The 69,313-nt window shown below is 32.0% G+C and overlaps 8 protein-coding genes and 2 pseudogenes across 18 annotated transcripts; 8 read left to right on the top strand and 2 right to left on the bottom strand.

The window, feature by feature from the left end:
- The first annotated feature begins 9,052 nt into the window (after positions 1 to 9,052).
- LOC111290295 (COBRA-like protein 4) lies at positions 9,053 to 10,467 on the top strand (annotated as a pseudogene). Its single transcript, XR_016346562.1, has 2 exons — positions 9,053 to 9,535; positions 9,649 to 10,467. The product of XR_016346562.1 is annotated as a COBRA-like protein 4 (transcript).
- A 2,046-nt stretch (positions 10,468 to 12,513) lies between these two features.
- Positions 12,514 to 15,516, top strand: LOC111291358 (COBRA-like protein 4). 2 transcript variants are annotated; one of them, XM_089768447.1, is made up of 6 exons: positions 12,514 to 12,897; positions 13,014 to 13,093; positions 13,737 to 14,193; positions 14,285 to 14,432; positions 14,534 to 14,811; positions 14,945 to 15,516. In XM_089768447.1, exons 1-6 carry the CDS (start codon positions 12,768 to 12,770, stop codon positions 15,166 to 15,168), a joined length of 1,317 nt encoding a protein of 438 aa, XP_089624573.1. In that variant the 5' UTR covers positions 12,514 to 12,767; the 3' UTR covers positions 15,169 to 15,516. The 2 variants fall into 2 exon arrangements, with proteins under 2 accessions (XP_089624573.1, XP_022738770.2); XM_022883035.2 differs by having other exon boundaries at positions 12,519 to 12,897; positions 14,888 to 15,516.
- Positions 15,517 to 15,640: 124 nt separating this feature from the next.
- Positions 15,641 to 19,693, bottom strand: LOC111291357 (protein COBRA-like). The gene is made up of 6 exons (XM_022883034.2): positions 19,359 to 19,693; positions 18,347 to 18,426; positions 17,444 to 17,900; positions 16,869 to 17,025; positions 16,494 to 16,771; positions 15,641 to 16,359 (listed from the first exon to the last, which is right to left on the bottom strand). Exons 1-6 carry the CDS (start codon positions 19,564 to 19,566, stop codon positions 16,067 to 16,069), a joined length of 1,473 nt encoding a protein of 490 aa, XP_022738769.1. The 5' UTR covers positions 19,567 to 19,693; the 3' UTR covers positions 15,641 to 16,066.
- Positions 19,694 to 22,866: 3,173 nt separating this feature from the next.
- Positions 22,867 to 28,211, top strand: LOC111291359 (Transducin/WD40 repeat-like superfamily protein). The gene is made up of 14 exons (XM_022883036.2): positions 22,867 to 23,136; positions 23,230 to 23,313; positions 23,418 to 23,539; positions 23,922 to 23,994; positions 24,068 to 24,151; positions 24,235 to 24,321; positions 24,908 to 24,978; positions 25,197 to 25,248; positions 25,351 to 25,408; positions 26,222 to 26,322; positions 26,425 to 26,579; positions 27,001 to 27,109; positions 27,483 to 27,539; positions 27,622 to 28,211. The coding sequence occupies exons 1-14, from the start codon at positions 23,035 to 23,037 to the stop codon at positions 27,775 to 27,777; spliced, it is 1,311 nt and encodes a 436-aa protein (XP_022738771.2). The 5' UTR covers positions 22,867 to 23,034; the 3' UTR covers positions 27,778 to 28,211.
- A 938-nt stretch (positions 28,212 to 29,149) lies between these two features.
- On the bottom strand, positions 29,150 to 31,089 carry LOC111291356 (small ribosomal subunit protein mL104 (rPPR9)-like). Its single transcript, XM_022883032.2, has one exon. It carries the CDS (start codon positions 30,850 to 30,852, stop codon positions 29,329 to 29,331), a length of 1,524 nt encoding a protein of 507 aa, XP_022738767.1. The 5' UTR covers positions 30,853 to 31,089; the 3' UTR covers positions 29,150 to 29,328.
- Positions 31,090 to 31,718: 629 nt separating this feature from the next.
- Positions 31,719 to 37,123, top strand: LOC111290427 (ABC transporter B family member 25-like; annotated as a pseudogene). Its single transcript, XR_016346561.1, has 17 exons — positions 31,719 to 32,173; positions 32,811 to 32,882; positions 32,966 to 33,001; positions 33,088 to 33,162; positions 33,306 to 33,430; positions 33,595 to 33,694; positions 33,809 to 33,980; positions 34,070 to 34,188; positions 34,750 to 34,860; positions 34,948 to 35,092; positions 35,219 to 35,351; positions 35,463 to 35,538; positions 35,634 to 35,699; positions 35,843 to 35,950; positions 36,242 to 36,349; positions 36,435 to 36,632; positions 36,732 to 37,123. The product of XR_016346561.1 is annotated as an ABC transporter B family member 25-like (transcript).
- Positions 37,124 to 37,862: 739 nt separating this feature from the next.
- Positions 37,863 to 47,802, top strand: LOC111290294 (uncharacterized). Its single transcript, XM_089768742.1, has 16 exons — positions 37,863 to 38,335; positions 38,761 to 38,881; positions 39,563 to 39,682; positions 39,785 to 39,895; positions 40,224 to 40,262; positions 40,561 to 40,665; positions 40,754 to 40,795; positions 41,054 to 41,139; positions 41,279 to 41,389; positions 42,451 to 42,966; positions 44,959 to 45,036; positions 45,893 to 46,217; positions 46,474 to 46,515; positions 47,025 to 47,129; positions 47,388 to 47,429; positions 47,681 to 47,802. The coding sequence occupies exons 1-16, from the start codon at positions 37,863 to 37,865 to the stop codon at positions 47,771 to 47,773; spliced, it is 2,409 nt and encodes an 802-aa protein (XP_089624868.1). The 3' UTR covers positions 47,774 to 47,802.
- Positions 47,803 to 49,440: 1,638 nt separating this feature from the next.
- On the top strand, positions 49,441 to 57,484 carry LOC111290458 (uncharacterized). Of its 5 annotated transcripts, XM_022881770.2 has the most exons (12): positions 49,461 to 49,818; positions 50,443 to 50,592; positions 51,251 to 51,418; positions 51,736 to 51,888; positions 52,112 to 52,264; positions 52,511 to 52,675; positions 52,812 to 52,985; positions 53,469 to 53,652; positions 53,865 to 54,057; positions 54,583 to 54,733; positions 55,125 to 55,180; positions 56,687 to 57,484. In XM_022881770.2, the coding sequence occupies exons 1-11, from the start codon at positions 49,635 to 49,637 to the stop codon at positions 55,175 to 55,177; spliced, it is 1,728 nt and encodes a 575-aa protein (XP_022737505.2). In that variant the 5' UTR covers positions 49,461 to 49,634; the 3' UTR covers positions 55,178 to 55,180; positions 56,687 to 57,484. The 5 variants fall into 5 exon arrangements, with proteins under 5 accessions (XP_022737504.2, XP_022737507.2, XP_022737505.2 ...); XM_022881769.2 differs by lacking the exon at positions 56,687 to 57,484 and having other exon boundaries at positions 49,441 to 49,818; positions 55,125 to 55,787; XM_022881772.2 differs by lacking the exons at positions 52,112 to 52,264; positions 56,687 to 57,484 and having other exon boundaries at positions 49,460 to 49,818; positions 55,125 to 55,787.
- Positions 56,808 to 60,713, top strand: LOC111290899 (uncharacterized). Its single transcript, XM_089768446.1, is given in 4 exon segments — positions 56,808 to 56,922; positions 58,499 to 59,075; positions 59,077 to 60,004; positions 60,249 to 60,713. Coding segments are annotated over 3 exon segments (1,314 nt in total). The 5' UTR covers positions 56,808 to 56,922; positions 58,499 to 58,719; the 3' UTR covers positions 60,279 to 60,713.
- A 925-nt stretch (positions 60,714 to 61,638) lies between these two features.
- On the top strand, positions 61,639 to 67,152 carry LOC111291094 (uncharacterized). Of its 4 annotated transcripts, XM_022882673.2 has the most exons (7): positions 61,639 to 61,779; positions 61,960 to 63,805; positions 63,895 to 63,976; positions 64,129 to 64,195; positions 65,535 to 65,720; positions 65,851 to 65,911; positions 66,688 to 67,152. In XM_022882673.2, the coding sequence occupies exons 2-7, from the start codon at positions 61,978 to 61,980 to the stop codon at positions 66,840 to 66,842; spliced, it is 2,379 nt and encodes a 792-aa protein (XP_022738408.2). In that variant the 5' UTR covers positions 61,639 to 61,779; positions 61,960 to 61,977; the 3' UTR covers positions 66,843 to 67,152. The 4 variants fall into 4 exon arrangements, 2 of the variants coding, with proteins under 2 accessions (XP_022738408.2, XP_022738411.2); XR_016346559.1 differs by lacking the exons at positions 65,851 to 65,911; positions 66,688 to 67,152 and adding an exon at positions 64,988 to 65,186 and having other exon boundaries at positions 65,535 to 65,675; XR_016346560.1 differs by lacking the exons at positions 65,851 to 65,911; positions 66,688 to 67,152 and adding an exon at positions 64,988 to 65,124 and having other exon boundaries at positions 65,535 to 65,665.
- Positions 67,153 to 69,313: the final 2,161 nt, after the last annotated feature.

Below are 69,313 nucleotides of genomic sequence, written 5' to 3'. Positions count from 1 at the left end.
TTACAATAATTTAAAAAACACCAATAAAAAATAGTACTGTCTCTGTCCATTTTTTATGTCCCAAATTTAAACATCTAAAATTCTTATTTTTTTATATTTTAAATTATATTTTATATATATTTTCACTTTTTGATATTAAAAATTATGAAATTTTAATATTAAATATCTTAAAATCAAAAAAAAATTTATTAAATTCTTTGAAAATGAATATCGTCCAAATAATTTAAAACGGAGAGAGTACTAAACAATTATGGAGTTATAATCTATAATCAATCAGTATACATACATAATATTAAAGTTGAGTTGTGATTGTAACTCTTCTGCCTTAGTTGCTTTTGATTGTCACCTCTTGAATTAGAGCCAAATTTTGTTTATAATTATAATTACATGCCATTTGGCTAAATTTTAGACCTTTAATGCTAGTAAATTGGGGCATTAAATTTCTTTGTTGATTCCTATGGCAATCATGCTTTTAACCCCTAATGTCATTTAATAACTCTTTACCCTTGCACAGCGGGAACCAAACCATTAAATGTAATTGAATATAATTTTTTAAGTCTAAGAATTAAAAATCAACTCTTGATGAAGATATATATACTTATCATTTAACAAAATATTTAAATTCTAATTTTATCTTTTATCTTACATTTCAAGATTTCATTCTATAATAATTATATATAAAAGTAAATTCTTAAGAAGCTTAATTGATTATTATAGACACCTCAATCAATATGAGGATTTATTTACCTCTGTTAATTAAAAAATAAATAAAAAATCAGGAAAACTTTAAAAATGTTGGATCTGTTTAGGTTTGTTTATATGGGGTTGTTAAATTTAGGTTAAAATCAAAATTGAAGTTCAAACTAGAAAGGGAATCGAAACTTTATTGATATAGGGTTCGATATAAGGTTCTCTTAAATTGAACCCTACAAATACAGATCCTAATTGAGCCTATGGATACCCACAGAAAATAAAGATCAGAGAGAGATACACAGAGATCAAAGGAAAAAGCACGTAAAGGCAGTAAAGAGTATGAAAATTTTTGGAAAGATTTTTAGTAGGTTAAAAAGAATTTTTTTCTAAAAATTTTTTGAAAAATTTTTAGTTTTCGATTCAATTTTTCTACAATTTTTGAATTTTTTGGTGATTTTTCAGTAATATTTATAGATTTTAGTGAGTTTATCAGTTTTCGACGTCAATTTTTTAGAAATTGATAAAAAAATTTGGTAACTTTTTCAGAATCCGATAAAGATTCAATTGAAGGATCCGCGTGTTTCTATTCGGACCAACTTGACTTGAAGCGCTAACTCACTTTTTGACTCGTTTCAGCTTTTATCTCAAGTCAAGCAGAGTTTAGTTGTTTTTGAGCTGTTTCAATTTTTGTGTCTGAAGCTGAGCCGCATTATCCAGCCACTTAGTTGAATAATTTATGTTTTGGTATTTTTTTAAAATTTTATTTATTTATTTAGTTTTTTTAAAAGTATTTTTGCATGATTAAATTTTATGAAAAGTAAAAAAACATATTAAACAAAATAAATATATTTTAGAATAAATAATAATTATCCAATGATATAATTTTTAAAAAATTTAAATGGTAAATTTTTATAAAATTTTTAGATGAGAAATTTTTTTTAAAATTGTCACAAATTGTGGAGTAATTTAGAAAAAAAATTGAATAATAATAATTAATATTTATTTTCAATTTAAAAAATAAAAATAAATTTTAATAAAAATTTTGAAATTAAATACTAATTACCCAGAGATGAGATTTTTTTAAATTTCAACTGGTAAATTTCTTAAGAAATCTTTAGGTGAGAAATTTCTCTAAGTTTGTCTAAATAGCAGAATAATTTAGATAAAATTTTAATAAAAATAATTGTATTATTTTTTAAATAAAAAATTTTAGTTGAAAATATTTAACAATTATCTAAAGATAAGAATCTTAAAAATTTCAAATGGTAAATTTTTAAAAAAATCACTAAATAAGAAATTTTTTAAAACCTGTATCAGATGGTAGAAGAATTGAAATAAAACTTCAAGAAAATAGTTGTAATGTTATTTTCTTTTCAAAAATTTTAAAAAGAGAATTTTTAAATAGACTCAAATGGTAAAAAATATAGAAACAAAAAAGTTTTAAATTAACCCAAATGATAAAAAATTTGAAAATAAAAATAAAAAATAAAAATAAATTTCAATGATAAAATTCTCAATAACCACAAATGATTGATTATCTAAAAAAATTTTATGTATGAAGATATTTCTAATTTGACCCAAATAATGGAATAGTTAGATATATTTTTAATAAAAAATGATTAAAATTTTCTTTTATGATGAAGCCTCCTTAAGCAAACAAATGAGATTCTTGAATATATTTAAGATGAATAAGTATTTTTAAGAATTCTATTAGATTGATGAAGAAATCTTAAAATTTATTTTTAATATTTAAATATTAAAATTTAAAACCATTTTTCATACTAACCGAACTTTAGAACCTTTTTTTTATTAGTTGACCGTAACTTATTATTTTAAAGACCCTTAATAAAGTTTAGGAGTTTTTTTAACTGATAAATTCATTAAGTGATCAATCATACTTAGAAAAAAAGATTGATAATGACTCCTCTTGTTAAGTTTAGCTATAGATTTTTGAATCTATATATTATGACAATTATATCAATAATAATATTTTTAATATGAACAAAAATATTTAATTAATGTTAATTACTAATATATATGATTTGTGAATGATTTTATTGTGGTATATTGATTTAATTATATAACTATTCACAAATTTTTTTATTTAAAGGATTTTTTTATCTTTTTTTAAACAAAATTAGAATAGCATAAAAATAAAAAAATTATAAAATTTTATTTTTTATTATTAATTTTTTATATCATTTTTACTTATTATTAAAATTGAATCCCAGTGGGGACTATAGCATTAAGTTAATTGATGTGTCAATTGAATGACATTTGTCTTTCAATTGTATAACCGTTCACAATTATCTGTTTTTTTTTCACTTTTAGGATATATTTATTTTATCTTAAAAATAAAATTGAAAAGGTATAAGAAAAAAAAAGAAAATAAAATTTACGAATTTTTTATTATTAATTTTCATATCATTTTTATAAAATATTTTCTATAAAAATTATAAAAATTAAAAATATATAAAATATCAATAACCAATAATCACCAATAAATTAAACATCATAAATAATAAATACAATTCAATTTGTCTTCAAGTAGAGACAATCTTGTTGAAGTTATCAATTGATTATTAAGGAAAGAGTTTTCATTATTATTTATAATAAATAATAATTTAAAATCTTAAAAACATATAATAATAAATAGGAATATTAAATACATAAAAAGTGAAAATTGTTTCATTATAGATTATGATTTTTGTATTATTCTTATTTTTCTTTTTTTTCGTAAAAAATTATAATATATAATTTATTGAAAAAATCATACAATTGATCAAATAATTAAAAAATCAAAATACTTTTAACGTAACAATAAAAAATCAATATAAAAAAAATATCATATTAAATATTATATTTAATTTTTTTTAACTTTTAATATTTTTATAATATTTCATATGTATTTATTTTTTATTTTTATCTTAATATAATAATAAATATAATAAAAATAAAAAATAACGAAAAATATCTAACCACGGGGGCCATATTCTAATCATAATTTAAAAGGTTGTACACTTATTTATTACGAGACTATATTTTTAGTGCATTAATAACAAAAATTATAATTTGAAAATAAAAAATTTTCATTAATTTTTTTATAAATATTTATTAAAAATGTTAATTTTTTAAATTAATTATGAATGTTGGTTTTGATGAAATGTAAATAAATGATATGACCACAATATATAGAATTTGTTCTTACAATATATCACTACAAATATTTACAATTGTTATAAGAAAATATAAACTCACTAAACATTTTTTTACAATAATATTTATTTATTTATTTATTTTAAGCTTCATTTGGATGAAAGAGACAATCTTTTTGAACGTAACATCATATGATTTTAAATTGATCGATGAAATTTCTTTTAAAATTTTAATCTACCCCAAATGGCCTTTTTCATTTTAAGAAAGTGTAGGTGAAAGAATATTCTTCTCGTTTATACTCCCTGGGAGAAACCGATGCTTATTTTGGTTAATCAAAACGCCTCATTCATTATTGGCCATTCACTCTTTATAATATGATTTTGTGTCATAATTTTATTTTTTTATATTTAAAATTATAACAAATTTATAAATTTTAATAATTAAAATTAAAATTTTAATATTTTATTACCAGATCACGTATTTAGGATATAAGTTTTTCTGAATAAATAAATTATATTTTCACAATATATTACTATTTGAAAATAAAAATTCTTTAGAAAAAAAATTTATCTTTCATTATTGATTTATTAATATTAAAAGATAATTCTAATAATAAAGTTGGCACGTGCGAGACCGGCGTGGGCGGCCCGAGCAGAGGTGGGAAGGGACAGTAACGTGTCTGAAAGTTCAATGTACGCGGGGGCGACTACTTCAAAGTTACCGGTGGTTTGGGCTTGGATATTGGCACCTACGTGTGTATCTAGGATCAAGAAAAAGTTAGGCCAATGCTCACGTGGCACAATGGTAGAGGAAGGTCAACTTTTTTACGTTCAGGCATCGTATCTCTTTAACGGTATATGGAAACTGGGAAAAGCATTGACTGGGTGGGTGGCTTCATCGTTGTCGGTTGCTTTCAGTTTCAAGACAAAAAAAAAAAAAAAGTAATAACAATTAAAAACTTGGTCAAAAGAATAACAGTAAAAATAAAAAAATTATTTATATACCATTGCAAAATTTTCAAACTTTGTATATGGACTTGTGTTTATTACGTTGTTACGTGCTTTATAGTTAGTTAAGAAAATTAATATATTAGTAAAACTATTAAATGAATTTGTGTTAATTATGAAAATATATCATCTTAATATAATTAATCGAAAGTATATTATTTATAAATATTATAATATAATTAATAAATTATAATTTAATATTGTGTAAAATTTGTAAAAAATTTATATAAAATTCACGTATTTAAGTGATTGATTCTTATATAATTTTTTATTATGATTGATACTTAAAAGAAAATTATTCTTCAATTAACCAAACATTATTTAATATTGTGCAAGATCCATAAAAAGTTTTTATAAAAACCTATACTAGTAAGTGATAAATTTTTATATATTTTTTATTATGATTATTATTTTCAAATTTGTAATATAAAAAATTATAAGTGAAATACTTACGTTAAATATATAAATTTTGTTGGTTCAAAAAAAGTATATAAAATTTGTTTATAAATTTTAAAAACCAAATGTTGATGTATAGAATATATTGATGGCATTGAGATTGGGGAAAAAAAAGATTAAGAGTGCATTTTGATGAGCATTTTAAAATTTTCAAAATGAAAGTTTTTTAAAATATATGGATTCAAATAAAAATATTTGAATTTACATTGTTTAGATAAATATTTTTTTTAAAAATAAATTTTGTAATTTTAAAAACAATTATAATAGAAAAATAATAATATTGTAGATAGATTAGAGAAAATATGCAATATGGGTGCTATTACATATAAAAATGTGTAGATATTATTAATAATATAAAACAAAAGAATTTAAATAAATTTTTGTAATTCGAATTGAAAGAAATAAAAGTTACGTAAAATAAATAAATATTGATAAAATCCCACGAAATTTGAAAAGAAAATATGAACCTTCAAAATTTGAGTGCATTTTACCTGTAAATTTTTTTAGGTTAAATGCTTAATTTTGTCCTTAATATTTGAAGATTGTTCAAATCAGAACTTAGTTTTTTAATTTTAATACATACAGACTTAAAATATTCGAGATGCAATAATTAAAGACTCGGATTGATCAAGTGTACATGCGTCGTTAATTTTGCAAGAAGACTGATATTATTGTCACATAAGACACCAGATACGATGCTTACGTGTAAAAAATATTAAAAGTTATAAAAAAAAGTTAAATAAATATAAAAATTCACAATTTTCTCCCTCAGTTTCCAAGCAGCCAAACAAAATTTCATTTTCAGACAATTTTTTCAAAATATGTAAAAGAACAAACCAGTAAAGGAAAAATCATTAAACAACTAATTAAAAACTCATAAAAAATATTAAATTTAACAATCCTAAACGAACAGAATAAAATACTAAATTTAACACAAAACAAAAAATATCCATCAATTTAATAACATAAAAATCATTAAAAAAATCCTTAAAAAATTCGAAAAAAAAAATTGAAACAGCTTGCTTAAAGTTAATAACTTTAAAACATTTCAACTAAACTAAAATAAATAAAAAAAAATCATCAAATTGACAAAAATAAAAAATATCTATCAATTGAAAACATTAAAAAACAACAAACCCACAAAAATTGCAGGTCAAAATACCTAAATAAAGAAAAAAAATCGAATTTAAAATCCTAGCTAAATTCCCAAATGACGAAACATATAATCAGGAAAGTTTCAAAAAATGAGTACGGCACAAAACCCAAAAAAAAAAAAAAAATGAAACGTTCAAACTAAGAAACAGGAGAAAATGATCTCTGTATGGTCAATGGTTAGCTGGGCATTAGCCTTCTCATAATTAAGTTGAAAAAGCTTGCTGCCACTGCTGTATGCAACTCAATTGAATCCAAAATTCTTTTCGCCATTCAAATTCAAATCATGCCCAAAATTTTAAAGCCCCTCTTTATATAGTGTGGGCTTTATTTATTACTTTATTTATTTGGAAAAGTGAATGCTTTTAATTTATGGAAGAGCACAATCATAATGCTTTGATTAAAACGAAGTAATTAATTAAGCAACACATACATATATATATATATTAATAATTATGTAAATTTAATTATTTATGTCCTTAATGATATGAAATCTAATATATATTTATAAAGCATTACAAAATAAAAGATTGGTAACTATATAATAATAAAAAAAATACTCCATTAATTCTTGGACTGTCCATAGTCCAAACACAAGAATCTTGAATTCTAAGCTTATGAACCAAATTCATTTGAATGGAGACACAAAAACTTTAAATTGCAGAATATAAAGCTTCCTTTAGTACTCTCCCACATCCAGATTACCTGAGACCCAGATCCAGAATCATAATGCATGTGATAATGATTTCTTATTATTAAAGTAACACTTTCATTAATTAAAAACGTTACGAATTTAATTATATACAAATTCTAATTTAAGAATCATAATAGACAATAAATACAGTGTCACATAAAATTATAGTAGGACCCACAAATAAGTTTGAAAATTGGTTCACCATGAATATGAGAAAGTGAAAATTTTATGAAAACCAAAATATATCCAACCCTAATGTTGCCAATATATATATAAACTGCCCAGATCTCATAGCATATATAAGTTTCTTGGGTTAGTATGGGTGATTTGAAATGGGAGATTAGGCCAACTGAAATGGGTGGTTGGGAATGATTCTTGCACATCTTCATTTCTTCAAATTTCCATCTTCATCATCTACTTTTGATCATATGATGAAGTGGGAATGTGAGTTTCTTTCCCTTACCATCCATTTTTATTGTTTCTGGGGATTTTTCCCTTTTCCTTTCATGCTCCTTAAAAGCTTTTCTTCATCTGTTCATTGATTTTTTTTTATGTTAATTATATATGTTTTGTCATTGACAACTCTATTTTTAATTTCTTGATGTTCATCTTCTGTAGTATCAATTAAAGATGGTTTCTAGCTGCCGAAAAAGATATAAAATTACTTGTAAAATGTTTACTCAATGGAAAAAGTTTATCAAAATAGTTTAAAAATTCACTATTTATCAGTATATATATATAGATTAATAATCCAAATTATAAATCCAAAGTTTATTACAATGTAGGTTTGCAATTACAGGAATGTTTTTGAATGAGCATTTGAGAACGTTTCTCGCTGAACTGAGCAATCACAAGAAAGGGTCACATCAATGTAATAAACTTTCAATTTATGAGATTATCAATATCATGGTGATATATTAGGACTGCAATCTAATATCAGAGGTAGAAAATATAATTCTATGGCAATGTTTCTGTCTCATGTTGCCAAATGGCAAGATTCATCTTGTAGAGCATTGTTTCTGCACTACTTTGAATAAATCATATTATCTTAAGACTACCAAATGTATTAACCTTCATTTTTTTAAGATAAATAAATCCTTAAGACAATTTAAGCAGGTTAGAAAGAAAATTGGAGTCCCGTACAATAATTCCTCAATGACGGCCTTGCTGAAGAATGACGCAGAGCTGCTCTGGCTCCTCCAAACTGTTGGAGTCCCGTACAAGCAACAGATTGCCAACTGCTGCAAAGGAGGTGCTGTGTCCTCATGACGGCCTTGCTGAAGAATGACGCAGAGCTGCTCTGGCTCCTCCAAACTGTCCCGTACAAGCAACAGATTGCCAACTGCTGCAAAGGAGGTGTTGTGTCCTCATGGGGCCAAGACCCTTCAGCTGCAGTTTCCTCCTTTCAGCTGAGTGTTGGGAGTGCTAGTACTTCCAATAAAACAAGCGACACTGCCAAAGAATTTCACTTTGCTTGGTCCTGGTCTAGGCTACACATGCGGCCAAGCAAAAAAAGTACCATTCTCAGTTTTTATCTCAGCTGATGGTCGACGAAAAACTCAAGCATGGAGTAAGTTTGTTCTTTATTAAATTTATAGGTGATCTAGGATCTGCCTGCAAATAAATATTGAAAGCATGAATCTGGAAAAAATGAACTTAAAGCTGCTTTCAGACACTTCTACTTAGTAATATATATATATATATATATATGTATGTGTATATATATATATATGTATGTGTATATATATATGTATATATATATATATATATGTATATGGGCTGATATGATTTCAGTTTTTTGTTCTGTTTCATTGAAGTTATAGGTAATTTAGCTTCTGGCTACATAAAAGTAAAAAAGTGTGAACTTTGGAGAAAAATGAGCTTAAAACTGCTTTTTGCCTCTTTTCCAATCTCAAACTTGAATTCTGAAGCTAAACAAAAATGTTAGTACTTTTTATCAAACTACACCTTATAATTGAACTATACAGAAATTTGATTTTCAGTGGGGGAATAGAAAATTTAACAGTGTAATGCAGTTTGAACCTTTTGATATTTCTTTTGAATAAAGGTATCTATGTCATGGCTAGAGTGTAATGGAGGAGTAATTCAGAGATTAGAACTTTTGTAGGAATGAACAGATCGACGAATCAAAATACCAAAAAGATAAAGTGTGGACATCACATGTGCCAATTCGTGTGCATTGGCATGTGCAGCACAATTACAAGGAGTATTGGCGAGTGAAGAAGACTGTCACCAATTTCAACTGCCAGATGAACTACTCACCGTGGGCGCTTGTTGCTCATTGTATTAAATCTCAACAACATCACTCAAGTTTTTAGCTTAGACTACAAGCCGCTCATTCAATTCCAATCTACAAGTTAGTCTAGTCTTGCTATTCCTACTGGTTTGATTTGCAGGATAAGACACTCATTCTCTGGTGAAATGACCATAAGTTGTGGAGGCTAACCTTTGCCTATTCTGAATCTGCAGATGACATTGATATGTTCTGCGGTTTGAAGTACTGTAATGGCATTCTAATGAAAGCCTGACCAGATGGAAATTTCCAGTCACAGTTGATTCTTCAAAAGGACATGAATACATTCACATTTAAGCAGGGTTGGGCATCCCCCGGAAAATATACTTCAATGGAGATGAATGCATGATGCTAGCTCCTGATGAATATCCTTACCTACCAAATTCTGCCAATTCAAATATAATTGCATCATCTACAATGTCTTCCTTTTTGCTTTTGGTTTTGCTAGTCTTTTGGTGACAATTTGAAGGGACTGAAACCAGGGAAAGCTGAAAGAAACTTTTAGCAAGTTAGCCAGTGACATCTTTAGCAGCAGCTATGTACCTATATATCCAATGCCATCAGGGAAATGAAGGGTTGAAGTAGCAGGCTAGATGAAAAGTGTGCATTGATTTTGTACAGAAACCAATAATGATCTCTTCTATCCACTCATGGCTGACAGCTATGACAGCATTTGAATCTTCCAAAGAAACTCTTTTAGTTTTTCTGGATCTGGGTTTTGGCAAGAATCAAAATAGTTGTTGTACTATTTATGATACTAAACTAGATTCATCATCATTATCATCACAAAGACACAATAGGAAAATATAAGCTATTTTTCGGTGGTATAAGAAATGAGATGAGATATAATGACTCATCAGCAAATGTTATTGCATTAAGTTTTTTTGCTTTGAGTTAAATGAATTTTTGTAATTAAATTTTCAATTACAAGAGAAAAATAATACCTCCTATATGTATTTTTTCATGAGTTATGGGTAGTGATGTAATTGAATCAGTAAATTACCGAGCTCGAGTTCAGCTCCATTAGAAAATTCAAGATTTGAAGCTCAACCTTGATGGAGCTTTTTTTATACTAGAGCTTGGCTCGTAATTTAAATTGAGTAACTCTTGGTAAGCTTGATTAGGTTTGATAAAATTATAAATATTGATATTAAATATTATATTTTTATCATTTACTTATATGTATATATTAAATATATTAAAAAATAAAAATTCAATTAAACTTAATTAGGTTCACGAGCTTTCGAGTTGGATATTAAACTACTTATATTCGATTTACTCACATTCGATTTAACTCATTATTTGAATGGATTGAGCTCAAATTCGATTTAATAATAAACAAGTTAGACTCAAATAACTTATAAATAGCATGACTCATTTATACGGATGATTGTAGGACACATTCTAAATGTCAAGCTACATAGGTTAATTGGGCACAAGTTGATAACCTAACCACCAAACACCAATCTGAATTATTAATAAAACTGTATTTATTTCAAATATAGAGCTATCAAGAGAAAAATTGCATGATTTACATGATATCTTATGTTATAACAAATTGCTATACATTTAATCTTGCACAAAATTGAAATGCTCCAAAAATATCATTTTCCGCTAGGTAATGTACCAATTTATATTTGAAAAGCACATTTCAGCTTTCAGGAATGCTAGCAAAAGGTTTGGGATTAATGTCCTGCAACATTTAACCTAAGAAAGGGACAGGCTGAGGAATGATGAGGTAGAGATTTCATTGGGGCTACTATCCAATGAGTGACAAAGTCATTTTCACAGATGAGATGTCTGTATTTGTCCACTTAATTATTTTCATAATATTGGTAATGATGCTCATATAAGCAACTCACTTTTCTAAATTTCACACCTTTCTTTATATATACATATATATTATGCTCTTATAAGCTTGATCATAATATAATAATTTCTTGGATGTTCAGCTCATCAATATCAGTAACAAAAACATGTCCCAATTGGTAATGGTAAATGTGCATGATCAGAGTCCCAAAGCTATTTCAGCTTGATCAGCATAATGCCTTCTGCTTCTGCTTATAACTGCTCAACTCCTGTCTAATATGCCATTAAAGGTAGGAAATTTATACCTATTTGGTGCAAAGAAAAATGTCTAGTTTTACTTTTCAGATTTTGGTTCCCTTTCAATAACCCTACACATTTATGTATAACTCTGTGAGTGGTTAAGAGGTTATCTGAGGACACACAACAATGGATACAAGAGACAGCTACCTTGTATCTTTAATTTTGTTTTCTTGCGCATTTGTCTTTAAATTAAGCTGAGATATCATATTCAGAAAGAAAGAAAATTTTGCCTTACTCTCTCCATCCCAGCACCCCTATTGTCTGGATGGGGTGGAAAAAGTAGCTAAATCTGCTATATTCAGCTTGACATAAGAGGTTGAACCATATAACCCCTTTTAATTGGATTCCACCAGCCTCTTTTTGGGGCTACTTGCACAGTAGAATGCCTTTGGATAGCACATCATGATGTAATTGCTTCGGTTACCTTATAGTTAGACTGGAGGGAAGGATTCAATGAACCACTGGACCCCTAAAGCAGTCCATTGTCTTTGGTGTAAAAATGAAAAATAAAAATATATTTCAATTATGGGAGTCGATTTTATCTTATTGTTGCTATTGCTTTTGCATTCAAACACATATATGGATGATATAAAAAATAAACAAGAGAACAATCCAATTAATAAATATTTTGAAACAAAACTCTCAAGAGAAAGAGTAAAAGAATCGGTTTGTAGATTGCTTGAGAGCCCGAGACTTGACAACTGGATATGTATTCAAGGGGAATAAGCATCACTACATCCTTAAAATGAATAGGCTAAAAGAGGGAAAAGTTCAGTAGAAACTAGAAATAGATAAAGACTTGCTGTTGAAGCAGTCCAGTACTGACATTTCCACAGATTCGCATGAGCTAAAGCACATATAAGTGACCACCACAGCACTGTGAAACATTGAATAAACGTTGTGCAGTTCTGTTCAAACCTTCAAAATCTCCAGCCAGCTTTTCCATCATTCCTTGCTAGAGTTTTGCTTCAAGATGCAGAAAACTTTTTTTTTAAATTAATGTATCAAAAGAGAAGAAAATATCCCATGAAATATTAACAACCAGTTGGTAAGACATTTTCAAAGCAGTATTCTTTGCCAATATAGACTTTCCATTTCCTTTTTAACACAATGCACTAATGCAAACAACTTCCAGTCTCCTGTGAGTTCTTGCCAGGAGCTTGGCACTTAAGTGAAATTCCAGAAAATGGGATTTGCTCAATCTACCAAAACATCTTACATAAGTCATTATCAATGTCGAAAATGTTTCTCGTTTCTAGAAATTAAGTCCATGTGTGGTCTAGTTGTTCTATTTCTTGTAATGCTTCCTCATGCTGGTAAAGCTCTTTCTCAACACATCAAATTCAAATTTCAGAATGTTTTTCCTGTAAGTAACTTCATGTTTGATCTATTTATTGCCACTGATTTCACACTCCTGTTTCTGTGCTTTTAGCTGCATATGATCCACTGGATCCAACTGGAAACATAACAATAAAATGGGATATTGTCTCTTGGACAGCAGATGGCTATGTGGTGAGTTTAACATGTCAGCTTGCGATTTTCCCAATTTAGTATTGGATTCTAAAGGAAAGATTGCCAGTCATACTGTCATATTCATTCCTAGAACTGAAGTTCCTATGTTCAGTAGTTTCAATTGAATCAAGACTTTAAAAGGTATTAATGCTTAAGAAAGTTATCTTAAGCATGAACTTTCCTTATCCGTATAATTTATAGCCACAGCCTGGGGAAGAGGGAATGAATTGCAAGTGCTGAGTTTTGAACTTTAATTTGCTGAATGTCATTCTTTAGGGTGGCTGCATGAACCAACTGGACTCAGATTTTCCTATCCATATAACTTCATTATAGGAATCAACTACAGAGTGTAAAATACCAAATCAGCCGTATCAGTTTGGCAAAATTTGCAAGGTTAAGGTTAACCTATACGCCATGGAAGAATTACCAGGGATAAAAGCAAAACTGAAATCTTACAGCCACTATATTCCCTGTTATGCAAATAAATGACTCTTTTACTTCGTTTATTATCATTTTAAATAAGAAAAATCAATATAGAGAGAGAATCCAAATACATTCTCTTATGATTAAAAAATAAATAAAGGAGAACCCCAAATCATGTTGTGCATTGACAATATGTTTCTTTTGATAAATGCTATACCAGGCAGCGGTTACAATGAACAACTTCCAAGTGTATCGTAGCATCAGGAGCCCTGGCAGGACACTAGGGTGGCAATGGGCTAAAAAAGAAGTGATATGGTCCATGGTAGGAGCTCAAACCACAGAGCAAGGAGACTGTTCCAAGTTCAAAGGAAATGTACCTCACTGTTGTAAGAGAAATCCTATAGTGGTTGATTTGCTACCTGGAGTTCCTTACAACCAGCAGTTCTCCAATTGTTACAAAGGCGGCGTACTATCAGCTTGGGGACAAGATCCTATAGGTTCAGTCTCGGCCTTTCAGGTGAGTGTTGGACTTGCAGGAACTTCAAATAAGACAGTAAAACTACCCACAAATTTTACTTTGCTTGGTCCGGGGCCAGGGTACACTTGTGGCCCTGCAAAGGTTGTGGCTTCCACAGTCTACTTAACAGCTGATCGTAGGCGAAAAACTCAGGCATTGAGTAAGCATTATTTCACTTCAAATTATTCTGGTGAATTTTTGGAAACTGAATAAATCACTATATGATAGCTAATGTTTTCCATCATATGCAGTGACATGGAATGTGACATGCACTTATTCTCAATTTCTTGCCTCAAGGAACCCGAGCTGTTGTGTTTCCTTCTCATCTTTCTATAATGAGACTATCACACCTTGCCCAACCTGCGCTTGCGGTTGCCAGAATAAAAAAAACTGTGTTATGTAAGCCTCTCATTCATTTTCTACACCTGGTTAACATTTCATTAATGCACACGATAACTTCATTCTCGGTGGTCAATGCTCGTGATGATTGGATTGTACAGGAGTGATTCAAAGAAGGCACACAAGGGAGGAATAAACACTCCAAGGAAAGACAATGCACCAATGCTACAATGCACACATCACATGTGCCCTATAAGAGTGCATTGGCATGTGAAGCTCAACTACAAGGACTACTGGCGTGTAAAGATTGCCATCACTAATTTTAACTACAGGATGAACTACACGCAGTGGACTCTTGTTGCACAGCATCCCAGTCTCAACGCTGTCACCCAAGTCTTTAGTTTTGATTACAAGCCTCTAGTGCCCTATGAAGCCATAAGTGAGTCCTGAAAATCATTTATGTTTGATGAACTCTTGCAGAACTAACCTGGAAGCAATCCTGTGATATTTTGCAGATGATACCGGCATGTTTTATGGCATGAAATACTACAATGACCTATTAATGGAAGCAGGGCCCCAAGGAAATGTACAGTCCGAGGTACTCCTTAGGAAAAACAAGGACACATTTACCTTCAAGCATGGTTGGGCATTTCCTCGGAAAGTCTACTTTAATGGGGATGAATGCTTGCTGCCTCCTCCTGATACCTACCCTTTTCTACCAAACTCTGCCCATGTAAATCCAATTACCATATTGACAATGGCGTTCTCAGTCCTCTTGTGTATGTTGACAATTTAGAATTTTCAGAAGCTATTTCAACAGATAAAGAAGAGTGGTTTGTTTGCGTCGGACCTTCATTCGATACAGGTATACATCATAACTCATTTCTTGAAACTTGCGGATTTGATCAGGATGGGATGATTTTTGATAGTTGTGAAAAAAATAAACTAAATGCACATGATCTAGAAATTCCCCTTTTTGAGATGCATCATGGTGTAAATTTAATTGTCTCACTTACTCTGTCTCTCGTGTAGCTTAAATGTCAATTGATATTAATCAATTAGCCTTTTTCTCTTCTGCATTTTACATGGTATTCGGTATGTACGATACTCTTATTTAGACCATTGGACTATTGGTTCAGGTGGCAAAGAGAATGGGCTCTTTATTACTTGAATTCGAATCCACTGAAAAGCTGTGAAAATTTAAATTTCATGCATTTACTACACCGTACGTAGATAAATCTACTTGAATCTGCCCGGAGAGGCATGTATTAGGCAAAGTCTAGAAACTCCTTACGGCTAAAAATACTTTTTTATAGTTGAGTACAATAGGAACACAACAAACAATATATCGACGAATTTCTTGGTGATGTTCCTGAATACAATGCTATGAACTTGTTTCTGCATATACTACAAACAAATGGATCATGTGTATGATGCCAATAAACATACAACAAAGCAGCTAACTCCAAAAAGAAATGGTGTAAATTACAAACCTGAATACATAAATAATACACCAAAATGCTATAGGAACAGGAGGTTGTGCACCTGAACCCGCTTGTAGCATGCTATGTTGCCATACCAACACTATTCCAACCCCATCAAGTGGATCATTATAAGCTTCAGTTTCATAATATTAAATGGGATTTGCAGGATGTCAAACAAATAGCTTTAGCAGTTTCTGCTGACATTATTCATCACACAAAAGCCCACAAGAAAACAATTGATGCCAAGATTGTCACAACTGACTGAAGTTGAGAGATAACTGGCCTAAAACCAGTATTTGGCAACCACGGATAGGCATCTGGAGGTGGCATGACACAGTTATCACCGTTAAAATATATCCTCCGTGGGAAAGCCCATCCCTTTTCAAAAGTAAAAGTTGATGCGTCTTTTCGGAATAATAGTTCTGACTGCACATTCCCAAGAGGGCCGGCTTCTGACAGCAAATCATTATAAAACTTAACTCCCCATAACATGGCAGTATCATCTGCATAAGAAAAGTTTATTTAGTTCATGGTTGCAAAGTATATATTAGAAATACAACAGAGCTTATCAACGGATTCCAGAAAATGAAATGATGCTGCCTACTACAAAGAAATAAATCACGGTACTTAGACTTACTCAAGCCAGCATAAGGAGTTAATGATTTGTAATTAAAGCTGAAAAGTTGGGTAAGATTGTCAAAGTTGGGGTGTTGCACAACTAGATTCCACTGTGTGTAATTCATTCTGTAATTGAAATTGGTGATTGTGATCTTCACACGCCAGTACTCCTTGTAGTTGAGCTTAACATGCCAGTGAACTCGGACTGGACACATATGGCTCGTACACTGAAGCAGAGGTGTATTACTAGACTTGCCTGGACCAGAAACAGCTGAAGCTAAAAGTGGAGACCTTTTACTGCAAGGTGCCACCACAGATAAAAAAAATTTTAAAAACAGCAAAACGTAAAAGATAATTAGAGGTAAAAAAGGGATAGGAAAATGAGATAGCTTACCTTACACAACTCCCAGGTTCGGTGATATTTTGACAGCCACAAGCACATGTTGGGCAGCTTACAATGGTGTCATTATAGAAGGAAGAGAGAGAGACGCAACAAGTAGGTGTCTTCTGAGCCAGGAATTGTGAATATGTGCATGTAACATTCCATGTCACTGCAATGAGTTGCAGTTAAGGACTGCAGTTAGAAAATCCTTCCTCCATGCTGAATTATTACTAATAAAAAAGTACACTTAGTAGTTCACTTTATTGTCGTTTTAGTTCAAGCTTTAGTTGGCCATGGAGAACAAATCGTTCTATTTGTTACTATTTAAGTTTCTTCACCTGTAACTATGTAAGTCTGATAATTTTTTACATAAATTCATATATAGAGCATACATCATACTAAGTTTTAAAATTGTTTTACTGCAAAAGTATAAATGAAGTTTGTATGTAACCATATAGATTGTTTGAAATGAGAATCGGTAATGTGTTGCACGATGACGGATCTATAAAATAAGCCAAAAAACGGGCATATCTGACTTGATTAGTACGGAATAGAAAAGCAGAACTTCAGCTTAGCAAGTAACTTACTCATAGCTTGAGTTTTTCTCCTTTTATCTGATGTCATGAATTGAGTTGGTTTCACAATCTTGGCAGGCCCACAAGTATATCCAGGACCCGGTGCTTTTAGGGTAAAGTTCCTAGGCAGTCTCACAGTTCTGTTAGTTGTTCCTGCAGCACCCACACTAACCTGAAATGAGCTTGCTGCATTGGCAGAGTCTTGAACCCACGAATTTATCACCCCACCTTTGCAGCAATTCGCTATCTGCTGGTTATAAGGAGTTCCAGGCAATAAATCCACAACTGTTGGATCCTTTTTACAGCAATGAGGGGTGTTTCCCTTGTACTTTGAACAATCCCCTTGCTCTGTTGTTTGGCCTCCCATCATGCTCCAAATTACTTCCTTTTTGGCCCATGTCCACCCTAATGTCCAACCAGGTGCCTGAATATGGCGATACTGTTGGAAATTGTACATTGTAACAACAGCCTGCCAAAATCATAAAGGATAAATATTATAAAATCCAAAAAAGAAGGAAAATATAACTTCTTCAACTTTAAAATAAAAATTCATGGAACTGCAATGCTGGATTGGTAAATTTTTACCCTAATTGTTATATTTCTGAAAGTGTTGAAGTAGAATATACACTTTTAGTGAGCTTCTAAGAGAAAATGGAAAACACAGTAAGCAATGCCGCATTGATTATTCTGTTCTTAACATGGCAGTTATATACACAATATTAAATCTATCACTAATGTCGTTTGAAAACTTTAAATTAGATCAAACAGAGAAAACAATTGAAAGAATGCTTCAATCTTTAAACTTCTGTTAGAGTGTTGATGGTGGTTTCAAAAACGTATTGATTTTTGAAGGTAAGTTATTAGCCTTTTATCATGTAAAAATGAACGGAACGCTGACCCTTCAGTAATACTTACAACATAGCCATCTGGGGTCCAGCTTATTAGGTCCCATTTGATGGTGATATTGCCAGTTGGATCAAGCGCATCATAAGCTTCTGCAAAAACAGCCAACAAAAGATCCCGAAACTTTAAATTACAAGATGTTTAAGGCATTAAGTTTCAAACAAAAACCATAGTTAATTAAGGTCTGGATCACAAATCCAACATTAACATGCAAAAAATGAAGTTTGCACATCAATAGCAGTTTGACCTTTCGGCCTTGGCCCCGGTATAGACCTTTGGCCTGTGTAGCACTACTTCCTGCAAGTTCTGGACAGATTGAAGATCCAAATAAAAAGTTTATTGCAAAATGCCTAGAAAGCCCAATGGCTTAGATTTAAAGCCTTTTCACAATTCCATCATTCAATATGCTACACCATACAAGAAATAGTAAGCCTCCATTTTTTTTCCTTTTTTCTTTTTGTGTATTAGAGGTATGATTGTTATGATGGTGACTTCAATTCTAAACTTCAATAAGTATCTCTTGCATAATGACACTACATTTCAAAATCTTAGGGGTCAATGGTGGTCATCTCTGTGTCGGTGAACACTGTACAATTTGATGTTACACTTTTGAACGCACAGATCTCCATTCATGGTAGATTTTTCTCTTTCTAATTGGTTAAAATACAATTGGACCTTTCCCATTCTCTTCAAATTCATTTCAGCATCCAAAATCAGATAACTCAATCCAACTTCCCAATCCCATCAACAAAAAATTAAAAAAAAAAGACTATAAGATCAAGTTTTGAAACTATTTTCAGCAACCCATTCTGCCTTTATATCAACAAACTTAGATGCCAAAGCCAAAATTAAAAAAAGAAAAAAAAAGAGTACCATTATAATAAGCAATCAACCTCCTAATGAAAACAGTCAAGCTCCAAACTATATTGAAGGATTTAACCAAAACCCAGATTCAATTTTTTTTAGTAAAAAAAAAAAAAAACACTCCATTAAAGAAAAGCTATGAATTTGATCGGAAACATACCTGTGGAAGTGAAAGTGGAGCAGGAAAACAAGAAGAGAAGCAAAATGATGAAGCTACTGAGCTTGGAAGTGGATCCAATTGGTGATGACAAAACAGTCTCCATGTCTTGCTTCAGACCTTGATAGTTTATCCGATGTTTTATGCTGTGATTAAGCTTCAGATTTGCACAAGAAAAGGAGAAAGAGAAAGAGAGAGATCCTTCTAACATGTAAAGAGAGCTCTTTTTTGAGTTCGAGTGAACTTATAAAAAAATTTTAGTTGTGTGTCTGAGACCAAGAGAGATCCAACCATCAATGCCATAGGCTGCAGCTGTCATTAGTTAACATGCAGAGACTGAAATCACCATGATGCCCTTCTTTACTTAAATTATTTTCCATGAGAAAAATTTAAAAAATTTTAAAAAAAAGTTAATTAGCAATATTTTATGAATATTTTTTATTTAATGCATTCTTTTTATTGAATTTTAAAAAATAATATATGAATTATAATTCGTTTTTATAAATATCACCTTATCAAATATTAATAGACACAATTTAGAATCTCCCTTGTGTATTCAGTTTACATTGCCCACCAAATAGAAATTCATTAAATAATAATCCAAAAGGAATCATTATATTTAATATCCCTTGTAAGTTAAAAACAAACAAAGTTGAAGGATTAATTCAATTAGGTTATGCATTCATTTTTAATAAGTAATATTTAATATGTATTGAATTTAAATTTTATCATTTAAGATATTTTTTTTATTATCAAACTATAACTTTTTTATAAAAAAAAAATAAACTCAAGAAAAATCTTGCACTTTCATTTATTTATTCAATATAATCTTTCATAAAAGGATTTACAAAATTGCTCTATTGTTCACTTAACTGTATTGTGAATGGTTATATTAGTAATTAGAGCTTTAGTAGTTGGTGAAGCACACTATTGTAGAGTCTTTTGGATATATCATTTGTATAGGCAACAACTGTACTTGATTCGCAACTCGACAATAGTTGACGCTTTTATATCACTCATGCTAATTGTATACAAAAAATATTATTATTCTAAATGTTTTTATTCATTTTATTGATAAATAAATTTGGGTTATCAACTATTGATTATTCGAGTGATAAAAAATATAATTTTTTTAAAATAAAATTTTGATTTTAAATTTTATGAATTAAAAAAAATATTTTTTAATTCAATCTGATTCGATTATAAACTAATTAAGACTCAAAATAATCATCGATTATCGAAAGATTTTAAATTAAAAATAAATAAATAAATAGATAATTTTGATTTTGAATATTATAAATAATTTCTTATTCATATTAATCATGTATACATAAATTAATGGGAAATTATATATTTTTGGAATATTCACTCGAAATTTTTTAAATTTTGATAAAAATTTTATTTTAAGATATTTTTAGATTTATTAAAGATAATGTTTGACCATTAAGTTTAATTGATGAACAAGTTAATGAATTTATAAATAAAGAAGAGTCTTTTATAACGTAAAATATAAGAGAAAAATATAAGGGACCAATGGTTTTATGGGATTGATTATGTAAACACCCAAAGAAATTAAAGGAGAGTATTTGCAAATGTAAATATTTATTTGAATTTATTAAAAATCGAATAAAAATGTTTATAAATTGTGTTTGAGATTGATTTATTCGTCATATTAAAATTGATTGATTTATTTAAGTGTTAAGTTTTGACTTGATTATAATTTTCTAGAATTAAGATATTTTTATTTTTTTCAAGAATCTAAACAAATTAAATGTCATAATAAATTGGATTATTATATTTTACGTGAATAATTTATTATTCAATTAGGTTTTTACTTAAAGATTATTGATTAGGGTCTTACCTAACATTAACATATTTTGTCATTGTTAGGAAAAACTATAAAACTTATCTATCCAACAAAAATAAACAAATAGATAGGTTTCATAAACTAAAACTACTACTAGAAAGTTATTTATTTTTTCATGCTTACAAGTTGCAATTTAGCCTCACGATGTAATTGTGTCGAAAGGTTAAGGGTATCCTTGTAATGGAACCCAAATAATTAGGAAAAAGATATACTTAAAAATCACAACTTTTAAATAAGATATAATAATTCGTATAAATATATAATATAAAATATAGATAATTCGTATATTTTATTTTATTTTATTTAAAAATTATGTATTATAATTTATATCAATATAAATATATAAAATATATTTTTTAATTTTATTAATTTTGTTATTTTATATTATATTATTGTATTGAGATTAATATATAAAAGGAACAAAAAAAGAAGCAAGTGGGTCATAAGAAGCATAAGACCCTCTTGCCCTTTGCTACCACTGTCGGTGGGAAGAATCCAAATGACTTGCAGCAGAAGGAGACGTTTTCTCCCTGTCTCTTTTTTGGTGTTTGTCCAAAAGTTCATGGCCCAACCAACCACCAAACCTTTACTATTTCTTTTTTTTTTTTTTTTGGTTGCCAAATTATTTGTCCTCTCCCTCTCCTACAATCACACCAAAGCGTGGACCATTCCTTTTAATTTTTGTAATTAGGTGGCAATTATGTCATGAGCATGTGTCTATTTTTGAATAAAGATTTTGCCGACAGTAGTTTTGATTGAAATTTAGAGTTAGCTAAACTATGGTATTTTATGCTACTAACCTTCAAAAGTTATACTTCCTTTTAGTTGCAAATCTGAAAATTGGAATATGATTTTTTGAAATTATAATTATATGGTTAATGGTTAACTCGATCAATATAAAATTTTTTAAAAAAATTATCTATTTTAAGATTATCCTAATCCAAATAGAATTAATTATAAAGTTTTGATGGGATTCGATGTTTTTATATTTATAAAGTTTTGATCAAATTGACAATTGATCGTATAATTTGAATGTAATAATTTTATAAAAGAATATGGTAATAATTTAGATTTCGTTTGATTAATATTTTTTATATTTAAAATTATCAAAATTAAATTTAATATTTTATTAACATGGCATATGATTATTTAAAAATTGATTATATCTTGCACCCACCAAACAAGATAAAATTAAAAAAAAAAAATCCTCCTATCATCATCACATGCATAAATGCACATGTTAGCATGTGATTCTATGCAAAAACAACCAATTCAATTATTATTATCCAAATGAAATCTCAAATTGTTTGACTCATCCATCTATATAGGATTTATAGATTATTATTTTTTGGAAATCAAAAGAAAACATAAAAAAACCATCTAGCTTTGAAGGGAACTTTATTAGTTAAAAGATTACAAAATTAACTTGTATTGTTATTATTATTGTTTAATCTAAAATCTATATAAAAAAAAAGAAAGAAAGGGGACCATGAGGGAAACCGGGCTGGGTACTAAGAGCCGAAATGAAAGTCTAAACCCAGCCTGGTCTAGTAAATGGGCCAAACGTGGTCCATTACTGTGAAATGCTGTTGGGCTGTCCAACTAAATGCTTGTGAAACTAATAACCCCAGATAGGGCAAAGGCAGCGTTCAATGGTGAGTTTACAATCGACTCCAACTCCGACCGATCTGTTAAGAAAAAAAGCGAGTACTCTGAATAAAAGTTGAATAAAACTGAGCAAAAAAATTCCCTTTGCGCCTGACAAAACATTAATAGAGCAGAGAGAATTAGGGTTTAAGGGAAGGTTTAGTAATGGAAGGCAACAGCTTGGAACAAACACTCCAAGAAGGGAACCTTTACAGGCAACTCAATTGCCTTATCGTTGCTCATCTTCGCCACCACAATCTCACCCAAGTTAGTATAATCTAACTTCTTCAATTTTTCTGTCCTTTGTTGGTTTTTCTTAATTCTCAGTTTTATTAAACTTTATTTTTCTTTATTTTTTAGGCTGCAACAGCAGTGGCTTCAGCAACAATGACGCCTTTAGACGTTGAAGCCCCTCCTAATAAGCTTCTTGAGCTTGTTGCCAAGGTGGATTCTTTTTTTATTTTTTGGGTGGTTTGAAGGAAAAAAGAAAAAAAATTAAAAACAAAACAAAACAAAGCAAGTTTTGTTTAGTTCTAAGGTGATAACAGGGTCTTGCAGTGGAGAAAGATGAGACGTTACGAGGGGTTTCTTCTTCTACTTTGTTTGATTTGGGGACAGCTTTGGCTTATGGCTCGATTCCGGATCCTCGGGTTTCTTCTGTTGATTTCAGGCACTACCCTTTGCCAAAGTCCCTTGCTTTTTCATTTCAATTAGTTTGCTATGATTTTGCCTTTTTTTTTTTTGGGGGGGGGGGGGGGGGTACAAAGGAGTAGATTAATCTTCTAAATAACTAATCTAGGAAAACAAGCGCCAATAATATCATTGAACAAAAGAGTCTTCGTGCCATCAGGGAACTGTAATTTCATAGAACCGCAACTAGTTTGCTATGATCTTGCTTTTTTTTTCAATGTAGCAATGCTGGATGAACATTCTTGTTTAGAAATTTATTTTGAAATTGTGATTTTAATGTGTAGTTAGGAGTTTGAGCTTTTTATGTTTGAGATTCCTTACTATTCAGAGAAACTCATAGTGAATGTCTATTGTGAAACCAGCGCTTTGCAGGATACAAAAGGCTCATCAAAGAGCTTTTCAAAGCATGAGACAAGGCATCTTTCTGAACACAAGGTTGGTTAGCATATGTCTACGACATTTTCTTGAAACTTAATGTTGTAAAACTTATGGTTGAAATCTTCTTCAGAACATTGCCAGGTGTGCAAGGTTTAGTCCTGACGGGAGGTTTGTTGCTACTGGAAGTGCTGACATGTCAATTAAACTCTTTGAAGTAATGATTCTTGTATTTTTATGTTCAGTTTTCTTCAACGTGGACCATATCTAACTCCTATGCTGTTATTTAAATTGGCACAGATATCAAAAGTAAAGCAAATGATGCTGCCAGATTCAAAGGATGGTCCCGTGCGACCTGTCATAAGGACATTTTATGACCATGTACAGGTATTGTTGAATTGTTTATCCAGCAGTATGCTTGATGCCAAACATTCCCATGATTATGAAAATTCATTTTTATTATGTTTAATTTAGTTCAAACCCTAATTATTTTGCATTATATCCCATCTTTCCAGTTCATATAAATCTTGTTTTGTGCATGTCTTCTCACTAATTCATCTGGGTGCTTGTATTTTGATAAATGTATTTGTCTTGGTCGCTTTCAAGTGAAAAAGGTCACTAAATCCACTGAGCACCAAATAAAAAGATCTAGTGTCTAAAATATATCGATATTATTTTCATGCATGCTTCTTTTGGGATCAAGGGAATGCTATAAAGGAAATGGTACTTGTAACTGTATGTCTTCTTAGTAGATATTTCTAATTACTTATGGCTGAAGTGATAGTCCTCTTGGTTTTGTTGTAGTTTGTGCTTCAAATCTCTGATCAGACTCTAAAAGGATTATCTTAGGATCAGACGTTAACAATTACTTTATATTTTATATATATTCTCTATTTCCCTTAGCTCTAAAAGTTTATTAAAGATGCTTGAGGATTTTCACTTGCATGGTTTAACTCTTTCTGCTCAAATGCAGCCAATAAATGATTTGGATTTCCATCCTCAGAGTACTGTGCTGATATCTGGGGCAAAAGATCACACAATAAAGTATGACTTCTATTCTATTCTATATCTAATCAACTTTGAGGTTTACTTTTGGTTATTTATTATTTCCTATTTTGTCTTATATTCCTCTCGTTATTAGTTCATCAATAACTCCTTAATGATAGATATGATGAAAATTAAGCTTTACTTTTGACTTTTGAATGATAGATAGAATGCAAATTAACTGGCATTTTGACATTCGGCTTAACACTTGTTTACAGGTTCTTTGATTTTTCCAAAGCTACTGCAAAGAGAGGCTTCAGAGTTATCCAGGTTTTGCTTGTTATTTTGACACAATTTCAATCATGGTTTCTGATTTAATAATTTTAATGTATTTATGACATTGTAATAAATTTTGCACTTATGATGGGCCAGGATACTCACAATGTACGGTCTGTAGCTTTCCATCCATCTGGTGATTTCCTTCTTGCAGGTAAATTATTTGATCTTTTCTTGCTTACTTATTTCTTTATGCAACATTATTATCCTTGAAGCTTAGATGAATATTCTTGTGGAAGACTACACGTGGAAACTTAGAAATGATTTGATTTAATTAAACTACTTGTATGCTGCTTTGCAATTGAATTTTCATAACCCAGATAAACCCTTTGAGGTTACCTGATCCACCTTTTAGTAGGGCAGAGTATTGTTAATTTAGTGATTCATGCTCCATTACTTTATTTCTGGATAAGAAGTGGTCAAATTGAAATCATCATGATTTGAAGTTCTTAGAAAGTATATTATCTATTTTCCTGTAATTTAACAGGGAGGGTCTGATAAAACTGAAAGTATAGGGGGTTGTGTTGTGTTTTTGATTATGCAGCTGCAGATGTTATATAGCATGTTTGTATTATCTCAGAATATATGGTTGGCATGTTTGAAGAGAACTTTGAATTATTCAAAAGTATTTAGTATTTTTACCAATTTGTATTTTCAATTTGTTAGACCCTTATGTTTCCAAAAAAATTATTAAAACATTATGAATGTAGAGCGTAGTGGCACAGTATGATTCATAAAGCCAACCCTATATAGAGGGAAAAGGCTTAGTTTGTTGTTGTAAGTTGAACTTTTATGAACTATGTGTTTCAATAAATACTGGTTCAATTTTTGGATTTCTGGTAACTTGGTAAGCATATGAGCTAGATATTGAGCAACATAAGGTTAACTTATTTGAGGAGTCCTTTCTTTTGAGTTTGGTCTATTACTATGATTTGGCTACTTACAAGGTCGGGATGAAAACTGACAGGAACTGATCATCCAATAGCACACTTGTATGATGTTAATACGTTCCAATGTTATTTATCTGCAAATCCCCCGGAGATTGGTGTTAATGGAGCCATAAATCAGGTATGCAATGTCATATTGTCAAAATTAGACTGGCCTCTCATCCATTTGTTAAAGATAAATTGAGACTAGTAAGTCCGTAATTCAATCTGTTTCTATGTGCAGGTGAGGTATTCTTCTACAGGTGGCATGTATGTTACTGCATCTAAAGATGGTGCTATTCGGTTATGGGATGGTGTAAGTGCCAGTTGTGTGCGCTCCATAGTTGGTGCCCATGGAACAGCAGAGGCCACAAGTGCGTGTTTTACGAAGGATCAAAGGTAGGGATGATAAAATGTTTGGTGGTTAGATAACATCCTACTATAAATCATGTTACTAAGTAGGATAAGTTTTAATTTATAAATGAAATGAGCTATAAATTGTAGAATATGAAGATTTATATGTTATTTTGTTAAAAATAGGAAACATGTTTATATCCTAAAATGAGAAATTGTTTCTTTGGACAAAGGCTGTGGTCTACTTTTAGATTTAACGGATAGTGAAGCAGAGTACAGCTTATGGGATGCAAATCAATTGATGACAGAAAGTGCATGTAAGGCAAAAACTTCCTTTTTAGAGAACTAATCGTGTGGAATATCTAGGATGCTGCTGCTCAAGATGTGCTTCATAAATTTCAAATGGTCATAAGCATTAGTACCTCGGCATGTTTTAAGAAACTTGACCATGGTATCGACTTTCTAGGTTTGTTCTATCTTGTGGTAAGGATTCTACCGTGAAGCTTTGGGAGATAGGCACTGGAAGATTAGTCAAACAATATCTTGGAGCTACTCACACACAATTAAGGTGCCAGGTATGCAGGGCTGTTTTTCTTTTTGGGTTAACCATCCTTGTTTGTCATTAGGTCAATTAAATATTTCCATAGTTACTGCATTGTAGCTGAAGGTGTGACCTAATTAGTAGTCACATCTCTTTTCCAAGCTCTCAAGGTCAAACTGGTTATCCTCCAAATTAGCTATTAGGTAAAAGAAGAGAATTATCCCAGGATTTGTAAATTTCCTAGCTGAAAAAATGCTTGCCATATACTGGAAGGATATCTTGGCAGTTTGTTTTACATCCAATCTTTTTTCTGCCAGATGAATCAGTAGTCTACATTTTCACAATTTTACGAGCTTAAAGATTTCTGTAGGTCATAACTACTACATGCTTCAATCTGTTTTCTGCAGGCTGTTTTTAATGATACTGAAGAGTTTGTGCTATCCATAGATGAACCTAGCAATGAGGTTTGTTCAACATCCTGATTACAGTGGCAACAATATAATCTCCAATGTTTGGCTTCTGCTAATAATTCTCTGATGGATGCAGATTGTTATTTGGGATGCTTTAACAGCAGAAAAAGTGGCAAAGTGGCCTTCCAACCACATTGGTGCACCTCGTTGGATTGAGCACTCACCAACAGAGGCTGCCTTCATATCTTGTGGGACTGACAGATCTGTTCGGTTCTGGAAGGAAATTCTCTGAGCTCATGGAATCATCTGGAGAACTTAAGTGAGCTGATTGGCAAAAATAAATGCATCATGGGTGTGTCTGGGTCGTCTCAAAATTCTTTTGCATATTCAGAGTTTAGATCCTGAGGCAAACGTTTGGATTCACTGTACACATCATGACCCCTGAGGCACCTTTCTCCCTTCTCTTTTTTTCACCAAATAAAGGAGAAACAAGCATTGCACTCCCTATTTAATTTCATTTGATTTTAGTTGCTAATTTTTATTAGTGTTTTAGTTATTGATCGTTTTAGGAACACATCCACTGGAAAAGGAAATAAGTAAATTGTAAGTTCAGGTGTTCTAGTTTGGCCGAAGCAAGAAAAAAAAAGGTGTTCTAGCGCCAAGGGAAGTTGGCCCCGGTTGTAAGCCTATTTTACAGTTTGATAATGCCAGTATCCATTTGCTTAATATTTCGGTTTCACCTTGATTTATTAGGTGCTGTCTTTATTTTTTCGTTTCTTTTACATAAGATAATCAAGTAAGAAGATGAAAATTTATGAAGAGTCTTGTCCTGCAGATAAGGTTGTATGAAATCAAGCCTCAAAGCCACCTAAAGTATGGTGGGGTTACATGTTTCATTTTGATGAGTTTTTCATGCAAAAACGCCTCGGGGTATCTTGTCGAATTGAACTTTCAACCGGACCAAGGGAATCATTTATTTGAGTTTAGAAAAAGTGGCACCGATAATTTTTCTGCGTCAAAATGTTCAAGCCACACAACTCCAGTGGAGTAGGGTTTAAGGGTGGAACCCTGAAACATTGGACATGGCTACCTTTGCAGCTTCAGTTCTGTATGTAATAGACATGTTTCTTGAATTCAAATGGTTCCATCAAATTATAGCACTGAAATATCATCTCGAGTGAAGATGTGAAATAACATTGTAGCAGATACTAGATAGATGATTTCTAGAAGAAAACTAGGGTACTCCTGAAATCAGAGAACTTATTGAATTCAACTGATCTTGCTTTAAGACAAGCTTTCAGGCCTGAGGGAAACAGAACCCTCCACGAACTAAAGAGGGGCATCAATTCAGTATAAGCCACACCCAAGTCAATGTCATTCTACCACGGTAGACGTCTATTATATTTGGCCAATCTGTCAGGCAACAAATGGAAGCTGAAAGTCCTATAATGACCCGAAGGCTTTGCCATCTACATTATCATATCAACCTATGGTAAATTGAAGCCCAAAGAAGGTCAGGGAAAAAGACCCTGGGGATGGCATACTCTATGGTCCAGTTATTTTCGTTGAAAGGGAAAAATACTTCTCGCAAATTATAAGTGCTTTTTATTACAACTCAAAGACGTAAACTATCAATCCTCATGTTGTAAGAAGCAAAGGCTGAATAAAAAGAATTACTATAACATAATTTTTATTTCTAATGTTGCCAACAGTAGAGTAAAAGCAAGAACAAAATGTTATAACAGAAATCATCAAAAATAAACGATCAAAGCTCAAAAAAGAACCTTCAACTCCAATTGACATTGTCATTCCACTTGAAATTTCAGTAAGGCAGAAACCAAGTTTAGGCAACGCGCGTCCTCCCTTTAGTCTTCTTTACAAAACTTAATCGAATTTGCTTAAGACGTCTCCTCTTCCTAGCCATTTTCTCAGGTAAAGTCTCCCTCTTCTTCTCCTTCTTCACAGCTTTGGTTTTCTTCATATATCTTGGATCCACCCTATACGGCTTAGGTTCCACTGGCACCCCATTTTTCACCGCTTCATTATAGAGAGCATTTGCTCTATCGAGACGATTATGAGCACACCATTTCCCCATTAACAAATCATACGTCTTAATCCCAGGTAAACACCCATCACCCTTCATCTTCTTAAAAACACTCACGGCATGCTCAACCCTCTCAATCCCACATAATATCTTCAAAAAGCCATAATATTCCTTCTTACCAAGCTTATCACCAAAACCAGCGGACTTCATCCTATCAATCATCTCATCGCCTTCCCCAACTCGGGCAGCCTGATACAAGCTCCTAATCAAAATCAAATAACTCTCTGCATCCGGATAACACCCCCATTCCCCCATCCTATAAAACAACTTCATTGCATCCTCTGTTCTCCTAATCTTACAAAGATTATTCATCAACACATTAAAAGTCTCCACGTTTCTGGGAACCCCATAAAAATCCATATCAAGCAAAACTTTCTCAGCTTCCGAATGAAGTCGAAATGGATCCTTTTCCCTACAAAGCTTACAAACACAATCAAGCATTGCGTTATACGCCATTGTACCAATCTCAAAACCTCCCCTATACATTTCCCCAGCCAATCTTTTTGCTTCTTCCAGCTTCCCATCAACACACCAACCTTTGATTAATAAATCACATATCACCTCGTCCGGGAATATCTCATTGGCCGAGTCTTTCACCAGTTTCTCCGCATAACTCGCATACCCATTTTCACATAACTTCTCTACTATCAACCTTAGTGATTCTTTATCTCTTTTGAACCCATAATCCTTCTCCATTCTCTCGAAAAAACCCAGAACTTGGGTGGGCCTGCCAGCACGAACCAGCCTATCAATGGAGGAGTGAAGAGTTTTAGGCCCCGCAACAGACTTGTGATTGACAAGGAGATCATGGGCAGCTTTGAAATCCTTTCTTCGACCGAAATAATCAATGAACCACGACAGCGTTTCGTCGGTGTGGTTGAAATCTGGGTCTGAGAGAATCCAATCGTTAAACCCTAAAACAGTACGACCAGCTTCAGGGGAGATATTGAGGGTTTGGGAGATTAACAGAGGGGTTGGTTTGATGTGAGAGAAGTGAAGCTGGAGTCTTTGGGTGATGGCGAGAGGTTCTATATTAGGGTCCTGGACGAGTTCAGTGGAGAGAGATTGAGCAATCGGATCTAGGGTTTGGGGATTAGGGTTTTGGGTTGAGAAGGGTTTAGCAGGTAGAAATGGCAATTTGAGGAAATGGGTAGGGGTAAAATGAGGTTTCAGAGAGAGAAAAGTGCGGTGTTGAACGGAAGCGGGAGAAGAGAGGCAGTGGCAAAGGAGCCGGCGGAGTTGAAGATAGGTTAAAGGCGGCATTTTTCTAAAAACTGAGAAACTGGGTTCTACAGAAGAGAGGAAAAGGAGCTCAATGGCAGGAGAAAGCAAAAGAGCTCTAATTTTGGGGAATGGTGGAAACCTAGATTGTGAAGTAGATACCAATTAGCCCAATCTAGGGAGCTAAAATGGACCTAGATGAGGCCTGGAGTGGCATCCAGGAGCCCAGAATCTGCTTAGTTGGATATCAATTTCTTTGTTGAGGGAGACTTTTTGTCTTTTGGTATGTCAATAGGACTCATTTTGAGCCTTTGGGTACTTCCTAGGGTGCATTATGTACCTAAGATGGGGCGTTGGCCTGTTAGCCTTCGCTAATCATCTTCATTCTCCTACTCCTTTGTTGGTTTTGCCATACTAGCAAGCGAGGCGCTCAAGAAGTTGGCATCCTGACACGAGGTTGACTTAATTGGCCAATCCATCTAGTTAGAGTCGTAGCCGTGGCTCTCCATTGTGATACACCATGTCTTGTCGTGTTTTTTAAAAACATCGACTTTTATAAGAACATGCATCAATTTAAATATTCAAATGCATGATACATTATAGTTTAATTTAAAAGATTAAATAATTTATTTATTTTTAACATATTTAAAAACCTAAGCACCAATTCAAGAATTATTTATATAAGGTATTACTTGACATATTAACTTGGATATCACCATACTTGTCTGTTCACAAGTATTGGGTACTATGTGATGCCATAAGTAATTGCTTGATATATTTAACTAGAAAGGTTTAAGACAATAACTATGGAGACTGTGTCATGTAGCATCATTGTAAAAGAATATGTACAATAAGTGAGCGACAATTATATAAGAAACTTGTTATTTTTAAATTGTGTGAACAGTGGGCCAAAAGTAACAAAATCATTACGTACGTGATGACTAACCAATCCAACAACTTCTTGTCTTTGTTCGTCCGTGCGAACGTGAACTTAATGAGAGAAGTCACAGATGAGTGATCAACCAAGACTCAAATCATTCGGGCAATCATGACCTTCCAAAAGCCAAAAGTTTAACTACTTTAAAAGCCTCAGATTCTATATCCTCAGATAATGCAGTAAGCTCCCCAACTTCTCCAAAGAGCCCACTTTCATTTCCTTTCACGCGATTACATTGGATTTGGAGCTTATAACCTTAACCTGAAAACCTGGTTCAAGATAGGCACCATTTTCTTCTGAGGCACTGACCCTTTTGCTAGAAACTAAAATTACTGCATTTATCTTTGCCCGGATTGAACTTTCATGGACAGGTTTTCTGGGATGCGTTTCGGTGGAAGTGAGAGAACTCCTCTGTTAGACCGAGCAGTAAGTTTGTTCTCTATATTGCCCTTGGATTTTGATATTGTTGGAGTCTGCAAAAGTTTTTCTTTCATGGTTAATTGCCTAGAATTTTGTTTTTATTGGAGTTTTGAATGATGATATTCAGTTTAACTGTTTCCACAGTTTGGATTGTGTTTGCATGTGATGATTCACATTTATGTTTGAATGGTTTTCAGATTTCATTCTGTTATTTGTCTGTCCGGAGTTACAATTAATGACATGCTTTAGTGTAAAGTGGTTCTCACAGAGGAGTAGTATGTTTCAGTTTTTTCCCCTTTTAATTCTCACTGAAACACTCTTTGCTTGTTTGGTGGCTTCAAATATGTCTCTTGCAGTGATTTTGCACTTTGGGTATGATATGAATTTGATTGTAGTCTAGGTCATAGTTTCATATTGTCCATGCATTATTACAGCTTGACATTCCAGTTGAAATCACTATATGGTCATTTCTTCAGTGCATACCTGCTGTTTTATTTTATTCTTGGACTTTTGAGTTCTAATTTTACATTAGTTGCATGCTTAACATAGCATGAAAATTATGTTGAGAAACTGCTTCTAGAGCTGTGGATCCGAAATTTTTCTCAGTGTTATGTTCTCTAATATTAATTTCATTCATATATAGGGGAGAAGAAAGAGGAATGATAACTTGGAAAATGATAATTTGACAGATCTTGAGCATGGGGATGCAGTACCGGTAAATGTTGCTTCTTAGTAATGTTAATTTAGATACTATATCAACTCATATGTGAAGATGTGATGACTTCTTGAAATTTTCAGGCTGCAAATGTGAGTTTTACTAGAGTACTTTCACTTGTAAGTGGCTGAAATTTGGCACTTCTTATTAGTAGAGCCATAGAACTGAAAAAATTTTGAAATTTTAACATTATATTATATAACAGGCAAAGCCTGATGCAGGGAAACTCATATTAGCAACAGTTGCTCTCTTGATTGCATCCACTTCAAGCATACTGATTGTATGTATCCTTTCTGTGCTAATTGTTGACTCTCTCTCTTTAACGCACGCACGAAAAGAGATGAAAGGAGAAACTAAGATAACTAAATTTATTTCTGGAGATGTGATTTTAGTTGCAATAAACTTGAATTGTTCATTCTACAGCCAAAATTTGGAGGGAAGATAATAGATATTGTGTCAGGAGATATCAGAACATCTGAACAGAAAGCTGAAGCATTAGCTGCAGTCAGGAACACCATACTAGAAATTTTTCTGATTGTTATAGTCGCGTACAGTTCTTACTTTTATGCTTTTGTTTGACCTATCAGTGAAGCAAATTACTCTTTCCTTTTTTTTGGCAGAAGCAAAATACTCATTTCAATCTAGATTATTAGTCTCTTTAAAGCATCTGAAGGGGTTCATCATCTTTTATTGCTTTTGTTTCCCATTCCAGATCAGTTTGCACAGCACTGCGAGCATGGTTATTTTCTTCTGCTAGTGAAAGAGTAGTGGCTTGATTGAGAAAGAACTTGTTTAGTCATCTTATTAACCAGGTAAAACATTATTATGCTAGTGAGTTAAATGTTTTCTTACCACTCATGTTTCATTTGGATATTGACTGATATCATGGTGTGAACTATTTTTATAACTGTTGACGAGTTTTGCAGGAGATAGCTTTTTTTGATATTACTCGAACAGGGGAACTTTTGAGCAGGCTATCAGAAGATACTCAGATCATAAAGAATGCTGCAACTACTAACCTTTCTGAGGCCCTAAGAAATTTGTCAACTGCATTTATTGGCCTTGGTTTCATGTTTGCAACATCATGGAAATTAACATGTAATCATTATCTAATCTTCAAAGCAGTAGTTTGAGGTTCTATTTATTTAGAACAGATCCTGAATTTTTTCAGTTGTTATGTGTTCTAGTGCTGGCTTTAGCTGTTGTTCCGGCAATTTCTGTTGCTGTTCGTAAATTTGGTCGCTTTCTTCGTGAACTTTCTCACAAAACTCAAGCTGCAGCTGCAGCAGCTGCTTCAATTGCTGAGGTATGTTTGCCATTAAAATTCACAGTGCACAACTAAATAACAGTAAGAAGAAAATCTATGTTAGACGACTTTTAAACTCCAATAACCTATGTTGGTCACTGGATGGAATTTCTGGAGTCTAGAGTTATCAAGTAATTATCTGATTAGATATTTCTCTTTAGAGGATAAAGGCATAAAACACCAAAAAAAAAAAAAAATGCAACAACTAGCCAAGTCAGCCTGACAGGTTGCTATTGACTAGGTATCCATAGGCTATGCTGCTATCGGCATTGATATGCAAAGGATCCGGTTAAATACCTTTAACATGATGTTTCTAGAAGCCAAAACCAGTTGAAGCTTTTTAAGAATTGTTTTGTTATATAAATCTAGGACCTTCATACCTATAATATTTTCAGACACAGTTGATCGCTGTTCTATCGATTGTTGAAATTTTGATTGCCTATTATCTTTGTGTTGTAGTTTGAGGATGCACTAAGAAGTTTTTATCACATATAATAAGATATGTTCTATTGCTCCCTTTTGTTGAAAATCAGAAGCAAATATTTTTGAATTATTGTTTAGGAATCGTTTGGTGCAATTCGCACAGTGAGGTCTTTTGCGCAAGAAGGTTATGAGATATCACGCTACTCTCTGAAGGTTGATGAGACACTGAATCTTGGACTTAAACAAGCTGTGAGTTCCCTGGTGTTATTTGATCTCTCTTGATCTCCCCTTCACCCCCTATGCGGCTAATAATCTCATCTCTTTATTGCAAAACAGAAAGTGGTTGGGCTCTTCTTTGGAGGTCTAAATGCTGCATCAACATTATCAGTTATTGTGGTAGTTATATATGGAGCTAATTTGACAATCACAGGTTCGATGACCCCTGGTGCTCTAACATCGTTCATTCTTTATAGCCTCACAGGTAAGACCTTGTTGTCTAAAGATGTGTATATCAAGTGATGCATGTTATATTTGTCAACAAGTTTGGCCATCTGCTGTCGCATTTTTCTACCTTCAATCAATTCCTTTTGGCTATTTGCACTTGCAGTGGGATCTTCTGTATCTGGACTCTCAGGGTTATACACAGTTGCAATGAAAGCTGCAGGAGCCAGCAGGCGGGTTTTTCAGCTTCTGGATCGTGCCTCATCAATTCCAAAATCAGGAAATAAGTGTCCATAGGGGTTAGTTCATTCTTTCTTATGATCCTTTATCCATGAACATATTTCAACATCAATGGTGGTTCGTAAGCATGATTCCTGAAAAATATGGTTGTACATGTTCTTTTATTTCAGTGATCAGGATGGAGAAGTGGAGTTGGATGATGTCTGGTTTGCCTATCCATCCCGTCCTAACCATATGGTACTCAAGGTATTCATCTTTTCATACCTGTCTAAGCGAGCACATAATCTCTGATATAAATATATTCTGATTAACATAAACGATGATGCATTCTGTTTTTCCAGGGAATAACACTTAAACTGCAGCCTGGGTCAAAAGTTGCTCTTGTCGGCCCTAGTGGTGGAGGAAAAGTCATATCTCTATCTGAAACTTTTCTACTGTTTCTAAACTTCCCCGGCTTATTTTCAAAAGCCATTGTTCCCAAAGATTTTTGTTTGAAGGGTAGGTCAGAATTCTCTGAGTATTCACCATCTCTTTTTTTTGTCTGGTGCAGAGCACAATAGCAAACTTGATCGAAAGGTTTTATGATCCAATGAAGGGAAAGATTCTATTAAATGGGGTTCCTTTGGTAGAAATATCACATGAACATCTTCACAGAAAGGTAATCATGATTTTATTCACATCTAAAATAAATTCATGAGTCTAAAGTTCAAATCTCAGCACCACGACCTTTTCTCTTATCCGAGGCTGCGGATTCTCAGGTACAAAAAAAGAGTAAATTCAAAAACCTATAATTTATAACAATCTAATAAATTTTTGGGGATGAACAGAAAGGAGGCATAAGATTTTCACTATTATGAGGACATCATACTTTCACTGTTTACTTAAATACTCAGTGTGCGACTATCTGGATAGTATCAAAATGTGATAAACTTTGTTCTTTGAAGTACAGATCAGCATAGTAAGCCAGGAACCTGTCCCTTTCAACTGCTCAATAGAGGAAAACGTAGCCTATGGATGCGAAGGCAAGGCCGAGATTAACGATATAGAAAATGCAGCAGTAAGCTTCCGCATCATTCAAGACTTGTTACCACTACACTGTATTACACCAGGGGACACTGACATTTGAATGTTGAGAATTGCAGAAAATGGCCAATGCGCATGAATTCATATCAAAATTTCCAGACAAATACCAGACCCATGTTGGAGAGCGGGGAGTGCGGCTTTCAGGAGGACAGAAGCAGAGGGTAGCAATAGCAAGGGCCCTGCTTATGGATCCAAAGATTCTCCTACTAGATGAAGCCACAAGTGCTCTAGATGCTGAAAGTGAATACCTCGTGCAGGTGAGAATATCTTAATTCTATCCAAATCTTATCTGTGTGTCCTTCACTTCTTTGTTCAGTCTATAATTCATGAGTTCTGTCCTCATATAATTTGTGCAGGATGCCATGGATTCTCTAATGAAGGGAAGAACTGTTTTAGTAATAGCCCATCGGTTATCAACAGTCCAAAGTGCAGATACAGTGGCAGTGGTTTCCGATGGGCAGATTGTTGAAAGTGGCTGTCATGAAGAACTTCTTGCCAAAGATGGCGTATACACTGCATTGGTTAGGAGACAACTGCAAGCACCCAAAACAAACTTGTAGGTTGAATTATATGAATCATTTTCTTTTTCTTCTCTGTAATCTCTTGGCTTCTGGTCCCTGCCAGATAATCGTCCGCTGTTTATGGTACTTTGCAACAAATTCTAGCATCAAAGATACGTAATCTTTGATTATTGCTCCAATCTATAGGCATTCCTAATTCATCTAAATAGAGTAAAATAATTCTTCTAGATTCTTTCTTATCTACTTGTTTAGTTATAAGTCATGCCATGATTATGTTCCAAGATGTCAAACAATATTGATTTTTACTTTTTTAATTAAAACAATAGTCGGTAATTTTTAACAATACTGATCATGTCTTTCTCATGTTTTACCTAACAATTCTTTTACTTCCTCTTACATTTTTTTATGTAAGTTTAAATTTAACATTTTTTTAATGATAGAATTTATCATAATTTTTAATTGGGTGATTAAACATTAAAAAATAATAAAAAAATAAAAGTATATTTCTTTGTTTCATTATTATTATTTTTTTATAAATAAGTCGTAATCTGAAAAAAAAAATTATCGATACTAAAATTTAAATTTTAAATATGTTCAATGATAATTTTTATGAGTTAGGTGATTGTATTAACTAATTAAATTAATATCTAAATTCTTAACTAGAAATATGTTTTTCACTCTTAATTTTTTATTTTTTTTAATTAATTAAGTCAATGGTTAAAATTATACTGATTCAAAAAATAAGTAACACATTTGGAATCATCAATAGTGATAAATTTGAACTTTTCTTTTCAAAGTATTTACATATTTTTTAAAAGGTACATTTATTTATTTATTTATTTATATATAGCCTCTAAATTAATACTATATATAGTGAAGCATCAATTATTTCCATTGGCATACGTGAAAGTGTTCAATTGTTCATTTACAAAATTCTGAAAGTTTAGCAAGCAAGAAACAAAGAAAATGGTGGGATTACTTTGTTTGAAGCGAGCCAGTTCTTTGGCTTCCTCCAAAGTTACACTCACAACAAAAGCAACCACCATTTCTTCATCTTCTTCTTCTTCTTCTTCACTTGTCCATTCTCATCCCTACAAAACCTTCTCTTCCACCTCCAAACCAACGCCCCAAAACCAGCTCCCCAACTCTTCTCTCACTCTACACCCTTTTCATCACCACCTTCTTCCATGGTGGCCAAAGCCTTCATCATCACAGCCTAGACTTAGTCTTGCAGGGAATTACTTTCATCATGGGCGGCTTCTCTCATTCCCACTGCTTGCTAAGCAGATTTGGTGCTTCACTACACTCAACAACGCCCATTATTTCAAGGTCTCTGGGAAAACTCTCCTGGATTATTGCAGGCTTTGGATGCTTTTCAGAGCTCAAGTTCCCAAACCAAGAGCAGAGTTTGGCTCTTCATTTGATCTTCTAAACCGATGGTAATGCCTGCTTTTTCCTTTTTCCTTTTTCCTTTTTCTTTTCTTTTCCGTTTTTTTATTGACGGTTTCTACTCACGTGAATACTGAGTACTGCTAATTTATGCTGCTTCCTAAAGCTCCTGCATTCTTAACTATAAATGGCAAGAAATGGGGAGATCATGACAATACGTGTCACTCAGTGATTTGTTGGCATGACAATCGTTTCGTCTTAGGGCAAGACTAATATTTATAAGATTTTTGTTTTGCAGTTGTTGGGTACAATAATTAAAAATCGCATTAAAACCGTATCTAAATTTAAGTAGTTTACCTTGTGATTTTTAATGATATTCAGCGTATTTAAGGTTAAAATCTTAACATTTATATATATATATATATATATATTATTTCTAAGCTATGGTTCTTGTCTTTGGTTCACATACATGCAGGAAATTATGGTTCAATCGGTTTAAAGCAGAACACTTGATTTTGGGCTTGGTTATAATTAATGTTGCTGTTTTTACAATGTGGCGCATTGCAGATCTCAAATTTATGACTAATAACTTTACTGTGAGTCATTAGTTTCTTAACTATAACATATAATTTAAACAATATATATTATTTTGAGTTCATTTTTAATACACAGTTTAATGAGATTTTTTAATTTCACAATTTAATAAAATGGCATATACCTCATATTTTTAATTAATTTTTTTTTAATTTTTTAATTAATTTCAAATAATTTCTCAATTGCTTTTTGACTACCTTTTTAGTTTATTACCTTATTAGATGTAACTCAGAGTTCAAATTTGGTGCTGTAGGGATCAATCCCCAGGAAATCTCAGGCTACTGCTAGTAGATTATTTAAGGAAGCAAGCATTAATTTAATTCTATTTGATAAAAAAAATCAAATTACTCTTATATGTCGAACATATCTTTTTAACGAAAAACAAGTGATTACAGGTTATGATTATCCTCAAGAATAATGCAGAATTTTAAAAATGAATAGTACTGAAACTCGGTGATTAGTTCAATTGATTTATATAATTATTTTTAAAATGTAGCACATTATATATTTAAAATTCGAATATGAATGCTTACAATCACTTCTCTTATTTTCAAACTGTAATTTTTTTTGTAAAAAAAATAAAATAATCCTGATATTAGTCCCTTCACTGTGGCTTTGCACATAAATATGTTTTTTATGAACTTATTTGATGACCAACTTGGTATATATTTCAATTTGAGCAGATTTCAGTGGACAATATTAGAAATGGACGTGTGCATACAATGATCACTTCAGCCTTCAGCCATATTAGTTTGGAGCACCTTATCTGTAACGTCATGGGACTTGCTATGTTTGGTATAAATGTAAGATTAATGCCTCGGAATCTTTAAGTTGGCCAGATTCTCGGTTCTTAAAGAGTATTTTAGATCTTACAATGAAACTGCTATTTACTCTGCACTAAACAGATTGGAAGAATCTTTGGACCTGCATATTTGCTGAAGTTATATCTTGCTGGAGCTATAGGTGGTTCAACATTCTACTTGGTGCACCACGCCATTTTGGCTTTATCATCAAAGGTACGTAAAATATTACAACCACAAAGCAAGCTGCATGCAAAGCTCAAGAATCCCTTGTCGCTTAATAAAAAAAAAAATGATTTGTTATCAGTTCTCACATGCTGGTGTGTGACATTGATAAAAGCTTGGAGCATCATCTTTGTGGCTGATCATACCTGAAATTTGCGCATAATTTCTATTTCTTTGTATTTATTGTCAACTGAAATTGTAATCCTTGATTGCGAATATTAATCCAAATATTGTGCTTATATGATGACAAACGACAAATCCATGATTTGATTTTGGCTAAAATGTATCTTTCTCTTTTCTCACTCTGAGCTATCAACAGGGAAAAGGAGAGAAGGATCCATCAAAGACTCCCTCACTGGTAAGCTTTTAGCCTCTGTTTATCAATCTCCTTGGATAATAGTATAATACTAATACTAATACTAATGAAATCCTTACTTGTTTCTATTTATATCTTAAGCATATGCAATTTGTAACAAATAAGATTAGAACTGTTTTCTTCTGCTATCTTTCACTCTCAAACTGGTTGGTAATGATAGATTAAACAAACCAATCAAACAAAAATTGTTATGAAAAATAAAACCATTTTTTCACTTGCACAATTGCACCTCTTTACGAAATAGGATAAAATTCTCATGAACTGCTTGCATCATGTGTAGGGAGCAAGTGCGGCTGTTTATGCTGTCATGATGCTTGATATATTATTGCATCCAACAGCTACCATATATATAGATTTTGTCATACCAGTCCCTGCCATGTTTGTGGTAAGCTTATGTTAAACAAAGAAATAACTTGTGATTAAGTTCCTATTGTTTACCAATATACTTACTAATTGTCTATAATTCCTTCAAGGGCATCTTGCTAATGGGGAAAGATATCTTGAGGATAATACAGGTATATGTATTGATCATCTTCGACTTCGAGCAGCTGTTTTTCTTTTCATTTACACCTCATCCTTAATCAACATAATGTGCTATTCCTACTATTTGGCTGTGTTGGAAGACAAAATCTTCGACATGGTCGATGTTGTAATATTGTATTGAATCTTGAGAGTGTTGGCCAGGTGCAACCATAACCGGTGGCATTAGCTGTGAAACGGTTAGGGTTTAGGGTATCATTTAAGGTCTGATAATTGAATATTTGGTGTTGCAGGGAAATAGTCATATTTCAGGATCAGCTCATTTGGGGGGTGTAGCAGTTGCAGCCATAGCGTGGTCTCGAATTAGAAAGGGACGATTCCTCTGATTTCAACAATGGATCTGCTTAACTCGTCATCTTTAAATTTGTTCACCTTAATTAATAGTACTAATGCCTTTTGCTCATGGTTAACCATCTTAATTTCTAGCTTTTGCCTTAATTATGTTTCTACATTTGTAGCTTATGTTCATTGTACCCCGTTAATGCGCAATTATGTTGGCAAATGCTTTTAAAGAATCTGCCTCTACCTCTTGCTGGCTTTCGTGTCAAATGTAATCCAAATTACCACTGGTATGCTCTTAGTTGCCTCATTTGCATTTTAGTTTCTTAGCGGTAAAGGTTTTTCTAGATTTTACTCCGTATATTCTTGCTACATGGAATCTAATAAATTTATAAAAAATTATTTTTTCACAATCTTCTAACAATTTAAACCCAAATAACAAGGAGTAAAACAAATTTATTTACGTCGGACCTAATAAATTTATAAAAATTATTTTCTCACAATCTTTTTAATATTTGAGCCAACTATATAAGTAATGAAATTTGAATTTTAACTTTTAATCCCTCAATTCTACAGTAAAAACTATATCATTAAACCAAATATTTTTTTTTAAAAAACATTGTCAGCAAAAAAATGAAAAAAAACATGGAGGAAAGCTCGACATTTGAATGATGACAAAGCTGGCCTTTTATAATTTTATGAATAATCCTGATGATGATGAATATAGAAATTTAATTTATAATATAAACTTGCTTAAACGTCATTGTAATTTGTCTTTTATAATGACAACATAAATTAAAGTTAATAGAAAACACAATAATGTATATTTTTCAATTTTCCCTTGAAACTTCATTATTTTCACATATAATTAATAATGTCTAATTGCCATATTAGACAAAATAAATATGTGACCGATTTGCTAAGTTATAGTTCATAATAATCATTTTTGTGTTACTATTTTTTCATGATCAAGTATTTAAATTTAAATGAATAACATTTACATTGTCATTAAATAGAGTAAATTCAAATTAAAAATAATGAAAATTATAAAAAAATTCTTGTAATATATGTTTTGTTTTCTTATAAAATATATTTTTATTGCTAGCTTTTGATATATTTTTAATAAATCAAAATTATAGGATTAAAATTTAACCTATTTAAATGATGACAAATTTGATTTTTTTTTTTTGAAATATTATTTTAAAAAGCACCCTTATTTAAAAAATAAAAATAAAAAATCCTTATTTAAAGTTGATTCCAGTACCAATAAAAAGTGATGGGTCATATTATATATATATATATATCATATTATATATATATATATATATTTATGATGCATTATCATTTATAGGGTGCAGTTGAAAATTCCTCCCACATTTGACATTACTGCAAAAACAAAGATGAAAATGGTGGGATTACTTTGTTTGAAGCGAGCTTATTCCTTGTCTTCTTGCAAAGCTGCATTCACAAAAGGAACCACATTTTCTTCTTCTTCTTCACTTGTTCATTCTCTTCCCTACAAAACCTTGTCTCCTATCTCCAAACCAACTCCCCAAAACCAGGTCCTGACGAAGATCAACCCTTCTCATCACCACTCTGTCCCTCCCCCTCTCCCATGGCGATCAATGCCATCATTGTCACAGCCTAGTCTTAGTCTTGCAGGGAATTATTACTTTCATAGGTGGCTTCTCTCATTCCCACTTCTTTCAAAGCAGTTTGGCTACTTCACCATGCTCAATGCCCATTATTTCAAACTCTCTGGCAAAACTTTCCTGGAATATTGCAGGGTTTGGACGTTCCTTGGAGCCCAAGTTCCCAAACCAGGAGTTGAGCTTGCCTCCTCATTTGATCCTCTATGGAACCGATGGTAATGCTAAAACATTATGCATTTTCTTTTATTTCTGTCAATTCAGATATAGTTGGTTAATTTAGTTCTTGTGAAGATTGATTATTTTATATTTTTAATTAATTTTCAAACAAATAAAAGTTTTTTAATTATTTTTTATTTTCTGTGGTTGTGACAAAAGAGTGAAAAGAAAGCAATGTGGGAGAAGAGTGACAGTTTCTATTCAAGTGAATGCTCAGCACTGCAATTTATACTGCTTTCGAAAGCTCCTGCAATCTTTGCTATAAAAAATTGTGAGAAAGCCAGAGATCAGGACTATACGTGTCACTCCACGATTTGTTGGCATTACAATAGTTTCTTATTAGGGCAAGACTTAACATTTATATATAACTAAGGTTTTTTTTTTTTTTTGTCAATTTCGTGGCTCTTATGTAAAAACTAAAATTAATTAAAAATCCAAATAAATGCAGTAGTAGAGACATCAGTAGTGATTAGTTATTACATATAAAGAAATTATAACATACCTTGAGAGTAGAATTTTTAGATTTCACCGCAGCAAGAGGGATTAAAAGGTCAAATGTATTTTTTAAAATATATTTTAAAAAATAAAAAATTAAGCAAAAATAAAAATAATATATTTTAATTTCTTAACATCACTTATAAAATTAAAAATTATGTCTCCAAACTTTTAGTACAATGGTTAAAGACGCTTGAAAAAACATCAAGCCTTGATTTCAAATTAAGTTTTTTTTTATTATTTGTCGTAAGATTTTACTCTCCCGATGTAATAAAAAAAAATTTATACTGATAAAAATATCAAACATTGACATATATATATATATATATATATATTAAGCTTTGATTTGAGAGTCAAGTGAAAATATAGCTTTTATACTATCAAAATGTGCTTTTTATGATTAGAAATTTAGACCCTTAAAACAATAACTTCCACAATTCATTGCTGGATTCTACACATATAAATGGTGATGATGGGTGGATTGGAGGATAATGAACATAAAAATAATGAAGAGAAGCCAAACTCATTAATGTTTTACAATTTTTATGTCTTTTATGTCTTAAAGCTTGTTGGTAACTAATTGGATCAATGAGGATAACTACTCTTTAACAAACAAAAAGTTAATGCCTGTTATTTTTGGACAAAAAAAAACAGGAAAATTAAATTAGTGAAACAACTCATTTATGGCAAAAAAAAAAAAAATTGTGAATATAACATATATGCTTGCTTTTCTTTTTCTTGTTAAAATGGTCATCCATGGCTCTTGCTTGCTTATTCTCATTCTAATCCCCCTGGCTTAGTGCACAAAGCAGTTGGTTACTTGGTTACTACTTCCTATAAAAATTGCATATTTTTTAATAGGAATGTAAATGAAGAACATGTTTAGTATATGTTTATTTATGTTTATTTATCAAACTTAATAAACGATTTTGAACAATATTTTTATATTTCTTTATTAAATGAATCGAATACAAACAAAAATTTGTTCGGCTTATTTTGGTTAAAACTTGATTGTTTCTTGTTCATTTACTGTTCGATTGTAATAATGTTAATAAAATTATATTTTTATCTTTTATTTTAATCTTATTTTATGGTTCATTTATGTTTGTTTGGGTTCATTTATATTAATTTAGAATTTATTTGGTTATAATTTGTTTATTGTTTATAAACATATTCGTTTATATATTTAGTGAACAAGTTTGTTTAATGTTCACAAACGAATTCATATAATTTAATTGAACTGAACACAAACTGAATATAAACTTCTTATCAATTAAACGAACCAAGCTTGACTAAATAAAATAATTTTCTTATCGAATACAAAACGAGTCTAAATACTTATAAAAATAAATAAACAAATCACAAATATTATTTATATTCGATTCGTTTATAGTCTTATTTTTGAAGAATAGTTTAGCCGCAATACTTTAATTGTACTTTGTCAATTTTTTATATACATAATGACTACGAACTATGGTCTTGCCCTTGGTTCACAGGAGATCAATGTACCAGCGGTTTAAAGCAAGTGACATGACTTTGGTCTTGGTTATAATTAATGTTGCTGTTCTTTTAATGTGGGGGCTTGCAGATAACAAATTTATGATCAAAAACTTTACACTGAGTTCTTATAATTATGAAATACTACTAGAGTATTTGTTTTTTTTTTTTTTTTAAACAAAGTAGATTGTAGTCTATGGTTGAATGAAAAGATTGCAGCCGTTGGAATTTGAATTTTTGATTGTTGAATGTTACAAAATTATTTTATGAACCAATTAAGTTAAGTATCGAATTTTAAAAAGTAAGTCATAATTTATGGGTAAAAAAATGAGTTAGAGATATTAGAATTTAAATTTCAAATTACTGGATGTCATAAAGTTGATTACATAAATTAATTAAGTTAAGCATCGGATTCTAAACTTTTTCAAATTACTGGATGTCATAAAGTTCATTACATAAATTAATTAAGTTAAGCATAGGATTCTAAACTTTTCTTTTTAGTCTAATATTACCTTTTTTGATGTAATTTAGAGTTCAAATTTGGTACCGTGCTGTGCAGGGATGAAAGCCCCAAGGAAAGCTTTAGGGATGCGATGGAGATGGGGGAGTTCGAACTCTCATCTTATAAATCTTTCTAAATTTTCTTAACCACTAAGTCAAGAAAATAAAGATGAAAGCAATCATTTTAATTGTATTTGAAATATATAATCAATATTACTGCTAATAGGGTTTTTTTTTTTTTTTTTGAACTTATTTGGTCACTAACTTACTTGATATATATTTCTCTGTGAGCAGATTTCAGTGGACAATTTCAGAAATGGACGTGTGCATACGCTAATCACTTCAGCCTTCAGCCCTATTAATCCTGGGATCCTTATCTGTAACATGATCGCACTTGCTACATTTGGCGTACATGTAAGAGTAATGCCTTAGAATCTTTAATTTTGCCGCAATTTCTGTTCTTGCCAGTATTAATTCAGACCTTACAACTGCTTATATATATATATATATATATGTATATATGTATATTGGCTTTCCATATGATCATTGCTGGAGATTGTATATTCTTGAATTCATAAATCCAAAGAAGATTTTGTTACTCATTTCATTTCAATATTTTATTTCTTTTGTGCTTTTTAATCTGCATTGGACACTGGAGAGATTGAGAGAATCTTTGCTGAAGTTGTATCTTGCTGGAGCTATTACTGGTTCATTATTCCACTTGCTGCACCATTCCTTTTTGGCTTTATCATCAAAGGTATATATGAATTATTGCAAAAGTGATTTTAATGCCTACTTTGCCATATATCCCTACCATTAGCAAGCTGCAGAAGCCATTGATCAGTTATCAGTTGTCGCATGCCGGTCCGGTGGGTGCTAAACTCTCTTGAATCATCTTGTGGCTGACAGAAGAAATTTGCAACTTTCTTTTTGTAGTTCTTGTCAAATGAAACATGTATTTGACAATTCTTCTTTTTTTTTTTTGGCTTTTCCCACTCTGGGACTATCAACAGGAACAGGGAGATCAGAGAGATGCATCAGAGACTCCAGGACTGGTATGCGACTAGAATTTGCAACACTAATGCATATGATATCCTCACTTGTTGTCTATACAAGATTTTGCAATTTGATAACAAATGTTTTCTTCAACTATATATCTTACACTGTCAAACTATTTGGTGATGATGGATTAAACAATAAAACCAAACAGAAATTGCTGTGAAAAATAAAACCATTTTTCTACTTACACAATTGCACCTTGTTTAGGAATTAGGATGGCAAACATTCGAATTGGGTTTTGAGACTTGTAATTCCCAATTTTCATCAGTTTTATTTACTAGTTTTTTTTTTTTTTAAATGTTTCTAAAAAATTTGATGACAAATTTATAGCTTATGATCCTTGGGGTGAATTGCTTGGTAAGATGACAGATTGTATCTTCCCCCGTACATGCTTCTCCATTGCAATTTTTTTCCCCAAATCAAGTAAAGGTTTATAATTGGGATATCAAATGTGTAATTAACCTTTTTGTTAAATTTAAACTCATGAACTGCTTGCATCATGCAGGGACCAAATGGGGCTGTTTGTGCCGTCATGATGCTTATCATATTATTGAATCCTAGAGCTACTGTGTATGTCCAATTGATCTTACCAGTCCCTGCCATGGTAGTGGTAAGCTTACCTCTAGATTATCTTAACAAATAAAGAATCATAGTCGTTAACGATTGCTTGATCCGTTAAAATATTAAACTCTTAATTTTAATAATTAAAATTTAAATTTCAATAATTTTAAATGCAAAAATAATAATAATAAAAGAATTATAGTAATTAACTTGTAATTGAGTTCTTATTTATCCATTAAAAAAAAAGAATCTTACGTATGTTTACTAATAATCCTTACTAATTGTTTCTGTCTAAAATTCCTTCAAGGGCATCTTTCTAATCGCTCAAGATATATTGAGGATAATAGAGGTATATTGATCATCTTCGACTTCAAGCAACTGTTTTTCTTTTCATATCCTTCCTTAATCAGCATATGTATAATATGAAATAATGTGTCAACCGTTACTGGATCTCGTGAGTGTTAGCCATCTGCAAGTGCAACCTTAACTGGTGTCATTTGCTGTAAAATGTTTGCTCCTAATCTCACAAATCCAAGGCCTCATATCGAATAAATTCTGACATTTGAATTTCTTTTTTTCCTTTTTTTTTTGGTATTGCAGGGAGATAGTCAGATTTCAGGATCGGTTCATCTGGGAGGTGCTGTAGTTGCTGCTTTAGAATGGTATCGAATTATGAAGGGACGACGCTTCTAAATATTTTATTTAAAAAATTATAATTTGAGATAAAAAAATGATATTATAAATATTAAAATATGAATTTCGAATCTATTAAATCTTATTTTTTATGAATGATTATAAAAATTAATTGAATTAATAAATTCAATGATAGATATGCTTAACTCCTAATCTTCATCTTATGTTTGTATTTTTGTAGATGTTCATTCTGTCCTGTTAATGCGCAACTATATCAAATATAAAAATAATTTTTATTTTTATTAAATTTTTATATAAAATTTATTAAGATTTTAAATTATATTATTTTTTAATTATTTTTACATTTAAATTATCAAATCTAAAACTGGTCTATACTCTACAGTGAGGAACAGCCTCTAGAGAGTTTGGTCTTATCTAGCCAGGCTTAGCTCTGTCTGACAATCCAGTCGCTTATTTGCTTAACTCATTCATTGGAAAAGGGAAAATAAAAAATTTTTCAAAAAATGGATTTTTTTTTCAACTGCCAAATTGAACGTCAAGCAGAGAGCTAAGCATGGAATCTGCCTCTGACTCAGTCTGGTCAGCTGGCTCTCACATCAAATAGTAGCCAATGGTGAGCCACATGCTCGCCTCTTTTGCACTGTGGTTTCTTTGGGTAAACAATTGTCAGCAAAAGCTCCAGATTTGAGTCATGAGCATGCCCATGTAAATAAATAAATTTAATTAAATAAGTAGGCTTTAAATAGGTTATTCATAATTTAAAAAATCAGTTGCTATATTAAAAAAAAGAGTGATTTTGATTATTTTATCTTTTTATGAAATTATTAAAGATTTATTTAGATTACGATAAAATTTATTATGATAAAATTAAAAAAATAATTGCTTTATGATTAAAAAAATTTTTTAATAAAAAATTTATATCAAATAAATTTTATTGATATTTAAATTTAATTGATAATAATTAAATTTAATTATATTTCACTAAAAGTGTAATTACATCTAAACATGGAATAGATCACTTTTTAAAATATTATTATAAATAAATTTTCATGTTAAATATAATAATTAATAGTTATTTTGAATATATTAAGACGTTATCTTATATGAAAACTTTCAAAGTATGGGGTTATTATTGTAGTACAATTCTAATTAATAAAAAAAGATTTTTTTTATTAATCATGATTTAATTTTTATGATAATATTTAGAGAATAAAAATTATAATAAAGTCATGAATGTAATAAATTGACATGTGAAATTGGTTTTTTTTTAATCGTTTAAAAAATAAATTTAATAAAATTTGAGATATATCAGAATAATTTATAAAATTTATATTTTTTAATAAAAATTAACCATGTTCATGAAACCTTATTGTAGTTTATAGTAGGAAATAAGTTTCAAACCATAAAACTTTTGTTCATAATTCATTTTATTTATGAAATAATTTTGTTTTCATTAAATTAGGATAATGCTTGATATATATAACAATGGCCAAAATAAATCTGGGCCCCAAAAAACCCGAAGTGCTGATGATGGGCCATTCTAAAGATGTCCAAATCAACGCCTCTTTGTTTTAGCCACGTGTCTACAAAACCCACCTGAGCCACTTTCCTGGGCCCACCAAGCATTGGTCCTACATCGAGTGACACGTGTCCCAAACCTGTTTCGAGTTTCCATGTAATGCCCATCGGATTCCTCTCTCTGCGGTTCTTAAAATTCAAGTATCTCATTAAACCAACAAATTTTCTAAAAAATGTTTTCAGTAATTTTTTAAATTTCATTTTATTTCTTTGCATGAACTTCCAATCCACTCAAAGTCTCAATTCTCTCCGTCTCTTTCTCTTCAAAGATTGTAACTTTCCTTCACTCTCCCACTGAAAATTTCTCATTTTTCCCAGAAAAATGAGGTGGGAAAAGGTTCAATTTTACCAACAAGAAGTTGGAGGTGTGGGAGAAGCATGTCCAGGGCCAGGCAGAAGATGGGGACATACATGTAACTCCATTAAAGGAGGCAGATTTCTCTATGTTTTTGGTGGTTATGGCAAAGATAACTGCCAAACCAATCAAGTTCATGTCTTTGACACTGGTGGGTCTTTTTTAAAATCTGGGTTTCTTTCCTTTTTTTAAAATTTTTTTTCGCTTGTTTCATCTTTACGTGAAATTTTGAGGTGTTACGTTGTGACTTTTGTTTGGTATTTGAGATATAATTTGGATTTTGAATGTGTTGTATATGTTTTGCTAATTGATTCTTTTGGTGGATATGTTATTGAAACTTGTTTTTTAGGGTTTTTTTATTTGGTTTATTGACAAATTCTTCCTTTTTTGAGGTTTGGTGTAAGCATTAATGCTCTGATATGTGCTTGGTTTAGCATTTATAGTTAGTATTAATGATTCTATGCATCTACTTCTCAAAAGGTTTTTAGGTAGTTTTTTGGCTATGCATATTTGTGGATAATTCTGGATCAGCGTAAACTTTTTCTTGCTTCCATTTTTGTTTGGTTTTAGAAAATTTTTATGAGCTTATAGTTGTTTTCATGTTTTTGGAACCATTTGGCCCGTATAACATGTCATTTCTTGATTTTTCATACTAGTTAATTGCTTGTATCTATCTTTTCGTACTCGGGTTGTTTTAATAGCATTTATGATCTTAGGAGTTCATTTGAAGGTTCTTTAGTCGCTCTCTTATATTTCCCATATCGCCAATTTGCAGCTAAGCAGACATGGAGCCAACCGGCGATGAAAGGTACACCACCAACTCCAAGAGACAGCCATAGTTGTACTACTGTTGGTGACAATCTATTCGTCTTTGGTGGTACTGATGGGATGAACCCTCTAAAAGATCTACATATATTAGACACTGGTGAGTTATTCCCTTCCTTTTATTCTTTTTGATTCTTACCTCTTATGACCCGCTATCTGCATTTGCATTGATTTTTTTTTTTTTTCACTTCTATGACGAATATAATTTTGCTGAAGTGGATTGGTTAGGTAATTCTAGTTTAATATCAGTGGCAGAAATCAGCATATTTTTCCTTTTTAAGTTTGTTATAGGAATTAATGTTCGTTGGAGATTGTCATGAAATTTGGTGTGATGGTGTTCGTGTTATTTGAGACACTGATAACTCCGAGGAATTGTACTCTCAATCATTCGCTCTGAACATAATGCCACCCACCTACATGGGTGAATAAAGAATCAATTTTATGAAATAATTATTATTTTATTATGTAATTAAAAATGAAGATTTATACTTTTTGGAGAGTGGGGGAGAAGCAGGGAGACAGTTAAGGGCTATTATTAAATGGCTGGTGAAGCGATTGCTGGAAGTTGAACTTTCTTTTTCTTTTTTTGTTACTCTAAGTATTAAATTACTATTATCCTTTGCCTTACAGTCTTTGCATGGAAATGAAATTGAGTGGTTTGTGGTTTATTTTGCCAAAAGTCATCTCTGACAGCCATCAGAGTTCTCCTTTAATTAGTATTATAGAATAAATAAACACATTATACATTCATGTTGCAGCCACATGCACATGGTTTTGTCCAAGTGTAAGAGGTGAAGGGCCAGAGGAACGTGAGGGTCATAGTGCTGCTCTTGTTGGTAAACGACTCTTCATATTTGGTGGCTGTGGAAAATCCTCTGATAACAATGATGAAATATATTACAACGATCTGTATATTTTAAATACGGGTAAACTTTTTGACAATTGCTTGTTCTTAACTTCTTATTGCTTTGGCTAAGTTTGATTTGATTAATTTGATCTCTATATCTATATTTCACCATAGAGGGGGTAAAAAAGGAGAGGAAAATCTCTAGAAAAATGTATGCATTTTTTAGAACTGGTGTACATCTAAGAAGCGGAATTGAGTTGTGTTTGATATCTCTTTTGCTTTGAAAACGTCTTGAAGAGCTTAGGCTGAAAGACATGTTTCTCTCTTTTTTTTTTTTTGGTATTTTTCTGGGTTTTATACGTGTTTTTATTTTTTTCCATAACCTTTTGCTTGTAGAGACCTTTGTCTGGAAACACGCTGCAACATCAGGAAACCCACCATCTGCGCGTGATAGCCATACTTGCTCATCTTGGAAGAATAAAATTATTGTGATTGGTGGTGAAGATGGACATGATTACTATTTGTCTGATGTCCATATCCTTGATGCAGGTTTGGTTTTTCTTTGTTCTTTCTTTTTTTTTTTATCTTGAAATGAGTCCATACATTTATGTGTTCTTCTATGTATGCAATGTCTTTGGTTGTTAGTTTACATGGGATATCTGACTTATTATACAATTTATATGTAAGAAACTTTTATAGCTTGAAAATATATGAATCTAAGTTTTATGTGCTGCTTTTAATATTGTTCTTGGAATTTTTTTATTTGTACTAGATACTCTTGCATGGAAAGAGTTGAATACCTCAGGCCAGATGTTACCACCTCGTGCTGGCCACTCCACTGTTGCTTTCGGCAAGAACTTATTTGTTTTTGGGGGATTTACAGATGCTCAAAATCTTTATGACGATCTCTACATGCTTGATGTTGGTATGTGTTATGTAATTGTTGATCATGTTGTTATCTTCAATCGAATTTCTATTTCTTGATATCATCATAGAGTAGCCTCTGTTTTAGAAATCCGAGGTTCAAAGCAGTGAGAAAGGGCATTATTTTATTTCTTCACTTGTTTTTATTTCTTTCCTTGTGGCCTGAAAGGGTTGCTAGCTGATGAAATAATGTTACTTACAAGTGTGGTTACTTGTTCATGTATTATGTTTCCCACCATTGGTGCAGATACTGGCATGTGGACCAGGGTGATAACTATGGGTGATGGCCCTTCTGCTAGATTTTCTGTTGCCGGGGATTGTTTAGATCCCCTGAAGAGTGGTGTTCTTGTATTTATTGGTGGTTGCAATAAGACTCTTGAGGCACTGGATGACATGTATTACATATACACAGGTTTAATCTAAATATTCCATTTACCTTGATTTAAAAACATTACCTGCTCGGCTGCTTTCTATATGTGATTCGGTCCCTGGAACTCCATAGATCTTTTAGTCAACCTTCTGAGTTTCTAATAGTGATATGATCCCAGGGCTTGTTGTACGTGATGAAAGGAAGCTAGAGAAGTTATCCCTGAGAAAACAGTTGAAGCTGAAGTGTCAAGAACAAAATCTTAGTAATATTGTACATGATAAAGCCCTCGCTACAATTGAAGTCAGCAATGATGTGCACCAACCCATTCCTTTATCAAGCTATGGCCACCCAGGTAAGAACTCTTTTACACAGTTTCTGATTGATTCTTTTATTTTATAACTGCTATGTCACACTTCTTTAACTTATGTTCTTTAAGGTTTTCTTAACCTTGGTCTTTTTCAAGTTCTTAATCTTATCTATATGTCAGTAAGCCTTCACCTCACCCCCCTTTCCTCCAAACACACAGACACAAAAAAATTAATGTTGTGAATTATGAATGTGCTTTTGCGTGATTGTTTACTGCATCTTGCTTGATTTTCTTCTGTAATAATAGAAACTAAAAATGGGCTTTGGGATTATTTGTTACTTATGTTTTGTGCTGTACTATTCAAGGTGGTGAAATGTTCTTGGAGACCTAACCTGAACTATAGTTTCAGTGAACAATTTATTAGTTTTTAAGTCAGTAAACAGCCAAAAGAATGTTTTCTTATTAGAATGATTTAACTTTTGAAAAGTGCTATTATCTGTGCACTTATAGTACTCTCAAATTCTGCAGGAAGAGAGAATTTTCCATTAAACCAGGTCCTGCTTCAAGGAAAGAAGACATTTCAAGCTAAGGTTACTGAGAGCTTCACACATGGATATACCATTGAGACTGTTATAGATGGGAAGCCTCTTAGAGGAATACTGTTTGCAAACAAGCCTAGCTCTGGCCATGTACTCAATCATAATCTCAGCAGGTAGAAAATTCTTGCTGCATCCTTTCTCCTTTAACCAGCGTTGGTCATGGTAGCAACATTTTTTTAGATAACTTTGGTTTTCTCCTTTAACCAGCGTTGGTCATGGTAGCAAAATATTTTAGATAATTTTGGTTTGTCTACCATCATCACTCGCTGTATAAATCACTTTGCAGATACTTTTGGTTTGTCTTAATATTGTGTACTCATTTCAGAAAAAGGACTTCTGTGGAAGCTAGGGGTACTGTATTAAATGATGATTGCAATAGTAAATCAAGAAGCATGAGGCTGGATTGTGGAGATCATAAACAAGCTGATATTCATGAGATGGATTATTCATTGTGTGATACAGAAGCTCCTGCTCCAAGTTTGAGGAATCCGGCACATTCAGATCTATCAACCCATAAGGTTGAGACCTTTTTCCTCTCAACTTGCACAAGAATTGTAATTTGGCTTTCCTTTAACCAGCCAACAGCTTGTGGCAAAGTCCTTAAATTTCTTTTTATCAAAATTTGGATGACAAGTTTGCAATTTACAGCCATCAAATTGCTACTTGTCAACCCAGTTTGGCTACTGGAATTCTGGAACTATTGAATCAGCAGTCCATGCTTGTGCTTATTGCTTTTTCTCCTTTTGTTTCCATTGTCTGTTCTTTCTTTAATATACTCATGACTGATATTGCTTAAGCAGTTAGGCCTGTCAATAGTGATTGTACTATATGCTTGTTCTGTTGTGGAATAATTGGTGAATGTTAAATTCTCCATCTTTAGTTTCTGTAAGGGCTTCAAAATGTTACACAGTTGTACCTATTATAGCCATTCATTACGTGATTCATTTGTCAGTCTGTTGGTCTCCCAGCAAACATCAAAATGAGTTGTTGATTGCAAATGTTAAGTATGATATGACAAGTTTGTGTTGTTTGGGTTTTGGCAGGATCCTGCAAAGCAAGAATTTTCTCCATTGGTAGCTCATCTCAACTTAAATGATGATAAGGCAGGTGATGCACCAAACTCTGGAACTGAAGTTCTGAAAGGGGTTGGAGCCATGAGAGCTGGTTACTCTGTCACCTTATCTTTAAAGCAAGGTATGAATGAATGGAAGAAAATTTTAATTTACAGCTAATTGTAATGGCTTCTGGACATGCAAAATGCAAAAATCACTTTCTTTTTTCTTTTCATTGCATCCATCATTCTTTTCAGTTCAGAGCAGCTGGCTTTTAACTTGTATTTTAATTCATAGCTTTTAAGATTGGATCATTTAAGGGTGCTAGTTGACGGTATTGAGTGACTTCTCCATTGACTTGCCCATATTATTCTAGTAAGAGCTTACTGAAGCAAAGCAGATGTTTTTTTCTCTTAAGAGAGCTATTTAAAATTATGTAATTATAGTTATATTGCAACTCATTTGATATTGTTGTTACATATTTTAAGGTAGTCATCTTCTGATGAACACAAATTCTTCTAATATTCTGGCAGGTGAGAGGAGACCAAACACCTTGGAGCACAACAATCCCGAAAAATTGCTATGACTGGTGAACAATCTTTAACTTCATTAGTGATGACTAACTCAACGTAATGAGATGCACAAGCCATGTATACATTTATTGCTTCAAGGTGGTTATAGATGCATGTTACTGATGCATACTGAATCTGCTTACTTACTAACTGGTGATCAGCCACCCAGTGTCACTCTTCTTTTTGCTTTCTAACAACTAATACCCATTTATCCGAGCTCTTACCTTGGAATCCATGATTGACTTTAGCTTTTGTTTAGAACTGGTGATGTCGTGATTATTATCTGCGTCAGATTGAACTGTTTCTAGCAACGAGGAAAAGTAATGTTGTGATGAGAATGCATGACTCCTCTGGTTTCCATTAGTTGTGAAGAAACCTTGCTCTTTTTCCAACATACCATGTGGACAATGTTGATTCTATAGGAGAACTAAGTACTTTGGGGCCAATTTTTTTTTTGACGTATGTAACCTTTCGGCATTTTAAGAGATTAGTCTTTCTACTTAGCTTTACATAAGATCTGTGCATAAATGTTTTAACTCTTTATCTTTTTCCTCTCACACGATGTCGAAAGTATCTGATCTCATTTTGTGGTAATCCAATGGTCTTCCCTTTGATTATTGTGTAACAATGTTGAGCGTATAGAAATAAGCGTTTTTTCAGGGCATTTGGCTTCCACTTACCTGTTGGTGGTAAATAGAACTGAACTTGCTGAAGTTGAGGATGGTTGATGGAACTGGATATTGATGTTTTTTCATCATTTCCTAATTAATAGCTAGTTCTTTTATGGTATAATAATGCATGGCATGGATGACTAAAGAGGATGGCTAAGAGAAATGGTAGAAAGTCTTTGCTTGTCACCATTATTGTATATCTTTTCTAGGTGAAATATATTCTTTGGTTGATTTCTTCAATGTCTTAAAATTTGAGGTTAAAAAAATGTTTTTTTAATAACTTTTATTTATTCTCAAAACCAGAAGATTGAAGAAATAGTAAGTTGGAGATAGATTTGGCAATTAATGTTATCTGTGTTTATTTATTTTATATAAAATATAAAAATTATCACATGATAATTCATATTCAGGTGTTAAACATCGAATTCATGTAAGATTTTGTTAAAATTTTAAATTATGTATGTTTTTTTTTTTTTTTATCATATGATATTTAAAATTGTCAAGAAGTTTTCAATTTAGTCAGCACAAATCGAGTTCCCACAATGGTTTGCTAGATCCATCCTTGGTCCAACAAACAAAAAAAGGGGCCTGGAACACCATATATGACATTCAGTGGAGGGATTGGATGGGTCTGGCCAACTGACAGAAAACAGTTGAGGAAGATAGTTGACTTATTAACAAAGTCTAAATGTCGGAAAGAACCCACCATGCTAACATCAACAAGTATTTACATTGCATTACAGCTGCAAAATGTCTTTAACATGTAACTATAGTGGTATATTGTTTGTCCCAAAATTTTAGAGGCTTTAGAACAATATTAATGATGTCTCACTTCCCGCTGCCGCCAAACAGGTAATCCAGGGAAGATCCACCGCCAGCTGCTGCATGAACCTTTGTTGTAGGTCGATCCTGTTCACAGAAATTTATCGAAGCAATTAGTGTGGCCACAAGAAAGGCAAAAGGAATATTGCAACTTGGGGGAGGGGTGAAAATAAGAAGCAGCATTCAAAAATGTCAAAACTTGAAGGACATGTATGCATGATTTTTGCAAAACATCTGCAATAAGAGAACCTAGGACAGCCCATTGGGTAAGTAGCCCTCACCAACCAGCATGTTATCTCCTATAATTCGATATACATGCAAAGGTTTCACTTGATCATCAGGGCAGCAACTGAACTACGGCTAGCCCCCTAAATTGCAGCTGAAGAAAGGAAAATTGATGTAAATTGTCAATTCCTTAAACCAAGCTGCTGAATTTTAGCACTAAAAAGTGGTCAACGTCCCAACAAGATATAATGATTTAAAAACTCTGACAAGGAAAAATAAGCACTCTCACAAAATCCCAACATATTATTTCCAACCATTCCAAATCAAAGATTCATCTAGGAGCTTCAGCATTGGTTGCAAAATTGACAACATTTGTATATGATTATTTTGATATACAAGGCAGATGATAATTTCTGGCCTTCAAACAAATCATTCATGACAAAGTTCTTCATCAATGTTTCTATGTGACAGCTTTACAGGTAGCTTCCAACATTTGCATTTTTTTAATAAAAAATTGTCAAGAAATGAACTCTAAAACCAGTAAGAATCTCTGGCAGAAAGAAAAAGAACCTAGGAGGCCTCTAACTTCCAATACTCATGATGCAAACAAGACAGGTTAAATTAATGTGAACTTTTTTTTCTTTTTCTTTTTTTATAATATGAATATATGAATTGATATATCTAAATATTATTTTTTTATTTTAATTTATGTATGATTTTAGAATTGTTTTCATGAAATTAAATATTTTTTATTTATTAATTTTATAAATTACTTATTAATAATCTCTTCGTTGTTGTTTCAAAATATTTTTTCATTAAAATTAATTTTTCATTTATTTATTTTGTCAATTAATGTGGTGAATGTTCAAATAATAAAACATCACCTATGCCAATCGTATGCATGGACCAAGACAATAAAATCATTAAAAAAAAAAAGCATAATGAATCAAATTGAAAAAGTGATCAAGTTTTATATTAAGAGATGAAATTAAAAGCTATAATTTGATCAAATTTTTAGAGATCATTATTCATGCATATAAAATTTTATGCTCTTTATAAATGCATTATGCATATAAATTTTTAAATTAATTAAAAAGGCATAACTATTTTTAACATTATAATAAAATTTTCAAAATTTTTAATGTTTTATTTATTTATTTATTTTAATTATTAAAAATAAAATTAAAAGCTTTTTCTTTGCTTTCAAGTTGAGTGAAAATAAACCAAATCCAAAAAAAAAAAAAAAAAGTGAGAAAACACTCAAAACTCAAAAAGCAGAACTCATAGAGCAGAACCATAAAACGAAAAAATTTTATTAGGGTTTATAAACATAAAAAAACCCTCTCTTTTCTTGACAAAAATGCTCCAAATTCCTATATATATATATATATATATATATATTTTCCTTCCCTCTACATTTTCTCTCCCACTTTCAACTGGTAGGCTACCGTTGCTGTGATTAATTTTGGCTTTTTTTTATTTTTTCATTCATTAATCGTTTTCAACTTAGTTTCTTCGATGCTGTTTTTTTTTTTTTTTTTGTATTTTAGTTATATAATTGTTTTATCTGCTTACTTATTGATATTTTTGCTTTTTGTTGTTTGGTTGCTGAGAAAGTTGATGGAAAATAATGGGAAATAAAAAGGTTTGAACTTGGCTTTTTGGATTTTTCTTATCTATTTGAATTGAATTCAACATTGATTTTCAATTTGAAAACGTGCAATTTGAAGCGTTTTTCAGCATTTGCAGTTTGTTTGACAGTATTGAATGCATTTAAATTACGCAAGTTAGAAAAAGATTATATTTTGCGAATAAAGGAAGCAATTTTGAGTTGATATATGGCTCGGCAGAGTCACTTGCCTCTGAGGAATGATTTTGGTTCCCAGATTATCCCAGGACCTTATCCAACTGAATTGCCTCCACATTCTCGGTCTGATAGGCTTCGACAGCGAGCTTATCTTCCAATTCAGAAAGCAAATCGTCCTTTCTTGCGTGCTTCTTTACCTGTGCATAACCTTTCTATTGGCATGCCGGGATATGATGGTTTAAAACATCCTCCAATGCAGAATGTGATTGCTTCAAATTCCTTTGCTCAGGGAAACACTCATCCTCATACTATGCCCTTTTCACAACGGTTGCTGGGAAACAAAATGCAACCATTTCCTGGTGAGAGTTTGTCACCAGGTGGACTTCTAACTCATCTTCGTATATTCGCACCACCCTATGGTTGACTGTATCTGTAATCTTGCTGGGAAGATGAATTCTTCACTAAAAGATCCACCAGATATTAGGGACGCAACATCCCATCATGTTGATATTGGAGGATCAACTAGTTCAACATTTCCTAATCCATATGCATCTACTCTTGACCAGCCAATAAATTCCAAATGCCGTTCTGATGTTATGCAAGAAAAAGATACAACCTATAATAACACACCTTTCAGTTTGACTCATGCTCCTGTTGATGGGAAAGGTATTGGATCGCAACAAGGAACTTCCTCACCCAATTCTGCCAGGGCTGTTGGTCAGAATTTTCCTAGATCAGGTGGTGACCAGTATGATCCACTCGTTGATAGCATTGAGCCATCTACAAGGTTATCCAGCAAATTTGATTATTTGCAAAAGTTGGAAGTGACAGGTGACTCTGACATCTTATTGGGGCTTAGTGGTTCCAACAAACCATTGGATATGGAGGAAAACAACAAAAGGAAAGATGCTGGAGCCATTGATTCTGCGGCATCTGCAGATAATAAGGAATTTGGTGAGACTGCTGATGCTGAAGTTGGTGCTGTTGAGAATGTCAGCCCAAGTAATCCAGTTGAAGTCAACATGGCTACTGGTGAGATTGAGATTGATCAGATAAAGTCTCCAGGGAAGAGTAAGAAGAGCAAAGATTCCAGATCAATGAAGGTTTTCAAGTTTGCCCTTGCAGATTTTGTAAAGGAGGTTTTAAAGCCATCATAGCAGCAGGGTAATATAAGCAAGGAGGCTTTTAAGACAATTGTCAATAAGACTGTTGATAAAGTATCAGGAGCTACGAAGAGCCACCAGATACCCAAATCTCGTGCAAAGATTGATCAATACATTGAGTCATCTCAGCGGAAATTGACGAAAGTTGTGATGGTAAATTCTCATTTCGTGCTTTTTTTTTTTTTTTTTGCCTTCTTGCAGAAATTAACTTTGCAAGGGGTCATTTTACATGCTATATTTCTGCAATAGTTCTGACCTTTCTTTCATAAAGTTCCATAGAGCTTTTAAACTAATAGCTGAAATGTTGATCTATGCACATCCTTGCATTTTTCATGATGCAACGATGATGTTTAGAATTTTCAATTTGGTAAAATTATTTTCCCATCATGTTTTGCAGGGATATGTTGATAAATATGTCAAACTGTAAGGTGGCTTCAATTTTGATCCCAGGCATTTTCACTGGTCAAAGGTTTTGATTAAACAGGCGAGTTTCTTTCCCATGCTTGGGGTTGAGGACCATATTCCAGAGCCATTGAAGCTTTGAAAAGTAATTCTATTTGTTGCAGTGCTTTGAGAAAGGATCAGAAATATTGACTTGGTGATGATAGAAAGTTGGTTTGTATAGTTTGTAAAGGTAGGATCAAAGGAAACGCTAAGGTTATGAACAGGTGATCAAGGCAAGAGATTGTTTATCAGTCTCAGCAATGTTCTATGGAAGATCCAGAAATGTCTATGCAATGTTCACAAGAATGAATATGATGAATAATTCTATGTACAAAAAAAAAAAATAATAAAGTTTATGTAGTATTTTGTTTGTATATTGTTATTCCCCACTTGTAGATATCCAGTATTTGTCTTTAGCTACGCCGTATGTGATCATTGTGAGAAACTGAAGCTTTATTTGGAAACCTGTTTATTATTTTATGATCTAGGAAATTATGTTGTTCAATTTATCCGCAAGGATAATTCTTGTTAAAGAATTTTTTTTCTTTTTTTTTTTTTTTTTGTTAATCAGAGTTTTATCTTTCGTGTAAAAAGTGTTTGAGAGTAAAATTTTAAATATCAACTTGAGAAAACAATGTGTAATAGATATTTGAGAGTAAAATTTTAAATGTGTAATAAAAATATTTTTATGTTTATATTTTTATTTTTTAAAAAATAGCTTTTATTTTTTATTTTTTGTTTTTAAAAAATGCATTTGATAAATAAAAATAAATTTTATTTTTAAAAAATATAAAAAATATAAAAAAAATATTTAATGATATTACTATTAATGATATCTAATTACAAATATAATATATATTTATTAATTAATGATATTAAAAAGGATTCAAATATATAAACTTACAAAACACAAAAAAATAATGTACATCCCTTATTTTTATAATTAAAAACATATTTTTTTCATATTTTAACTTATTTTTATTTTTTTAAAATTTATTTTTATTTTTAATTACTCAATACTTTTTCACTCCTATTTTTTATTTTTTAAGAAAATGACTTTTTTTTTAAAACTAAACAGTTAGATTTAAGAAAAGCTTTGAGTTACCCTTATCAGCATATATGAGGATTGTGTATTTATATAATATTTATTTTTATGTTAAATAAATATAAAATATAAAAATTATTGTGTTTCATGTTAACATTTCAAATAAAAATAGTTTTTATTTTATTAAATTCATATTTAATTTTTACTAATTTTAAATTATTTCATTTTATATATTTTTTTCATGTTATTTTTATGGGTGGGTTGGTTCATATATTGTCTAAAATTATCATATTTCCATAACCGGTGTGTTTTTTTATTGTAAAACCCAAAAAAATATATCAAATTTTCTTTTACTATTTAGGGTGAGAGAGAAACAACTCAAAAACAGAACAACCCTACCTCCACGGCAACTAGTGGGCGGCGCTGCTAAAAATTTGAGGTACTCTTTTAAAATTTTCCCCCTCCTCTTTGAAAACCTTATTCAACTTTACTAAGATTTTTTGGCTGATTGGTGAAAATTTTTTGCTTCTTCATTTCAAATTTTTGAGATACAGCTTTAATTTTCTGTTTGTCTTCCTTTTTTTTTTTTTGGTTTCTAATTACCGATAAATAAAAATAGGATCGACCTTCAAATTCTATGAAAAAAATGGGAGTTGAAAGTGTTTCAGAGTCTTCGCTTTCGAAAGTTAAGTTGAGTGGTTCAGAAAAGAAGAAAATGAAGAAGCAGAGGAAGCAGCATCAAGCTATTGAAAATGCAAATGCTGAATCGAAAGAGAAAGAAACTTCTTTTGGAACAAATTCGAAGCCTAATGCTAGTTTAGATTCGCTATTGCATGAAGAGGAAGATTCGTTAAGGAAGGATTCCCACTTAGAAACAGAGCAATCGAATCGTTCTCGTAGGAAGAGAAAGAGAAAAGAAAATTCTTTGATTGATGAAAAGCAAAGCGATTCTTTTGTGGAGTCATCAGGGTTGATGGAAGAGGCGAATCCATTAATGAAGGATATGAGTGTTGGTTCGGAGTCTGGATTGAAGGGGAGTCGATTGAATGAGCAACCGGCTCATTCAGAAAGGAAAAGAAAAAGGAAGAAGGAGCGTAAAAAGGGTCTCCAGTCTGTTGTAGAGTTGAGATATATTGAAGAAAGTTCTTTTATGGGTGAAAACCAAAGTGATTCTCGTGCAGAGTCTGAGTTGAATGTTAGTCTAGAGCCAGGTTTGAAGGAAGGGTCAAATTCATTAATGAATGATACTCTCTTGGAAAGAGATTGGGAGACTTTGGAGAAAATTAGTTTAGAGTCAAGTCAATTGAATGAACAGCCAACTGATTCGGAACGGAAAAGAAAGAAAAAGGAGCGGAAAAAGGCTAAAGCCGGGCAGTTTGAGAAATTTAATGGGAAGTCTGGCTTAGAGTTGAGAGATGGGAAAGAAATTTCTTTGACAGATGAAAAGCAAAGTGGTTCTCATGTGGAGTCCAAAGTGAATGTTAGTTTAGAGTCAGGATTGAAGGAAGGGCCAAATTCTGATGTACAGACTCTAGAGAATGTTAGTTTGGAGTCTGGGTTGAAGGGGATTCAATTGAATGAACAGAGGGTTCAATCTGAAAGGAAAAGAAAGAGGAAGAGGGAAAAACGAAAGAAGAGAAGGCTTAGTGCTTTGGAGGATAATGATATCATTGCAAAGAGGAATAACAGGGATAATAATGAAGCTGAAAATAACAATATGTGTCCTGAACTTCAAACAACTAATGGAAAGGATTTCAGAAAGGAGGATCTTATGTCAAAAAATATGAAGAAAAGGCGTAGTGATTCTCCACGAACTGCAAGTACTAGTATGGTGAAAGCACAAGATCTCCATGTTGATGGGAATCTTGTTTTGCCGGAAATAAAAGATATCAAAACCTTACAGATAGGGGAGACGGTAAAAACCTATCACCGGAAAAGGAAAAAGTTTTCTAATCTCTTGGGAGATAGTTTGGAACAATTGCCGAAGAATGGTATGATACAGACTTCAATTGACCATTTAGAAAAGGAACAGACAACTGCCTTTTCAGCAAATGGGTCAGATGGAGTACTGGTCAGGCATGCTATGCCAGCACAGGCTTTGGAAGAAGCGTTTGGCAATAGCACAGGCAGTGAATCTGCACTCAAAGGAAGAAAAAGAAAGAAAAGAAAGACGTTGAAGGAGTCTTTGTCCAAGTATCCAGACCAAAAGGATGTCCAGATAGAAACCAAGATGGAACAAACTATTCCTTCTCTGTCGAAATTGTCTCCTGCAAAAGATGATGTTGCACTAACGGCTAATGTTAAAGAGAACAATTTGTCACGAACATTGTACTCTTCACTTGAAAGAATATGCATTAGCCGTCCTAAGAAAAAGCTTCTTGTGCTTGATTTGAATGGAATTCTTGTAGATGTTGTTCAAAACCCAGGTGAATTCCAGCCAGATATTAAAGTAGCAGGGAAAGGAGGTAAAATATGATATTTCAAGTAGATGTTTTTGAAATCTCTGTGTGCCTTCTATTAATTCTAATTTGACTGTGGCCCACTTTTTTTTCAGTTTTCAAGAGACCATTTTGTGGTGATTTTCTCAACTTTTGCTTTAGGACGTTTAACGTTGGAATCTGGTCATCAAGAATTTAGTATGCTCCTCCTCTGCTTGGGAATTTTTTGACCCATAGTTAACTATTCTTTCTTTAAGAGTCGCTGCAATACATAAGTGCACCTGAGAATGTAATATTCCTTAATGAATAGCATTATGCCTTGACCATCTTGCTGTTAATTTTTGTTGCAGCAAGAATGTGAACAAGTTGGTTAGTTTTCTTATGAGAAAATGGAGACATAATCTGCTTTTCTGTTGGGTAAGTAGCATTGGCAGTAGGTATTTAACTATTGCTGATAAATGTGATAATTGACTGAAATTTTGTTTAGGGAATTAGTGTATTTCATTTTCTTCTTGTCATTTTCATCATATATTTGGCCTTTGATCAATGGCCTACCCTTGCATGATTAGTTAATTAAGTAAGGGGGTTTCATCTGTTTGGTACTTTCAATTCTGTTGATATTTTGTAACTGGGAACAATTAGTTTGTGGTTTTTTAAGATATAAATAACATTCTAAAACTGAACTGTACAATATACATGATACGTTTTATTCTAAATACAATTCTATTCACTTACATATCTACCTAAATAATATAGTATACATGATAATTCACTTACATCCATATGTTATGACGTATAATAATATAGTACTTAACACATAAACTAATACCCAACAGCTCTAACCAATCCAAACTGGTCAATTGGATCACAAGTATGAACGCCCTAAATAGTCTAGTTCAAACTGATCCTAAAGAATCTAGCTTGGTTCCTTTTTTCTTTATTTTTTTTTAAATTAATAAATTCTGTTTATGTTGGCTGGTTCTAAAACAAACCTACTTTTAATCAAGTTTAGATTTGACTGAAGGAGAACTGAAGCCAGACATGGACACTCTTGTGGGGTAAAGTGGCATGACATTTTTTGTAATATTTATGAAGACTTGCTATGTCATGACCAACCTTGACTAAGGTTTCTTACTTATTCTATCAACATTTGCTTTTGGGGTGCGTAATACTGGTGATTTTCTCATTGGAATTCCTTCGCTTTTTCAGTATCATCGTTCCTAGCATCCTACCTTGGGATGATCCTTTTACAGTACCTTCCTTGAGGTTTTCGAAAGAAGGCTGCTCTGTTACTGCAAATGCGAACTATTAGAGATTCATTTTATAGGCAAATTAGTGGCAAACTGGTAGATTCGGCTCTTTAGAGTTTCATATTTATGTGCTATCATAGTTGTTTCCTGCTGCAATAGTAAGTTATCTAGCTTCTTAGTATCTAGGGTTGACAACAGAACAACTAAAATTTACACCCATCCATCTTCCTAGTACAAGCTTAAAGGGTTGGCATTAGGGTGGACCTGAAGTCTGCTAACAAGTTGATATCTATTTCAAATGTTAACGTCTGCTGTTATACACAGACATATGGTGAAGTAGTTTTCAGCTGCTTTGCCTTTAAAGATTCTGCCTGACAAATGGTTTACCTTATTGCCTATCCTGCATGATATTAATAATGTCTTAATCTTTATCATCTTTTGTAGATGCATCAATGGGTTTATTGCTGTGTATGACTTCCTTATCTCATGATGTGGGTTTCATGCAGGGCCGAAAGCAATGTACAATAACAAAATTCAAAACTATTGAGGATAAACATAAACCTCTTGTTTTGAAGGAACTAAGAAAGTTATGGGAGAAGCATTTGCCTAATCTTCCATGGGAGAAGGGAGAGTATGATGAATCAAACACATTATTGTTGGATGATTCCCCATATAAGGCTTTGCGGAATCCTGTGAGTTTTCAACTATTTTTCGTCTATTTGGTTCCTCATTTGGGGCATGTGACTTCATTTAACAATTTAAATTGTTGAAATTCTTATGATGCTATAATACTTATGCTTGCCTTAATCTTTTCTTTTTTAGGCAAACACTGCTGTATTTCCATATCCTTACAACTACAGGGATGCCAAGGATTTTTCATTAGGTAAGACTTGGACTAGCATCTTTTAGGAAATTAAAGGTACAGCCACAGATGGACCGCCATATATTATCTAAGCCTTCATAGGTGGCATATGGTTAATCTTACCTATTTGGTCTTCTTCATGGTAGGGAAAAAATAATATTAGATCTTGTTAAATAGGTTCTGTAAATCCTACCCTTACCTCTATTGAAACCTTAAACTTGTTGGGCCAAAATACTTTTTCGTCTTTGTATTTGCATGTGTTCCTGTGTTATAAAGCTGCATTCACAGTATGGAAAAGTGAAATTGCTCAATATCACTCTTCATACTTGTGCAGTTTTCTAGCCCTTATCGCAACTCAGTTGTGCGCATGTTTTATCTTCTAGGTATTATGAAACATCATTGATGGAAATTACTTTCAATTTTTGTCAATGTTTTCTGCTGTACCTAATTTTTCGTTTAACTTTGATCAACCAATTCTACAAGCTTGGTTCTTCAAAAAAGAAAAAAAAAACTCTTACAATGTCTTTGGGTGCAAGTGATTTTGGCTGCCTGTAATTTGAACATATGCCTAGTGACAGTTTAGTTATGTTTTGGTAATTGGATAAAATACAAAAACAAAGACAAAAGCTAGCAGTTTTATGGATCATTACCCTGATTATATAAGACCAACTCTTGTTACAAATCTGCTATTAGAGTTTGCCTTGATGGTCATCTGTAGTGTACCTAATTCCTTTGTTTATTTGTCCTTATGTACAATTTTTATTCCAACTGTAATTGTTAAATGAGATCTGCAACAGCATGCAGAGGAGATATTCACAAATATCTTGAAGGTTTAGCTGCAGCAGAGAATGTTCAGCAGTATGTTGAGCAAAATCCATTTGGGCAACCGGCTATCACAGAGTCAAATCCACATTGGGATTTCTACTGCCAAATTATAAACGATAAGACATGACGAGTCCAGTAATTCCCTTGCCGATATTGATGGATTTTTCATGGTAAGCTGCAAAACAAATTGTTCAATTGGGTGTCTTTTAGCTAAGCTGCATTTGGAGTTTGTTCGAATGTAGCAGAAACTATTGGTTCATATATTTTTTTGTGATTGCTGCTGATCATAGAACCTTTATAGGCCTTCTATAGTATACACTGGTTGGCTTCCTCCTTGAGATGGCATTTCTTTTTGTTGCAAACTGCCAAGTCAACTTCTGTTATCCATAAATTTTTTTAATATTTTGGATTAATCGAAGTGCTAGCAATTGCAATAATTTATGTTGTTTCATGTTGACAGTTCATAGAATATGCTTTGTGTTTTTTCCTCTTCATATGATGGTAAGAGTATAAGAGCTGGAGCCTAGGAATAGGAGTGTAAACGAACGAAACTTGTGATGAATAGTTTGCAAATAGACTTGATTTCTGTTCATTAATATTTATTTATTAAACTTAATAAATGATTACAAACAACATTTCGTGGTTCATTAATTAAGCAAATAAATAACTAATATAATAAAGTCCGTACATATACATATCATTTACATCTTTACATGGAAGTTGGTATGTTACAGATGATGGTAAATGTTTCAACCCCCAAATATGGCCCAAAATTGACCTGTCTCATTGCCTTTTGATACAGGTGTGTGCATGTGTGCTAGAAATAATCCGAATCAAAAACGTAGGAATTGTGTAAATAATACAAAATTTTAAAGTAAAAACATAATGTCTGGGACTGAAATTACTGGGATGGATACATTTTCGGAATCTTCTTATCTATCTTTGATGTTCCTCGTCAGTCACCATCATCATCCCTTAATCGCAAGTTGTTTGGGAACCCCAACCACCATGTTTAGAGAAAGCCTTCAGTTTTGAGGAACATCTCAAAAACGCATTGGTTGTTTGCAATCAGGCAAAAAAGTGGATACCAAGTATTTAAGCTTCCATGTGCCTTGACTAGTTTTAGGGGGAGGAATATTTATGATCTCACCCCTTTGTGTTTTTTTTTTTTTAATATTCAAAAAATCTCAATGGACCCCTCACCCAACACTCTAATTTGGGCCCCACCTCCAATAACATAAATGTGAGACTATTGGGCCCAACATACAACTAAGAAAGAGCCCATTAAAACCAATTAATTACTGTTGGTAATTATGATTATTAATTCATACTATTTTTTTTAAATTGTAACTTAGAAAATAAAATAAAAAATTATAAGTGCTGAAATTTAAATTTTAAATGTATTGAATATTAATTTTTAAGAGCGATGCATCAATCAATTGAACTAAAATTCGAATTTAATCCATACTTTTTCTTAAAGTCCTTAACCAATTCAATTTATGCTTGATATAGTTGTTGGTGACACCCCTTTATTATTATTATTATTATTATTATTATTATTATTATTATTGCTGCTGCCAAGGCAAGTGCCATAGATGTGTTTGGATCTTGAATGATTTGAAAGTGCAATTCTATAACTGTAAAATCATTGGAAGACGATGATTTACTCCGATTTGTACTTTCGTCAATAATCTAAACAGGAAAAAAAATTTATACCTTTTTTATTTTTATTTTTTATATATAATGATAATAATTATCTGTCAATAATTAAGTTGTTTGCATGGCGGTAGACAACTCATTTAATTGCCTAATTAATAATCTCCTTGTTTATCAAGTAATTATGCAACCAACTGTGTAGTTTATTTATGGATAGTGAAAAAAAATTCCAGCTAGGTTTCTTCGTTTGTAATGTTTCACTTGGGATCTATATGAATCAAGTTGAATCTGCTTTGATATTTTCTTTAAGTGTAAAAGCCAAACGGCATTGTAAATATACCTTATTTAGGATTATCTAAATTATATGGTCAAGGGCTCCATTAAATTGCATATTTATTTCCTTACAACCTTTTTTTACGGTATAATCATAATAAAATATTATATTTATATAATCAATTGAATAATTACTTATTACAATATAATTAAATTATAATTATGAAATAATCAATTAATAAATTAAAATATAATTAGACAATCATACACAATAAAATTTGAATCTAAAATTTTGCAACTCTTTCATGTATCTCAAGAAATTGAGTTCTATGTCCTAGAGTATTCAATTTCTAATTTTTGAATAAAAGAAATATATTATTAATTATTGAAATAAATATTCGGTTTATATTTACAATCTTATAACTCAATTGGTTAATATTATCATATTTAAGAGTTAATATTTAATAGAATTAATATTTAAATTTTATAATTTATAATTTTTTTTCCTCATATTGTGATCTCTTTCGTAAAAGAATTAATATTAAAATATTAATGAGGTTGAAATGTTGGGAAAATTTTTGTTTGATTCAAATAAATTATTTTCTTGGTATCTACCATATCCATAAGTAATTGGTTACCATGAAAACTGATTGTTATTTATTAAAAGGA

Source organism: Durio zibethinus, chromosome 11 (assembly GCF_047325235.1).
Source record: "Durio zibethinus cultivar Kanyao isolate XHJ-2024 chromosome 11, ASM4732523v1, whole genome shotgun sequence".
Lineage (NCBI taxonomy): Eukaryota > Viridiplantae > Streptophyta > Magnoliopsida > Malvales > Malvaceae > Durio > Durio zibethinus.
The sequence above is the reverse complement of the archived record's forward strand: the minus strand, read 5'-3'. Positions and strand labels throughout refer to the sequence as shown.

Coding starts and splice junctions, on each gene's coding strand:
- LOC111291357 (XM_022883034.2), bottom strand. CDS start 19,566: ATGTTAGAAGGATCTCTCTCTTTCTCTTTCTCCTTTTCTTGTGCAAAT. Junction 18,427..19,358: donor CTCCACTTTCACTTCCACAG/GTATGTTTCCGA, acceptor CTGTTTTTGCAG/AAGCTTATGATGCGCTTGAT. Junction 17,901..18,346: donor GGACCCCAGATGGCTATGTT/GTAAGTATTACT, acceptor TGATTTTGGCAG/GCTGTTGTTACAATGTACAA.
- LOC111291359 (XM_022883036.2), top strand. CDS start 23,035: ATGGAAGGCAACAGCTTGGAACAAACACTCCAAGAAGGGAACCTTTAC. Junction 23,995..24,067: donor GGCATCTTTCTGAACACAAG/GTTGGTTAGCAT, acceptor AATCTTCTTCAG/AACATTGCCAGGTGTGCAAG. Junction 25,409..26,221: donor TGGTGATTTCCTTCTTGCAG/GTAAATTATTTG, acceptor GAAAACTGACAG/GAACTGATCATCCAATAGCA.
- LOC111290294 (XM_089768742.1), top strand. CDS start 37,863: ATGGTGGGATTACTTTGTTTGAAGCGAGCCAGTTCTTTGGCTTCCTCC. Junction 40,263..40,560: donor CATCAAAGACTCCCTCACTG/GTAAGCTTTTAG, acceptor CATCATGTGTAG/GGAGCAAGTGCGGCTGTTTA. Junction 46,516..47,024: donor CATCAGAGACTCCAGGACTG/GTATGCGACTAG, acceptor TGCATCATGCAG/GGACCAAATGGGGCTGTTTG.
- LOC111291356 (XM_022883032.2), bottom strand. CDS start 30,852: ATGCCGCCTTTAACCTATCTTCAACTCCGCCGGCTCCTTTGCCACTGC.
- LOC111290458 (XM_022881770.2), top strand. CDS start 49,635: ATGAGGTGGGAAAAGGTTCAATTTTACCAACAAGAAGTTGGAGGTGTG. Junction 51,889..52,111: donor TGTCCATATCCTTGATGCAG/GTTTGGTTTTTC, acceptor TATTTGTACTAG/ATACTCTTGCATGGAAAGAG. Junction 52,676..52,811: donor CATGTATTACATATACACAG/GTTTAATCTAAA, acceptor ATATGATCCCAG/GGCTTGTTGTACGTGATGAA.
- LOC111291358 (XM_022883035.2), top strand. CDS start 12,768: ATGGGATTTGCTCAATCTACCAAAACATCTTACATAAGTCATTATCAA. Junction 14,194..14,284: donor GCGAAAAACTCAGGCATTGA/GTAAGCATTATT, acceptor CATCATATGCAG/TGACATGGAATGTGACATGC. Junction 14,812..14,887: donor AGTGCCCTATGAAGCCATAA/GTGAGTCCTGAA, acceptor GATATTTTGCAG/ATGATACCGGCATGTTTTAT.
- LOC111291094 (XM_022882673.2), top strand. CDS start 61,978: ATGAAAAAAATGGGAGTTGAAAGTGTTTCAGAGTCTTCGCTTTCGAAA. Junction 65,721..65,850: donor ATAAGGCTTTGCGGAATCCT/GTGAGTTTTCAA, acceptor TTTCTTTTTTAG/GCAAACACTGCTGTATTTCC. Junction 65,912..66,687: donor TGCCAAGGATTTTTCATTAG/GTAAGACTTGGA, acceptor GATCTGCAACAG/CATGCAGAGGAGATATTCAC.